Raw genomic sequence first — 72,089 nt, 5'->3', positions numbered from 1 at the left:
GCGGCCAAATTGAAAAAGTTGATGTGTCTAGAAGTGAAGAAATATATGAACATTATACTGTTCATCCTTTGCATTCCAAAGAAGTAATGGGGAATGCAATTGAATTGTTTCAAATGAAAACAGCAAAAGGAAGTCCCATTAGTGTATGAGAAGAAAGTTTGGAAGCTTGTTGTTTTCCACAGCTATTTCCAGCAGGTCGAGGTGGACGATATGACGATCGACCACTTCAAATTCCTGCATCTGAATATCGAACTGTAAGATTATATGCTGAAGATGCAAGGTTTCGTCAATGCATTCCCTATTTGTTTCATCTACTGTATGAAAGTGACTTGTCTGGGCTTTCTTATGCAGTAAACCATATTCTGAAAAGTGGAGCACATCTACAAAATGTTTCGGCGAGGGACTTTATGGAGAAAGTGAATCTGCAAGATAATATTTTAGAATCTCATCTAATCAATCTCATGGCATGTCAGCGTGGTACAAATGAGTATTGGTACCGTCGCTATGGGGAATTGAAATGTATGCTAAGAAACTTAGGAACTCCTACATGGTTCCTCACTCTTAGCTGTGCCGAGTATGCATGGGAGGACTTACTTCAATTTCTACGAGAGGCCAATGCTAATATACAAAATATAGAATTCAAAACACCTGGAGAACTGTGTTCTTTGGATCCAGTGAATGTATGCAGATATTTCAATCATAGATTTGAAGCTATGATGTCTTTTATTACCAACAAAAAAAATCCTCCCCTTGGAGAGGTTTTGGATTTCTTTTGGAGAAAGGAGTATCAAGCGAGAGGTGCTCCTCACATACATATGTTGTTATGGATTAAAGATGCACCCAAATTTGGAACAGATTCAGATGAGACAGTCATGAGTTTCATTGAAGAGTATTCAACATGTGCTGTTCCGAAAACTACGGAAGAAAACAGTTTAAGGCAACAAGTTTTACGCTTTCAATCCCATCGTTGTGGAAAGTATTGTCGTCGAAAATTCAGAAACAAGGACAAGTTCTACACAAAATGTCGTTTCGCTTTTCCACGACCAGTGATTTCTAAAGGAAGAGTAAATAATTTAATGTCTTCTCTGCGACATACTGTGACGAGGAAATCACCAAAAAATACATACAATTTAAAAAGAGACGAAGAGTCCAAGTACATCAACGACTACAATCCAGTGATTTTGTCCATGTGGAATGCTAACATGGATAGTCAATTCGTTGCTGACAACTCTATTGCCGTAGCTCGATATGTGACGTCTTACATCACAAAAAAAGAAAAGACAGAACTGAAGGAAATGTGGGAGGACATTTCACATGAAAAGAGTCTAAGCAAGAAATTATACAGTTACAGTCTGAAGATGTTGTCGCATCGAGAAATTGGAGCATATGAATGTTCTGATCGATTGTCGTCAGCAAGTCTCTATGCCAAATCTAGAACCATCATTTGGGTGAGTCTAGGTCTTGCTGCAACACAAAATCGAGTTTTGAAATCTGTACAAGAGATAGAGTATTTGGCGGAGAAAGAACCAGAAAGTACAGATATTTTGAAGACAAACATGTTGGATACATACTATCCAAATAGAAGTCATCACCTTGAGAACGCTTGTCTCTATGAAGTTCTGCAAGGATATATTTATAAGAGGAACATCAGAGAAGATATCAATAATGGAATATATGGAGTCATTGGATGTGAAGGATGTCTAGTGAAACAGAAAAAAGGTCATTTGATTAATCATCGCAAATTGAGTTGTGAAAATCCAGATAAAAGAGAATTTTATTATTTGGCTCTTTTGCAACTGTTTAAACCATGGCGTGAAGAAGAGGAACTTCTTGGAGATTTTCTCTGTTATGAAGACTCCTTTAATGCAACGAAGGATACCATAGAATGTCCTGTTTTTCCAAATTATCTGCAAATGTTGAATGAAGAAATAGAGCAAGAAGCCACAATTGCTGCAGAGATTGCGAGAGACAGTTCTCAAGGTAGTCAGAGTTCTGCTTCATTGAGTCAGGATCCACTAGGAGGACCAATTATCCAAAATGAAGCTGCTACTGCCATGGATGAGGTGGAAAGAGCTATGGAACAAGCTCAAGATGATGAAGTTAACTTAGAAGATTTGGTGAAACAACTAAACCTTGAGCAAAAACAGATACATGACGAAGTCAGAGAACAGGTTGAACATGGATTCAGTCATGAGAAAAAAGAGTGCTCATGTACATCATTTAAGCCTGTCCAACTGTACGTGAGTGGAGAAGCGGGAACTGGAAAAAGTTTTCTGATTAAAGCCATTGCAACTTATCTGCAGAAAAGGACTGAATCATCGCTGTCTTGTGTTGTTACTGCTCCAACTGGGCTGGCAGCACATAACATTAAAGGGATTACTTTACATCGTTTACTGATGCTGCCAGTGGAGCATGATAACAAATTGCAATATCACAAGCTATCTGGAGATGCGTGTTCCGAAGTTTCGAGAGTCCTGAAGAAAATGAAACTTCTTATCATTGATGAAGTAAGCATGGTGTCAAATATAATGCTTGCTTTTGTGCATTTGAGAATGCAAGAAATTCTTAGAACAGACTATGATGTCTTATTTGGAGGAAAACATAGTATTGTTTTTGGAGATCTACTGCAGTTGACTCCAGTGAAAGGACAACCTGTGTTCAAAATGCTCACGCATGAAGATACCAGGAAGTGCCTAGGAAGCATTGGAAACGTTAATATATGGTTAAACTTCAAATATGCAGAACTGCTTCAAAATATGCGGCAGGCAAAGGATGAAGATTATAAAAATATTTTACAAGATGTAAGAGTAGGAAAAATAAGTCAGCAAGGGAAAGAAGCTTTACATGGACGGTTAATTTTTAATTTGTACCTAAATGAAAACATTCTTCCAGAAAATATTTTTAAGAAAATTAACAAGAAGAAATCTGCCATATGTTTGATGCCTACTCTGAAAGAATGTTCCATGTTCAACATCAAAATGCTGAAGTTAGAAAATGAAGAGATAGTGAAACTGGAAGCTATTGATAAAATAGAGCATATGGGAGCAAAAATTATTTTGTCAGAAAATTTGAAATCAAAATTGGATTCATTGGAGAAGACTATATCTAAAACTGCTGGTTTTGAAAAGACTCTGAATGTTTGTTTGAATTGTCGTGTCATTTTGAGAAGGAATTTAAATGTTGAAAGAGGTCTGGAAAATGGAGCAATGGGTCATGTTGTTGGTTTTGTGAATTACAAAAATAGATTGAAATTATAAAAATTAAATTTGATGGCATTGATGAAATAGAACAAATTTGTCGTTGTTCAGCTAGATTTTTGCTCGTGAAAGACTTATATGTTCGCCGAAAACAGTTTCCTATTTGTTTGGTATATGCGGTGACAATTCATAAATCACAAGGTTTAAGTGTAGATAGCGCTTTGGTGAACATTGGAAGTTCTGTGTTTAAAGAGGGTATGGCATATGTGGCTTTATCACAAGTCAGAACTTTATCAGGATTGTACTTGATTGAGTGTGACGAAACAAAGATTTGTGCAGATCTAGATTGTGTTAAAGAATACAATAGGTTAAGAAGAGAGTATGCTCCACATTTGCCTCAATATCCTCTGATTGAAAAACGTGTGGTAGGCCGAAAAAGAAGAAATGAGAGTAATTGCAGTGAGGTAGTAGCAAAAAGACAAAAAGTAGATGAAACTGTAATTGTAAGCAGAAGGAAAAAGGATTCTGTTGAGGATGTTGTTGGATTTCAGTTTGAAAACAGTTCTGGTGTCAACTGCTATGCTAATGTAGTAGTTAATGTTGTTTTTTTTCTTCAAAATTTACAAAAACAGATTGTCGAAAATCGGGAACAAACATTGTGCTGTTTATTGAATTCTGTGTTAGAGAAATGTAGTAGTGATAGAGGAAAAATAGAAAGTGTTTCAGAAATTAGGAATCTTGTAGACATATGTTCAGGTCAAAATCAATTTTCACAGATAATTCAGCAGGATTGTCAGGAATTTTTAATGTATATGTTTGATGTATTGGAAGATGAAGGAGTAGATATAAAAAATCTTTTTAACCTTTCTTATCAATGGCAACATGACTGTGATAACTGTGCTTCATCAAGTACTACTAGAATAGACAGTGAAAGATTTATATATTTGACTTTACCAGACTGCAAATCAGTGCCTTTTAATAATCTAGTTAAAGCAGCTGATCACAATATGGTGTGTACCCAATGTAAGTCTAAAATGCTGTCCACATTATTTCTACAAAATTATGGTCACTATGTCATTTTAATGTTCCAACGATGTAGACCTGATGGAACTAAATTGACAACTTTTATTAAAAATTTTGTGGCTTCTCAATTATCGATATCAGGAAGAACCTTTGCAACTGTAGCTATTATTTTTCATGACGCCCCTTATACAACATCAGGGCATTACACATGCAATTTAAAAACTTCTAAAGGTTGGACCCAATGTAACGACACTCATTTGACTTTCAAACAACGTTTGCCTTTTGGCTTTATAAATTCATACCTAGTGTTTTTACAGCCAAAATTTAGGTAAAGATAATTGCCTATGAAGACGGGAGGAGTACTGATATATACTCATACATCTGACACTATTTGGCCAAATGGAAAGGTGCAGGAATGTGTAAAGAGTCATGACTGAAAAAAAGGAGTAAATGAAAATATTGAAAATATTTCAGATGTTCTTGGAGTTTTTCTTCTAGAAAGTCGATGAAATGGATTTTTTACTGAACAGCAAAGTACTTTGCAACGAGAAAAGGACCTCCATGATATACTATTTGGCCTCAAGGAAAAGTAAGTCAATCAAAGATTAGTGTACATTTGTCATTTGTTAGTATCTAAGGTTTTTTTTAAAACACAGGGGCATATTATCAAGGGGGTTTATCTCCGCTTTTTTGGCTTTAAAAGCCAAGAAAGCGGAGATAAAATTATCTCCCTATTACCTAGCTGTCGCTAACACCAGTTAGCGACAGCTAGTAGGAGATAGCGACCATCATGGGCCCCACTTTGCATGTCAGTGATATTTATCACTAATGACATGCAAAGTGGGTGTGCCAAGATGTTAGCGACTGGAAACAGTCGCTAACATCGCTATCTCCTATTACCAACTTATGGAGATATTCGCGCTAAGCGCGAATATCTCCAAAAGCTAACACCTGCCCTGAGCAGTTCTTAGCCATTTTATCCAATGGGAGGTGGATAACATGGCTAAGAGCATTAGCTCGGTAATGCATGAATATCGCGGACTTTTCAGCGATATTCATGCATTGCGGCTGATTTTTATCGCATTTGAGATAAACCTTGGTAATACCAAGGTTTATTTGCGATAAAAATCGCAGCAGCTCAGCGGTAAATTTTTGTCTCTAACCAAGCAATAGCGATAATTATCGCTACTGCTTGGTAATATGCCCCACAATCTTTTAGATTGTGTTTTTTTTTCCCGCTGTCATATGATGAGTAATTTGAACTCACTGTTTTAAGTGAAATTCAATATATTCTGAGAACAGCAAAAATAAACTATGTAACATGTTGTACAAGTTATTCTATACTTTGGATTGTGTAAATTAAATTGTATTCTTATTCTCTGACACTCACTTTCCTTTTTCCGTCCTCTTTCAGCTCTTTTAACTCACTTATAATGTCTTTCTCTCACTCTCTGTAACCTCCGTTCCCTTACTCCACTTCTTTGACAACCCCTCATTTTCATTTCAACTGTCTGCAACACCTCTCTCCCTTGCATAACTTTTCAGCTTTCAGTCTCTCTGCTTTGCTTCCCTTTTCCGTATTTTCCTCCTTTGCTCTTTTAGTAATTCCTGTTTACTCACTCAGCACTATTATCGCACTCTATCACTATAAATCACCCACTCTCCCTCGCTTATCTTTGTTTGCTCCTTACTTTTGACCTTTTCTATCTATTTTTCGTTCACTACTTCTATGTCCTCAGTGTCTCACTCTTCTTGTGTTATGTTCACTTGTGTTTATCTACCTTCTATCATTTCTTTTACAACAACTTCACTGCTCCTCTCTCATCGTTCTTCATCCCATTTCTTTTACTCTGGTTCCATTACTATCTCTCATTTCCTATGTTTCACACTGTTATAATTTTTAACCTCTTCATTTGTATCTTTTAATTTAAAATACATATTTTACTAATTATAACTTATTTTTTCTGCTCTCTTTCACAGATATAAAATGTACTAAAAAAATGTAATTAAAGTTACATTTATTATATGGTAAGTGTGACTAAAAAAATGTAGTTTGTCATCACCCTTTGCTTTAAGCTCACTAATATTTTCTCAACCAACCTCACTCCTGTTTCTTTACTCTGCTTCCCTCACGTATTCTTATTCTCCATGTTTACTCCAATTTCCCTATTTCCCCTCTCATATTCAACTTCTTTCAGTCCCTGTTCTTTACTTCACTTACCCTCTGTTCTCTTCCTTTGCTTCTTCACTCATTCTGTTTTTCTTAATTATTTGCCTTACTCCTACACACACACCTCATCCCCGTCCCAACACATACACACACCTCTGACATACACCACACACACCCATCACATACACACCTCATACACAGAAAAAAATCCCCCCACACAGAAACTTCATATACACACACACATCCCATTCAGGTACTGTTACCTTTATTTTCTCTGTCTTTTGTGTTTGTCACTCCCCATCTCTTATCCTAATTCAATTTTTCACTGTCTTTCACCCCTCTTTACTTATACTAACTGGTCTTGTCTTACCCTCCCTCACCGTTATTCATTTATCCCAGTTACGCCACTACCGTTGATTCTCAATTTTTTTCTGTCCTATCTTTTTCTTTCAACACCCACTCACATTCTCCCAGTATTTCTAGTTTAGTGTTCTTCCTCTCTCTTCCCTTCTTTCGCATGTTTAGTGATTTTACTTTTCTCATTTTCACCCTATTACACATTGTCTGTTTTTCACTATGTAGTAAACAATCCCTCTGTGTTTCTCCCTCTAGCTCTCTTTCTCTTAACATTACTCTCTTTGTGTTCTTCCCTCATGCTAACTCCTTCATTAATTTTTTTTTTCTTTTTTTTTGTGCGCTCCCCGGTGCGCGCCCCGGTGCACGTACCGGTACGCGTACCCTGCAGAAAAAAGATTGATACAGATTCTATAAAAATATAGGTTTATTTTTATAAAGTAAAGGTAGTTCTAAAAAGAACTGTTTTTTTCTTCTTTTTGTTGTTTTATATTTTTTTAGACTTTTTAAAACGATTTTATATTTTTTGGGGATTTTTTTCAGGGGAAAAACAAATACAGGGATTCCAAAACTGCTCAACAGGAGCAAAAAAATGTGAAAATTTAGGGACTGGCAGGGCAGCGGTGTTCTTGTTTCTTTATGGCAATGAGTTCAACACTCTGCTCCCCATAGCAGAGCAGTTCGTCACACTGCGTGCACAGAAATTTGATGCCTGCAAACACCTGCTGTATGTTAGGGACCATTCTTCTACGGAGTGGTCCCGAAGGTGTTGCTCCACCAGTGGAGGTGCTGCCGCCATCTGTGGGTAAATTCCGTGCCAGCTCCCTGACACTCTCCCTGGCAAACTTTTTTGGGTGTCTTCTTTTGACATGCCTGATTAAATTGGCATTTCCGAAACTATATTTTTTATGAGGATTGCCTCTGGATAAAGTACTGCCACATATTTTGCAGGTTACTTTTGGAGCATTGACTTTTTTTTGTCCTTCAGGGATGTCATAGAATTTCCCGATGAAATGGTGTTTTTTCTTCTGTTGAGGAGGGTCCTCATCCAAAAATCCGTCGGAATCACTGCTGGATGACTCCCTTGCAGCCATTGCTGTAGATCAGGAAAGTAGGAGATGAAGACAGTACACAGAACAGCTCTTGCTCTCTCCAAGTACAAAGCAATAGTGAGAGAAATGGGTGGGTTTCACACAATTTGGAAAAAAAAAAAGTTCTGAACCAATGAAAAGTGTTATTTTAAAGTCACATGGCTTGACGCGCTTACGCTACGCGCCCTGGGGCGCGTCCCGGGGCGTGTATCGTAAGCGCATCAGTGCGCTTACGTTGCGCGATCGTATGCGCTTCCGGGTGCGCTTACGCGGTGCGTCATAAGACGCATCTCGCGGCTACGCGATACGTGTCTTATGACGCAAGACGTGGCGGCTACGCGATACGTCACGATGTTGTTTTCGTTCGCGGCAATAGCGCTATCGGGACGCTCACCTGTACGCACCTCGGGGCGTGCCGTAACATTGTGCTTACCCGTGCGTTCACCAGTATGTGCCCCGGGAGCGCCCCGGGATGAAAAATAAAAAAAAAATGAAAAAGAAATGACATATTTATACAATATAAAATTCGCTTTAAAATTTATTATTTTTTATACCTATAAAGATTTGCTATTAAAAAACCATTGAAATTCACTGAAAAAACCATAGGTTTCACACCAGTTATAGTTAGGAATTAGCATTTAAAAAACCTATTAAATTCACTGAAAAAACCATAGGTTTGACACCAGTTATAGTTAGCTGGAAATTTTACTGACATAAAACCATTGAAATTCCCACGTTATAGTTAGTTGGACTCACTATAACTTGCGCGCCTGCAATGCACTGATGATGACGTCACATATTACATCACTCATGACATGGTCAGTGACATCACTCATGACATCACTGATGACACCATCCTTGTGACAGAGTGACAGACCTCCTTTCAGTGTAATGTAACCCTTGAAACACATATTCAAAAATAGAAACTAAAATTTTCAAAAAAATAGAGATACCCATACAAGTTACAACAACCAATTCAGTAGTACCACCATCTATATACACATCCACTCATTCACCAACAGTTCTATATAGTCACTCATACATATATTCACTCATCATATGTAGTGAAACATCTATACATCCTGTTACACACCGACAGTCATGCAAAAGTTGCTCACACACATAATCACACATGCAAATAAACTATTGAAAATCCATTTATTTGCATATACAGCTATACACACACTACCACCTTACTTCTAAGGAAACTTACACATACTTACTCTCTTAAACAATCACTTATAGAAACACATACTTATTTAAACAAGAACTCTTTCAATCTCTCACTCTCACATATACTCACTTATATACATCAATACTCACATATACTAAATTAAAACATATGTAGTTACTGATAAAGACACTAGTGAGACAGTCATTCACTCACTAACACACACATATACACACTAATCCACCCATACAGTCCTGCACATATGCGGTCTTCCAAACACATACAAACAGTGAGTCAGTCATTGATGCATCTATATGCTAAGTAACACCCCCACCAAACCATGCAGACACTGATACTAAAAAAAACCATCTAATAACCCATATACACACACATGTAGCTACTCACCAACCCATGCAGCCACTTATACACAACGTGAAACACTGATACAAACATTTAAATATTTAAACAATACTCGCTAATATATGTATTCACTAAGATACACTTAATAAGCCAGTTAACCAATCAATAAAAAAAAAAACATCCATTAAGACACTTATTTAAACATTTATTCTTCCATCGACCTTTACATATATAAAACATTTATTTTTCAGAAAGACACACATTCACTGAATGTTGTCATCAGTGATGTCATGAGTGATGTCACTGACCATGTCATGAGTGATGTAATATGTGACGTCATCAGCAGTGCATTGCAGGCTCGCAAGTTATAGTGAGTCCAACTAACTATAACGTGGGAATTTCAATGGTTTTATGTCAGTAAAATGTCCAGCTAACTATAACTGGTGTCAAACCTATGGTTTTTTCAGTGAATATATATATATATATATATATATATATATATATATATATATATATATATATATATATATATATATATATATATATATATATATATATATTTTAATTAAAGCTACCTTTACTTTTCCATTGGGTGATCTCGACCCCGGTGGAAGATCAAAGATCTCTCAGATAAAGCACTGCAACCCTTATCTGCACCTGTACGTACCAAAGATCTAGACAAGGGGACTGGATTTTCTCAGTTAAAATAGCTCAGCTATGGAATGAACTTCCTCACTCAACGAGGGCCTCCAATTTAGAAAGGCCCTGATAACCTGGCTCTTTCCAAAGTAATTCCATTCTGCTGTTGGAAGTTGACATGTGCACTCTCAGCAAGATAGCTCCTTGTATGCCAGTTTTGATGACAGTTAGCTCTTTATAAATACTATAAATATAAAAAGTAAATAAAGAGTAACCGATATCCTGTCCACCAAAATGTAATTCCCATAATATCCTATGGGATTTATATTTTGATGGATGGGATATCCACCACTGTTGTGAGGAGTAACTTGTCCACCAAAATTTAAATCAGTCCCATAGACGAAAGCTCAATCAAGCCCATAGACTAACTCATTAGGCATCATAATAGAAATTGTAGTTATAGATGAGCTTACATTTTATAGCCTCAACACAGCCATCACATTTACAGCCAGAGAATGTCCATTGGCTGTATTCTCATATGAGTCAAATGTCCCTCAAAATAGCAGTCTTTACAAACATGTTCCTCCCTACTATTTGGCTAAAATGCAGGCATTTTATAGTGGCCTTGAGTGAAGAGAAGGTAAAGGAAGAGTGCTCTGTTGCAGTCATTTTTATCTGAGCTGCATTGTGAGAAATATAGTAAAAATGTAGACTATGTTTCTCATATGTCTTATGTCCGACCGTAATCCCTACAATAGCGGTGGAGCCTGCGGTGGCACCACAGTAGGGATTACAATGGCTCTTTACGACTGCGTTTTCATTGTGGCCTGCCCGCCAGGAAAAAGGACCCGGAAATGGACTTTGGGGACCGCTAGCGAGGTTCCTGTCCCCGTGGCCGTCCACTTTGGACCAAAGGGCCCACATATGGTGTACTCCAAAACATCCATGCACGGTGTGCCACATGGTGCCTGGCACACGGCACATGAATGTTTGCAAAATGCCTTTTGCCATTGAGGCTTGATCTGCAGCACAGGGTCAGACTGATTTGCATATGGCCATGTCTCAACTGGGGTGGCTGAGTGAGCTAAAGAATGGTGATGGATTAAACCCAGATCAGTTGACTGGGGGTGAGTGTTTGATTTGCTCAAACGCTCCGTCCATCATCCCCTTTTGTATCGCTTTGTTCGCCCTAAGTGTGGAGGGTATGCTCAGACGTGAGTCCCTTGCTCACTTGGCCACTGGATTCAAGATAGCCTGGCTGATGAGGATTATGAATCCGAAACCGGTCCCAGGATGCTTGTTTCCGGTCCAGGGAAGACATGGCTTGGCTGTTCGGGCTGGACTGTTCCCATGAGGCACAGGGTCAGACTGATTTGCATATGGCCATGTCTGAACTAGGGGGGCTGAGTGAGCTAAAGAATAGTGATGGATTAAACCCAGATCAGTTGACTGGGGGTGAGTGTTTGATTTGCTCAAACGCTCCGTCCATCATCCCCTTTTGTATCGCTTTTCTAGGGCAACATCACATGCCACAATGGTAAAAGGCATTGTTATGACTGCTTACACAGTGGTTGCATTGTAATTGGGCAGGTGGGACCGCTGGCATATAGTCAGTCTGACAGCTGCCCGAAATGATCGTGGTGGGACGCCCTTCCGACCGGCATCAGGCCTCAAATTGGTAGACCATAGGGGAATGTCACAGGTTATACTTTATAAGGTAGAGGCCAAATGTTATAAACCTGCGTGGTAAATCGAAATCTGTGACAGACCGTCATTAAAGCTGGTCTCCAGAGATGGTTAGGCTAAGATAATATGACAACAAAAGAAGTAATAGCATGTTTAGTGCTCTATCATTTTCATGTTGAGAGACTCATAATATCGTTTGGAAATAAGGGCACTTTGATGTTAGAGTTCTTGTAAGCATATACAAATGGCCAAGTTTAGGGAACAACAGAATGCTAACATCGTTGGTTAGCTTCTGAAGTAATGAAGTAGAAACAATAACTTATATTCCACAAGAAAGTACATAGTGATGAATCATACATAGTAAAGTTCTTAAGGTAGTCATTCAAATCATACTAAATAGCTTGTGTTTATATGTTTGAGTTACTCATTATTTTTTCTTTAGTTTTTAGGAGTTAAAACAAACTACAGAAAGTCAGTTACATAAAGATATTGTAAAGGTATATTGCTTCCCTATTACAGTTGCATAGGACCTTCTAAAAAAGTTACTTCATATATATTTGCAATGAATTCTCTGAACTTTATTTACTGAGTGCCAGGTTTGTTCGCTCACTAGTTTTGTTTTTTTCAAGAAAAGCTCCCAAAATAGGAGTTTATTTCTTGAAAACAATATGCCACCCACTTGCAGGGAGCTATCTGTCTCTAAGTTGAGGTTATTCTGCATTTTTTCTGCGTGGGAACACCATATCTTGCATGGTGATCCTGGGTAGGGAAACAAGCAACTGTTGCCCCATGGTAAATAGGACATGGTAATAGTCATCTTGAGCTGACAGTCCTGTGGCACACAAACCACCACATGCGATGTTAACATTGGTGGAGCTAGCAGAGCTTGTGCTGGTGTAACCCCAGTGATGTTCTTACTCTAGAGGTGGAAATGTGAGTTTGGGGAGTGGGAGTATCGCCACTGGTTTACTTCACTGATAATCCTCTGTCAAACTCAAAATGACTCTCAGAAAATGCATTGCGATGAATATGTAAAAGGCACGCCATTTTAGAGACACTTTAACTGGAACAAGATTCAACATCCCACTTCAATAGTTTCAACGAGTATAATTAACATTTTCTAGGACATTTGCGTCAGGTTCATTATCTTGCAAGATAGCAAACAAGGTCCTAAGATTGTGTGAGGTCCCTCTGCCGGGCACAAAGCCTGATTGGTCCGGAAGTAAGGGAGGGGTCAGGAGGGGCTGATGCGATTCACAATGATTTTGGCTAAAATCTTAGCATTGAGGGAGAGCGGCCTGTATGAGTCACACTGGGTGGCTGGTTTGCCAGTTTCTAATAAAGATATGATAAGGGCCTCGCGTATTGTCTGGGGGAGAATCCCTGTCTCCCTAGCTTCCTTGTAGACTTGCCGAAGGATAGGAAGAAGGGCGTTTGACATGTCCTATAAACTTCGGCCGTTAGACCATCTGGGCTGGGGCCCAGCCAGACTGCAGCTGCATGATTGCAGCCATGATCTCATTGTAAGGAGGAATTCCCTTTGGGCCTCACCAAGCCAGCCTATCACTGTGTCATGAAAGAAGGGGTTAAAGTCAACAGGCTGCGTTCTATGAGATTTGTATAGTGTGCTGTAGAATCGGTTAAAGGTAGCTGCGATATCCGGGTTGTTTCTATGTAGGTGACCCTCCTCGTCAGTGACTTCAAGCACAGTGTTGGAGAATCTGGGTGGGCAAATAAGTGCTGCAAGCACTTTTCCTGGCCTTTGTCCCTCCCTGTATTTCCGAGGTTGGTGGTAATTCCCCTAAATTTGCATTCCCAGTCAGCTGAATCTTGGTAATCGATAAGCATGTCTCTCATCTGTGATGGCAGCTCTGGGCTGGGTGTGCTTTGTATTTGTGTTTCGATATGTTTTAGATCTTTCTCCAGTTCATGGAGCGTGTTGCGTAAGTCTTTCAAAATCCTTCCTCCCTTGGCAATGCAGATGCCACGAATAGTCACTTTGAATGCCTCCCAGACAGTGGAGTAGTGTGCTACTGAGTGCTCATTGTGTGGAAAGAAGTCTGTTATTTCTTTTTCTAGTTCAGACTTAAAAACGGGGTCTAATAACGCATGTGTGGTCAGCCACCAGCACCTGCACAGTGGGTCTTGACAAAGGGCGGTAAGCATTAGAAGCATAGGTGAATGGTCTGCGTAGGTGCATGGTAGGTGTGAGGCTTGTGTAAGCCACAACATTAGTCCCCTGTATATGATCCAGCCATCAATGCTAGACAAGGAGGAATGTACTGTGGAGAATCATGTCCCCACTTTAGCATGAGGGTGGAGGTTATGCCAGGCATCAATTAACCCTATGGTCTGCAATGATGTGGTTAGGAAGACATTAGGAGCTGGAGTAATGGTAATGCTATGGGTCCGAGCGGTCTATTGATGGCTCTAGGGTGATATTGAAGTATCCAAACTATACCACATGTACTGAGCCAATGTCCAGGATCCCTCCCCAGGGGATGCAAAAAAACTCGGGATCGGCAATATTAGGGCCATAACAATTGATGATTGTTATATATTGGGATGCCAGCCATCCCCCTAAGACACTGTAGTGGCCCAGTGGGTCTGCGTACAAGCCAATAGCAGTGTAGGGGAGACTGTGTTTGATCAAAATGGTAGTTCCGCACGCATAAGTGTAATATGAGGAAAAGCAGCAATAGATCACCCAGCGAGTTGCAAACGAGGTTGGGGTGGTGGGGCCAAGGTGCGTCTCCTGGAGCAAGGCAGAGTGTATTTTGAGTCTATCGAGGTATGCTAGGATGTGCCTGCACTTGCGGGAGTTGCCTAGGCTGCAAACATTCCATGTTAGTAGATTATATCTAGGGGGGTCAGGACGGCTCTTCATAATTGCGTGTATGAGGTTGCGCGATGGGTGTTGTGATCGTGGCAGGTGGATTGTCTCTGCATGTAAAGCAGGTGATAGTTTGGCTGTCATCAAGTGGCTGTCAACAAAGCTTTCACCTCCCCCTCCCACATCAGCAGACCAATCCTGCTGTGATGTGTGTACCTCCCTCCCCTCCCAAATATCCATAAGACCAGTCTCCCAACGGGGGAGTATGGAATGAAACCTGTAGGGAGGAAAAATCAGAACAGTGTAGGGATTCCCTGCTGGGTAGAGGCTAAAGGGTGAACCAGGGTCTCCTCACTCGTGCGAGGGTGAACGGGGAGAAGTATGAAGTCTCATCATGCCAAATGTTGAGCCGTGGTATTGCAAGGCAAGAAGTAGGAATGTCACCTGCGTGGCAAGCCTGCTAGAGTTCATGTAGCAGTCCGTTGCATGGGTGCATCATATCTGGTACGTGTCCCATGGCAGCCATTGCAGTCATTGTTGCTAAGTGAGGGGCGTGCATAGCATCAAATGTTCATCATTCTATGTCTGACAGGAGTGTAGTGGCGGCAGTGAAGCTGGAAGGGGAGTCGCGGTCAGAGGGTCTTTTGGGCAAGTATTTTAAGAAATCATGCACATGTTGAGGATTGGAGATAAAGTGTTGCTTTCCTTGAATCGTGACTTTCAGACATGCCAGGAATAGCATGGCATATTTCCTGTTGGAGTTTTTCCTTTGGGCCTCCTGAACCACCAATGTGAAGTCCGGTATAGGGTTATTTCTGTGCCTTCGAACAGCAGTTTCAGTTGCTCTCTGGCCAGCCGCAGAGTGACGTCATGGTCATAGTTAAGTAGCTGTGCAACGATTGGTCTCGGAGGAGCTCCAGGCGGAGGTCTGGTGGCCAGCAAGTGGTGAACTTTCTCCACGATTAGCACTGCGGAGAACGCCTCTCTGCTAAAAAGCGAGGTCAGCAATCTTTCTACATAATCTTCCATTCTGCCCTTGGCTGTGGATTCCGGTACGCCTAGAATTCTAAGGGTGTTTCTCCATGAGCGGGATTTTATGTCCTCATTCTTGGCAGCTATTATTTTTAGGATTTTCTCTATATTGAGTTTTCTTTTCCGTGGTCACAGTGGAGGTGTCCTTAATGTGTGAGATGCAGCGTTTAGTGTTTCTGATTCGTTACTCATGCCGGTCAGTCTTGTGGGAGATGTTATCTAGTCACGTGTTCATGGAGTCCATCTTGGTTCGATGGAGATCAAGCTGGATTTCATCCCACGGAGGAGTTCTTTCAGCTCCTCTTTGGATGTAGATATACCGGTAGTGGGAGCATCAGTGTTGTCTTCATCCGCTTCCACCTGTGTTCTTGCTGATTTGCGTGCCTCAAAGGTGATCATAGGTTGCATCCCGCCAGTTTTACCAATGATGGTGGCCGTGGGATGGGGTCTCTAAGTGGTCAATGGAGGGCTGTGGGAGGTGTTGTGGAGTGGCCATGGGGCAGGTAAGTTCTGATGTGGGGGGTAGGCGTGGTATGGCCGTGACCCGTGGTAGTGAACTGACAGTAGCGCTATGCAGTGGGGGAGCCCCGCGCTACTTGGTAGTGCATGTCCAGGGCAATACTGTTGTAGAGAGCCTTATTCTTGGGGGACCAAGATGGTAGAAATGGTGCAGGCCAAGCGCACTGTTTCCTTCAATGTGGTAATGGGACGTCGGCCTGCGCTGGGTCCGCAGGAGGATGAGAAGGTACTCAGGGCAGGTGGAGCGGGCTTGTGGGAGAGTCCAAAATGAGAAGAGGGCCATACAGCGCACCTTCACCCATTGTGAAGCTCTGTGAGCCTTCCTGGTTGCTTGCGGTGAAGTGCGCTCCACTACAGGGAAGGCGCAGCGGTCTTTAGAAAGGCACGTCGGTCAAGAGAGCGTTAAATTTTTGGGATGAAGGCGGCAGTAGCTGCAAGAGTCAGATGGGCCGCACTGCGGCGCAGGACAGCGGTCACTCAACGTCAGAGTGGCTGTGTACCAGGGGAACTATTGCTGCAGTTGTATCTGGGCTCATCTGCTAATCGCTCAATGCGATATGCGACTGGCTGGGGAGGCTAGAGTGCTGTGGATCAATTAAGCGTCCACGGGCAGTAATGGCTGGCTGTGCGTGATCTTTCCAGGCTCCTCAGGGGACTGGGGCACTGCGCCGGTGCTCCTTACGGCAGGCAACGTGGGCAGTCGCTGTCTCTGGCGCTCGGTTGTGATATCTTTAATGAGGCATGAGTGCGTGGCTAACCAGCAGCCTTTTGGAAAAGTTCAGGCGGGCAGCACAGTGGTGCTAGGCAGGGTGAACTCACTGGGCAGGCTGATCGCAGTGTCGGCGGTCGTCGATGTAGAAGTGCTGAGCCGCCACGCCCGGATTGGCAGCGGCTCAGGCCTCCAGTGAACACAGCGGTCGAGTGCAAGCCCCGCTGTCATGAGGGTCGGCCGGACCCGGGACTTCACGGCTCCCCAAAGTGTTAGCCCGGCAGCTGGAGCTAAGGTGGTATGGTCCGCTTGTGCAGTCTCAGGCAACCGCGGGCAGTGATGCAGTGTCTTCTCGGCCTCCGGGAGGACCTCTTATTCCACGTCAGTGGTGACGATGCTGAGCAACGTAGGCGGCCGCCATCATAGGCAATCGGCCGTGCTGGCATTGGCGAGGGTTATTGGGGTGAACAATCCTGTTCTGTCAGTATCTCTCGTGGCAGCGGCAGTGTTCTGCTTTCAGTGCAGTGCTTTTTGAGTGGCAGATGAAGAGGATATTTGCAGGATTGTGCCCCGAACTGCAAGAGCCTCACGCAAGTGTGGCCATCTTGCTTGGCGCCCTCTAGCGCCCCCCCCAAGTCTTCCTTTACTTGATTGAAATTAGAGAAGCGCTGGTCATTATTTTTCTAGAAGTGAAAGAATCTCTTTTTTTAATAAATGAAACTATCTCTTTTTCTAGTGGAACAGAAAAACTAGAATTTATTGTGTAGTTTCTATCAAGAATTTAGTTAAGAAAAGCGATGTAGAAATACATTGCTGTATTATTTTGTAAAGGGAGGGTCAGTAGCAGGAGTAATTCTGAAGTCACAGAAAGCTGTGCTGGTATTGGTCAGGCAGCGGTTGCGTAGTGAGCTCTGATTGGCCGGTTGGTGTGAGCCGCGCTGGCATTGGTTGATATAGCAGATACGTAGAGTGCTCTGATTGGTTGGTTGGTGTGAGTCGCGCTGGTATTGGACAAGTGTTAGCAAATTGAATAGGTAGAATTACGGAAGGATTTTGTTTTTGTTCGCTGAGATATTTAGTGTAAAATAATTTAAAAATGAAGATGGTAAAAAGAATAAAGGATTTCTATATTCAGGAAAGACCGATAGTTACTAGAAAGGGACTTTCTATACCTCCTCCGAGAACTCCTGCTTCTTTTATGATGTTAGAGTGTGGGTATCATATGTGTACATGGTTAGAGAATTGTGTGAGGTATACGGAAGATGATGGAGCTTTAACTTTCTCAGAGCATGGTACATTTAACGTGAGAATTTCGGAGAACTTGAGAGGAAGAATGAATTCATTAAAACCAAATTCTAGACCTATGCAGTATGAAGCGCTTGAGGAGTGGGAACATAAGGTATAGAAACAAGAGAGCGATAGGAATGGAATGAAATACAGGAATATGATATTGAGATATTCTGAGGCTAGATGGGATGAACAAATGAAAAAATGGAGGAGAGATATAAATGCAGCTGGATTATATTTAGTAATAGTTGTTGAAGATCAGCAAATGTAAAGAGAAAAAGAATTACAACGAGACTTCAGAATTAGAGACAGACTCAAATGAGATTGATGATGAGCTAATGGATGAAATATTATTGAAAATACTTTACACCATATCAGGAGAGTTCAGGAGAAACAATTTAAAGTGCACCGCTAATTGAGATACAAGTTCCTCAGGTCCCACAAGCTCGCCAAACCCCACAAGCTTCACAGGTTGTACAAGTTCCGGTAGCTTCACAAGTTTCATCAAACACTCGAATGTTACAGGAAAGTGAGATTGATATATTGAATAAGGCAAAAGAAGAGTTAACTCAGAGAATTAGTCAAATGAGTGTAAATGCAGAAGTATTATCGGTACCAGTAACAATTGGTCCTATAGTGCCATAGTATAGTGAGAGTCAAAATATATCAAGAGTATATGCATTGACAATTCTCGTAAATAATGCCAGGAATGTTAGTGGATCAGAACAAGTTGAGATGAGTACTTCATTGATTGATCTTCCAGTTAGTGAAAGTGTGGTTGAAACACCCAAGAGAAGCGTACAGATGGATAATAGAAAAAATAGTGCAGAATATTAGAGGAAGAACTCCAGTATACGGGAGTTCAGTGGGTCCTTTGCCAGAGGAGTTAGATGATTGGATTAGAGGAATGGTAAATAATAAGTCTCAATCGAGCATTGATGTAGGTACCGAGATGAAGAGTTGTTGTTTTTATGAATGAATATTATGTGGAAAGTAAAGATTGTGCATGAGAGGTTGGAAGCAGCTGCACAAGAATATGGAGTGGACATAGAAAAGTCTAACGTTTTGCTACTGAAGACTTGGAGAGTTTGAATACGTCTGGCAAACAATAGCAAATAAAAAAGTTAATGAATACTTTGAAGAAATAGGGTGATTAACAACGATTGAAAGGTAGATGGGCAAAAAAGAAGGAAGAAATGCTTACAAGTAAAAATTCATCTTTGTTTCCATTAAGAGAAACAGCACAGGCTGAAATGGTATGTACAATGAGAGAAGTTCCAGGTGGTGAATACGTTCATGTTTCTTGGACAAGACAGGATATATTATCTTTTACGAATAATTTTTTTCAGATGGAGGGAGAAACTTGCTGAGTGGTACAAACAGGTAGAAAGGTTTGTAAAGGTTTCAAAGGTTTTCTTAAAAGATTTAGATGGTTTGTTTGAGATTATAGTTCCAACTGATTTATGGACAGAGTGTAAAATTACTGTTGATTGGCCTAAAGAGGAATATCGTAGAGATGTCAAAACAGGAGCACCTTCAGAAGAAGTGATGAAAAAATATAATCATTTATTTACTTTCTTGAAAATTAAAATTTCTCCAAAAGAATCAGATTGTGGAAAAATTCATAGGATGACACAGGAACCCAAAGAATCGGTACATGCCTATAATGAAAGGTTGTTACAGGTGTTTAAACAGTGTAGTGGTTTTGAGAGTATAGGTGACATAGACATGGGACATTTTGTATATAGGTTTGTTTTTGGACTAAAACCTGAAATAAGTACCATGATTCAGCAACATTTGATTTGTTGGCAGAGAAAAATGGTTTAATGAGATTCTGAGATATGCTAAATATTGTAGTGATGATGTTGAATCAAGGCATTAAGGGCCAGATGTACGTAACTTCAATTTACCGACTCATAAATACCGAATTTTACCGATTTGGTATTTATGTATCGGTAAATATGAAGGAGGGAGATATAGGTAATTTTTAAAATTGAATTACCGAATCGGTAACATTCGGTATTTACCGATTCAGTAAATACCGAATCGGTATTTCCCATTGATTCCTATGGGCTGTGAAGCCCATAGGAATCAATGGGAAATACCGAATCGGTATTTACCGAATCGGTAAATACCGAATGTTGCAAGGGTACAGCGGGTGTCACTTTGACACCCACTAGCACCCCAAGTAAAGGCATGTGTGACATGTGGCACACATACATGCCCTAAGGGCATGTCTGTGTGTCACATTGCACAGTGTGCATACACAGATGTGCATGCACACCTGGATTCGGTATTTTACCACACAATAGGATTGTGTGGTAAAATACCGACTCTTAAGGGCCTGTGGCACTCTCAGGAGTGTCACCTACATTTGGATTTACCGAATCGGTAAAATGACCGAATCGGTATTTTACAGAATCGGTAAATTTACCGAATCGGTAAATTTACCAATTCTGTACAATAATGGCCCCTACATCTGAAAATCCAAATACCGGTCGGTAACGGCCGAATTCAGCCGTTACCGACCGGTATTAGGGCTCCTACATCTGGCCCTAAGAGTTGAAAGAGAAAATGATGTGGGCACACGTGAAGGTGACAGAACAAAAAGATGGGAATAATGGTTCTCAATTAGATTTTCAAATGAAAGGACTGAATTAGAATGGTCAGGAACCAACTGGAGATAGAGGTTGCGGTAATGAGTAAGGAAGAGTTGAAAAAGAAAAATATTTGTCATGCGTGCAGAAAGTTTTGACATTGGAGGGATGAGTGTAGCTCTTTAATGAAAAATAATAGCACAAATAAAAATTTCAATTCACAAATGCAGAATGAAGTGGTTGTGAATCAACAACAGCAACAACAGCAACAACAGCAGACGGTAGTTACAACACAGGTACAACAAGTACAGGTGTCTCAAGTTCCTATGCCAAATAATGTGAATACTCAAGTACAGAGACACAGTGTGAGTGCTGGATTTCAAATAGGTGAACAAGTTGGTAAGAATCAAAATGTGCAAGTGGTGTCACAATATTTGTTGCAATGTTCAGAGAGTGACTCAGACTCATCTCAATGAGGGTGCCTGATGGGGGAGGAAGAGCGCCTGCCTGGCACATCTCTAGAGGTAGATCAATCATGGAAAAGTGGAAGGTAATGATGTTACATTCCTTGTAGCAGCAGAAATTCCAAACCTACCCTCTCGGGAGACACAATCCAAGTTGTGGGAGTTTCAAATGAATATATTAAGACTCCAATCAAAAGACCAATAGAAGTTCATATTCGAAAATTCAGATACATGCATTGGTTTGTCGTCTGTAATATTAGTCCAGTCAACCTTTTATGTAAGGACTTGCTATGTAAGATGAACTGCACCATCTATAGTACACAAGATGGGATTGCTTTCCAGACACCAGATGAAGATGTCGCTTTTTAAATGATGTTAGCAAAGCAAGGGACAGAAGTGAATAACTTATATTGATTACTTACACAAGAATATTTACCTGCAGAGTTGTGAAATACAGTAAGATCTGATGTCTGGGATTCTACAGGAAAGGACATTGGTTTGATGAAAGGTGTGGATCTGATTCAAGTTACAGTTAAACCAGGTGCAATATATCCAAGCACACCTCAATACAAGATGAGTCCTGAGATCACAGCAGGAGTGATTCCTGCAATTAATCAAATGATTGAGCAAGGTATTCTAAAAGAAATACTAAGTAGTCCTTGTAATTCACCTGTTATGGGGATTAAGAAACCAAGTGGAAAATATAGAATAGAGCAAGATTTACGCAAAATTAATAAGATTGTAGTACCTTGCTGTCCGAAAGTGCCAAACCCAGCAGTGATTCTTTATCAGATTCCTTGTAATGCATAATGGTGCACAGTGATTGATCTGTGTCAAGCATTTTTCTCAATACCTTTACATCCGGATATCCAATATTTATTCACTTTCCGAATCTGAGACGTCGTTTTGGCATGGTGCAGAGTTCCTCAAGGGTATACAGAGAGTCCTTCGATTTTTAATCAGATTCTGAAAAAGTGTTTGGAGTCATTGATTATGCCAGAGAATTCAGTATTAGTGCAGTACATTGATGACCTGCTTGTGGCATCAAAAACACTAGATGCTTGTGTGACAGATACAATTGCCTTACTGAATTATTTGGCAAAAGGTGGGCATAAAGTGTCACCAGCAAAATTACAGTTGTGTCAAAGAGAGGTTCAATATTTGGGACACAAAATTGAGAAAGGAGTTAGGAAGGTAACTCAAGACAGGATTACTGTGATTTTACAAATGGGTCCTCCGAAAACTCCAAAAGAATTTTGTATGTTTTTAGGAATGATTGGATACTGCAGGCAGTAGATCAGTGGGTTTTCACTGATTGCAAAACCTTTACAGAGGTTGACTCATAAAGATGTGGTTGATCCTATGGCATTGGATGAAGAGTGTATGAAAGCTTTGTTTGAATTACGAGACACACTTTGCTGAGCACCTGCATTGGGAATGAGATTAAACAAAAGATTTTGCATTTTTCTGTTGTGATGGAGATGGGTGTGCACTTTCAGTCCTAACACAAAAACATGGAATGGCACGGCATCCAGTGGCATATTTTTCTGCTACTTTGGATTCAGTAGCTGCAGTGTTACCAGGCTGTTTAAAAGCAGTAGCTGCTACTTGTGTGAGTCTTGAGCAGAGTGAAGCAATTGTGATGAAATATCCAGTGAAAGTATATGTGCCACATTCTGTTAAGATTCTGTTAACAAGGACTCGGACTCAGCATATGACCTACAGTCGACTGACTAGATATGAAAGAATGATTTGGGGTGCTGAAAATATGACAGGAATGAGATGTACAACATTGAATCCAGCAACCTTGTTGCCAAGTTCAAATTGTGAAGAAGTGAACAATGAAGCAGATCATGATTGTTTGGATGTGACAGAATTATGCACAAAACCTAGACCTGACATTAAAGATACACCTCTAGAAGAATCAGATAGTGTGAAGTTTGTGGATAGATCATGTCTGAGAGATAAGAAAGGTGTGTTGAGTGCTACTTATGCAGTATGTACAGTGGCTATGGTTCTTGAAGCATCCTGTCTGAAGGGGATACATTCTGCTCAAATTTCTGAGCTAATTGCTCTGACTAGAGCATGTATAATCGTCCAAAATCTGAGAGTAAGCATATTCACTGATAGTCAATATGGTTTAGGGGTGGTGCATGACTTTGGTCAGTTGTGGATACAACAGGGATTTCTGACTTCTTCAGGATCTGCAATCCGGACAGCAAAAATGTGAAGGATTTATTGGATGCATTACAAATGACCATAAAGATTGCTGTGGTTTAATGGTCAGCACATAAGTCAGGAAATGACTATGTGACAAAAAGAAACAGACACACAGACCAAGTTGCTCGTTTCTGTGCACAAAATTCAATTGCAATCAACAGAGGATTGGAGAAAAAAGTTACAAATTGCCACTTGATGTTCTCTACCTTGGAAACATGAGATGAATTTAGACAGCTGCAGGAGGAAGCAAATAAGGAAGAAAAAGAAATTTGGATTAAATCAGGTTGTAAAAAGAGAGCAGAAGATGAAGTGTGGGTGTATGTTGATGAAAGACCAGTAATGGCAGATTGTTTACTTTCTCAAGTGGTAACGATGTAACATGAATTTCACATATTGGAAGAGATGCTATGATCAGACTCTACAAGCAGTCATGGTACAACCCAAAGTTTAGGGTCATTGCAGAGAGCCTATGGCAGAGATGCACAGTGTGCCAGCAGCACAATCCAGGTAGAAAGACAGTTGTTAGTTGGGGTCAAATTGGAAGAGCAGCAGGACCATTTACTAGGTTGCAGCTAGACTTTATCGAACTCCCCCCTTGTAATCGACTAAAATATGTGTTGGTGGTTGTCTGCTTGTTTTTTTGTTAGGTAGAGGCTCATCCAGCAAGAAGGAATGACAGTCTAACTGTTGCTAAACTGCTTTTAAGAGGGATAATTCCAGGATTTGGATTTCTAGTCTCTTTAGAAACAGATAGAGGAACTAATTTTAATAATGAGATAATTCAAATGATTTGTGCAGCATTACAAATTGAGCAAAAGCTACATTGTGCCTATCAACCAGAAGCCTCAGGAGTGGTCGAGCAAATTAACAGCACTATTAAGTCCAGACTGTTGAAAGTATGTGTATCTACAACACTGAAATGGCCAGATGCTTTACCCTTGGTATTAATGAGTCTTAGAAGCATTCCTGATAAAAAGATTAAGATTAAATCCTCATGAAGTTTTGATGGGCAGAGCAATGAGACAAGCAATTGTACCAGCAAACAAACTGATGAATATTATTGATGATCTAGTGCTTGATTATTGCAAAGGATTGGCTGTCCTGGTGCGTTCTGTGTCTCACCAGGTTGGAGAAATTGCAACTACAACACAGCCGGATCAAGCACAAGATTTGAGTCCAGGAGAGTGGGTTCTGGTGTAAAAACATGTGAGGAAGTCGTGTTTAGAACGCAGATGGCATGGACCATACCAAATTGACTTGGTAACAAAGACAGACAGATAGCTTGCCTAATTGGGTCCATGCAAGTCATACAAGAAGAGTCGCAAGTCCACTTGAAAGACATAAAAGAGGAGCAACTGGTAAAAAAAAAGAAAAGAATCAGAAGCTGAAAATCATGTAGCTATAGAATCTAGTGTTACAGATTCTGAGAGAGCTGAACATGAAGAAGAACCAAGCACAAGTCGAATAAAGTGGGCACCAGCTACTGGGTCTCAAAAGACTGTTGTTGAGAATGAAAAAGAGAAAGTAAAAGAAGAAAATCAAGAGCAAGTACAACAAAGAAAAGAACTGAATAAAAGAGCTTGCAAACTTGACAACGAAGGTGAAGAAGTAGTTCAAATTAAGAAAGCAAGAAAAGGTGATGTGTGGCCAAAAGGAGTGAAAATACTGAAATACACTCTTGAAAAGAGAAAGCCAGATTCAATAGATGAAATATCAAGTCAAACTGACCAAAGTGATTCAGAAGAAGAACTGAAACGGAAAACAAATCGAATAAGAATTCCGAATAAAAAATACACAGCTCCAGATGGACATATGTGGTGTTGGAAGAAATTGAAAACACAAGTCAAAACGAAAAAGAAGCTGGTACAGATCAAAGTGATGAAAGCAAATTAAAACCACCTTAAAAAGAACTGTGAAAAATTAAGGTGCAACAATCTCAATGAAGACTATTTTTTAAAATATAAAAGATTTGAAGAACAAGAAGATATATATAAAAAAGGATACACTACTCCGGATACGTTTTTCAAGTTTTAGAAATTTTAGAGGATGTTTTTCTTAGATTTTTCATTTTCTTATATAGTGTCTAAAATGGCAAAGGTAACAGAGACTGGATATCAAATTCATAGTTTTTAACGTAGACGTATTAATGCTTGCTTATGTAACGTTTTACTACTAACGTGAGAGATTGTTATGTGTGTATGCAATTACCATTGTCTGTCTCGGGGGGTGATGTCTCATCACCTACCTGTAACTTATGGTGTGTCTTGTATATCTTGTAGTGTTTTAACCACTCTATTCTATGAGAGGGAAGGTTTAGAATATTTTTTATCTAATTTTGATTTAATATTTTCAGAGATTCCTATTAGGTGAGAATTGAAGGTTGTTTGTGGACCTATTTATGCAACATATATGGGAGATTGTTTCATTAGAAACAAACCTATAGATGCAATAGAGGCAGATAGAAATAATTTAAGCTGTAAACTACGGACAAATTCAATGTCTGAATATGATAGAAGAAAGAAGACGAGATTTCAAAAAGGAAGCTGCTGAGCAAAAGTCGTATGTACCTCCATGGGCTTTCAGTGAGGGTGATTAAAAAAAGGGTGAGACTTACGCTGCCATGACTCTAGATTTTCAACATAGAGGAAAGCTTTGTGTGTTTAGAGAAAAGGTTAAACTAAATAGTTACTCCATTGGCTCTCGTGAATATGAGCATACTTTCTTGAGAAAAGGAAGCTGGGGACTGACAGGAGGAACTGATCCTGTTTTCCCTGGAATTTATTATCTGTGTGGTAAGAATGCCTATTATGGGTTACATGCAAGTTGCTATGGATGTTGTTATTTAGCTATAGTGTTTCCAAAGATCTATAATATAGATAAGAATAATAAAAGTAATGAAATAAAACAAGGACTAACACGTAATAAGAGAGGAGCAAGTTATTCTGAGATAATAGGGGATATTTTTGGAGCATTTATTCCTTAAGTTGGAGTTATTTTGAATTCACACAAAATTATAAAATTGTCCACAGTGGTTGATCGTTTATCAATAGATACTGCAGGTGGTTTCTTGAGGATTCATACCGAGATAGTTGCGATTAGATGAAGGGTTTTGGAAAATCAACTTGCCCTTGATATATTATTGGCAAAAGAGGGTGGAGTCTGTAGCATGCTGAAAATACAACAATGCTGTACTTATATATTCCTGACAAGAGTAAACATCCTGAAGGGTATATTAAAATATTACAGAACTTCCTGAAGATTTGACTGAATTGAAGGTTGATGGTGTTTGGGTGAAACTTGGTAAGAGTTTTTCCTCAGTGGAAATTAGATTTTCTACTTTTGAGAGTAGCTTATTAGGGTAAATATTAATACCTATTATTTTAGTAGTTGCAGTGATATTAATGATTCTTATTATTTACAAATGTTGCAAATGTAAATGTAAAAAGAAAGAGACAGATCTTAAAAGTAGAGCTAGAAAAAGGAAGAGAGAAGAAATAGAATTAGAGTATATGAGAGGAAATTACTACGAAATCATAAAAGACTTAGATGGAAGAATGATAAAATGAGAAAGAAGTACAGCATTTTAAAATACAGTGGTAAATTGAATTTTTTGTTGGGTATTTTTATGATGCCTCAAAAATGCCATCAAAGGGGGGATTGATGGAGGAGGGTTTTGCAAGAATAAAACCTGCTTGGATTGAACCCCTCAGTAACATTCATTAATAGTGTGCTGTGAAAAATAATATTAATAAACGCTAAAATAAGGGGAAAGCTTTTGCCCATGTGTAAAAGTGATATTTTTTGGTTTGCTGTGTATGACGGTACTTGATGAGCATTTACTTCACATTATTTAAGATAAATATTATAACATCCATACTGAGTCTGTCGATTATTTAGTAGTTAGAGATAGGTTCATATTATTGGCATCAATTTCTCAACTAGACACAAATTCTTCACCAAAAATAATACATGTTGTAAGGAGAAGTGCAGGTTCTATTTTGTAATTAGTAAGTTGGGTATAAACTTGCATCACACTGGCACCCTGCCTGAATGGATCTGTTAGGTAGTGTAAATGGGCCTTTGTTAGTGAAAATGTATCAATCCTTGATCGCTGGATCAATACCATCATTGTCGGGTGAGACTGCGCTGTGATAAAACCTGGATTATGCTGTGTATCATGCCACATAGAGGCCAAAACTAGCCATCTTTTGAACATGGCTATGTGCCACAACCCATGAAAGCATTTGACCCCTACATAGGAGTGTGAATTACGCATGTATATTCAAATGCAACAGTTATCTCAACCGTTTCAATGGCGCATGCCTGTCCTTGCTGTTGTGGCAATTGGACCGAGCACTGCCGGCGGAGTTCACCCGTACGATGGGCGGTTCTGTCTTTGACAGACAAAGCTATAGGATGTTACCGTCACAGTGGAATAGTGTATAAGCCACATACATGTTCGCTGCAATTTTCTAATTTGCTCACTTGCCTACAGTTGCAGCTATCATCAACTCCTCCTCTACTTCAGTTCCTGTTTACCACCTCTAGCAGCAATCATGCCAGTCCAAAAGGGTGAGAGGGACATTGTCTTCAATTAAGAAGAACTTGGGACCCTGGTGGATGAGGTCCTCCCCCTGTATAGGCAGCTCTATGACTGACCAGAGGAGTAAGTGAGTTATTGATACTGATTATTATTTTGTGTCACTCAATCATTTTCATCAACACATGCTACTTTATTTTTTACATATACACAATGTTTCAATATGTGGTATCATTAGATATTGCTGCCAACATCACACAAATATGAAACTTACTGTTGGGCACTGGGCTTAGTGCATGTGACATCATCAATGTGTTGTGATGATTGTGAAAAGGCCTGGAGTCAATGTTATGTGTGTGTAGCTAGCTACGCATGTCCATATTTGATGGTACATATCATAATGTTTGAACCATGAAAATTCTAATAGCCATGTTCATGATCTTGGCAGCAGCATTAGGGTTGTATGTACACTGTGAAGAGCAGATAAGAATGATGTCAGCAATGTGTATTGGCCCACTCCTCACTCTGCCCATATTTGATAGCTCTAGACAGTTGTATAGGGGGTAGCTACAGACCACAGACCTCCTAATGGTCCAAGCCAGCTTTGACTTTGAGCATTGGATAGCCAAACTATGATCCTTTGTAATTGGGATATATTGGTAATTTGATACACATGTGGCATCTGAATGCTGAAGCTGCATTAAGCAACGCATGACAATAAGCTGTGCCCAGTCACAGCCATGGGTCAGGCTGGGGGTGTGTCTTTGTGGCAGTACACCTGATGCCAAGGATCATATCCCTGTAGCTTTGGTTTAGCATAAGTATACACTAATTGAGATGTGACCCCCAACAATACCCTGCTATTCCTCACATGTACATACTTTTGCACGGTGATAGAGTTAACAGCTTGTGTTGATAGGCTTGTCCAGCGTGAAAGGTATACAAAGTGTGTAACTGAAAGTACACTGGCTCATTTCCACAAATACTTTGTTTTCAGTGTGCAAATGTAAATGTGTGTACAGTACAGGGCCACGAGGACTGGCCCAAACTCAAAATCTACATCCTTGGTAGGTAGGGATATCTATTGGTTAGGGGAAACAGCTGCTGCCATATCGTGTACCAGAACATGGTGGTCTCACTATGGTATGTCAAAGACCACACTGTGTCAGTCCTACACATGATTGGAGGTGTCATATGGGGCCAATACATGCCACACATACCCAATAAGCTGTACCAATATGTAGCATTTATGGTTAGACATTTCCACTCTAACCTGGTGAGCATCCTCTCACTGACAGGCCAGGTATTTTGCCTTTATGGATACACCCTGATATCAATCTTTAGGAACTGCAGCCTCAAGTCAATATTTCTGCCTTGACAAGGGATGTCCAATTTAGTACAAGGTTGTGCTGCCTGATCAAGATCACAAGGTCACAACAAGGTATCATTGTGGCTCACATCTCAGTGCATGTGGCCTATCCCTGGGGAACTTCATGTGAGTGACTCTATATAGGTGTTTATTGGTCATGACCAGGCATTGTGATAATCATTATTGCCTTAGGGAAATATGTATTGGTGTTTTGTGTAACTCAACATGTGTCAGTCAGTTTGTGGACACTTGGTGTCAGCTTGCGGCAGATGTGATACTAATGTTTGACTACAAAACAGATATACATGACATTTCAGTAGGTGAATGTTTGCTTCCTCTCTTATTTATATACTGGTCAATCCCCAACGGAAGAGGGATCTGTGGAAGGCCATTGTGAATAAGGTGTGGTCCCTGGGGTCTACAGGCCTTTTAGCGTCCATTGCTGCAAGAGGTAGGAGGACCTGAGACGTTGCACCAGGAAGATCACAGAGGTCCAGCTGGGGCTGTACTCCTAATGTGTACAGTACACATGCTGCACCCTGACCCCCCAGTAGCACACATCCTAGTAGTGACCTAAGCAGGCCTTGATGGGCAGTTTCAGGCTAAACAGCAGCTACAAGGGGGTAAGTCATTAACAAGTTGTATACAAATCGACAACGGTGAGGGAAACTCTTTTTGCACCGGTTAGTTATTAATGATAATTCAATCAGAAAATTATATAAGAAGCGGCGCTCCACTTCATATGGCCCATTGTTAAAACCAGAAATACAAATGAGAAAATAGAAACTGAAGGAGCGTTTGAATCCAAGAATTAATAAATCAAATAATATAGTCCATATAAGTTCTTTTCTTCTTTATTCTTCAATTTTTTAGTCTTCTATATTCAAATGTAAGAACGTTCAGGAATTCCAACATAAAAAGTGGGTTCTCTGGTAATTTAGTCCCATGTCACAGTTATTCCAATTCTTCAATCCAAAAATACAACTTATTGTTACATGCAGCCAACATGTTTCGTCCTCCAGGATATCATCAGGGCTCATTCAATTGTTAATTTACAATGTTGGTGTTTAGTCTCATTCAGCAATGCTTCTTGCTTATTCATCACCAGCAACTTATTCCTGTCCTTTCTTATAAGGAAATTCTTCTATTTTCAAGTTTCGTAAATTAAAATCCTGGATGCACTCCGATCCCAATTTTTGTTTCGTTATTTGCTAAATTCCACCTTCAAAGTTGAAGTGTATCTCTACCCAGACTTCACGAATTTTAATCCTGTGCAGCCGAGCTCATTGGTTGTCTTCAGATATCAAAGACTTCAACCGGCTACGATTCCAGCCGTTCTCGTCAGCAGATCATGGTAAATCAGCCGTACCTAAGAAGAAAAGAACTCATATGGACTATAATATTTGATTTATTGATTCTTGAATTCAGATGCTCCTTCATTTTCTATTTTCTCATTACCAAAGTTGTACATGTGTCCTTAACAATTTTTTGGGTTACAGGCATGCATATCGCCATCTGAGTTGAAGGTGACCCAAAGTCCAAACCACAAGTGTTGGTCTCAAATGTGTAAGTAAGGTGTCAGTTGAATGAAAATGTGCTTTGCCTATTGTCTGCATTGACCTGGGACACAGCAGTGTTAAATGACCTATCCATGAACCAGATTTGGGCAGTCTCAATTAAGGATTGCTCTGATGTTGTGGAATGTCCCTACTGACCATTGTCCTAGACAGTCCAATGGTCCACATTGTATGATGAGTGATGCTTACACACTATTGTGTGTTATGTGATAGTATGCCTAACACATTTGAAACAGTCAGATGTGCACCTTGGATGCAGTGACTGCACAGCACTTTCCAGTAGTAAGTTGCTTATGTATTATCACATCACTCTTGTCACAGCACTGGTTCATCTGCTAATTGTGCCACATGTTTGCCTGTCACCCTGCTCCTTCAGTTGTGTCACCACAAAAAGTGTGGTACATGATGTTACTGCATTGTTAGCTTGATGTCTGAGTCATTTAGACATATTTGTGTCTAGGCCACTCAGATTATTTTCAAAGTTAATTGTGTTACTTCCACAGTTGATGTTTCACCACAGCAATGACTGGGTACACATTCAGGGCTGGCTTTAGTGCTGTTAGCGCATGGTGCAAAATTCAATTTTGGCACCCCCTTCCACTCTTCCCCATGACCTCCTTCTTGGGTTCCCTCATTATCACCGGGCAAAAGTGCCCCTCATCTATTCATAGCCCCTCTCTTACATGCATTTCACTTGTTATAAAGCACTGGTAAAGGCTGGCTTTGCTAATAAGAATGTAAATCTACCCACACAAGCCATTTTAAGCAACATTAGGAATAGATGATGAAAGACTGGGGAAAAAACATAACTTCCTAACCTATTTGAGGCAGTTTGCATGCAGCTCTTTGATGACAGTTCGTAACAGTCACTGTTCTATGTTAGGGTTGTATCTTATGAACTGCGGTAACAAAAGAATCTAGCAGCCAGATGCATCAACAGATGGAATTGCGATTCCTAAATAGCGATTTTTAAGGAATCGCTATTTAGGAATCGTAAAAAGCCTATGCATGTAGGCAACGCTATCAAAATAGCGATTCCTACACTTTCCTTAATTTCGACTCGCAAATTGCGAATCGCAATTAAGGAATACCTCCCCATTCATTCCTAAGGGCCTAGAGGCCCGTAGGAATGAATGGGAAGACATTCTCAATTTGTGATTAGCAATTAGGGAATCGCAAATTGAGAATGTAATTTCAAGGGTGCAGGGGTGTCCAAAGAACACCCTATTGCACCTCGGAAATCTGCTTATGGGTACATATTGCACACACACATGCCCTAAGGGCATGTGTGTGTGTAAAATGGAACTTTGAAAAATGCACTTTAGTGCATTTTTCAATGTTTTTGCAAATTACCATGAAGTTCAACTTCATGGTAATTTGCTACTCTTATTAGCGAAATCGCTATTTCTTTTTGTTTGATGCATTGCATTTAAGGAATCTCAATTTGGCATTCCTTAAATGCAATCGCAATTTAACCCCTTCGGGGCTGATGACGAGCTCAGCTCGTCATGAGCGTAACCTGCCGTGCGCTCATGACGAGCTGAGCTCGTCATGTAACACGGTAATTTTAAAATTGCCGCGTATAGCGGGAAAAGCCGTCGCATTGATGCGGTTAAGGAATCTCAATTTAGAGATTCCTTCATTGCGATTTTTGCATTTGGGATGATGCATCCCAAATGCAAAAATACCGGTCGCAAAGGGGCAGATTCTGAGAATCTGCCCGTTTGCGATCGGTTTTAAGGTTGATGCATCTAGCTGTATGTGACTGTAGCAGAAATCTACCAGCTATGCACATAAAATCTAGATCTGTGATCTACACAGTATGTGTGCTTTGCAGCAGTCAGAATAACCCTCTGTGCTACTTTATGGTGAGTCAAACCTGCCACTAGAAAAAACTCTGATCTCTCTCTCTAGCAGGAACATTAATCTTGATATTTGTAATGCTGCCTGAAAACTGGACATACAAGTAACTCTGCTACAGGTTTTTTAAAAGCTGAAGTTATTGCTAAACACAGTGCCGCCTGCGGTCAGTGCCCCCCTCCCCAGGTCAGCACCCATTGCAGCCACACTGGTCGCACTACCCTAAAGGCAGCTCTGTACACATTGGTGGGTGGGTGGCTCCTGCCCTAATCAATTGCTGAAAGGGAGATGTTAATGTCACATTGGTGGGTAAATGAGATACATGAAATTACACTTATGTGTGATGATCCACTTTTCAAAGACATGACTCAGGTGTTATCCAGTGATGTAAGGTGTACATATTAATGATAGCAGGTTCATTCTATGATTGGTCAGATGAGCTTTAGATTGCTCTAGATCAGTGGTTCTCAACCTTTTGACTTCAGGGGACCCCCACTTAATCTTTACTGAAACCGGGGACCCCCACTGAATCATTATTGTAATCTGGATACCCCCTCCCCGAGTCATTACTGGAAGCCGGCTCAAGCATGGTTGATTATTTGAAGAATTCATCAAATACACAAATGTTGACACATTTATTTTAATTTGCAAAAACATATAAAAGCAAATTAAACAAATTAATTTTATTACAAACGTTGGAGCTTTTCTAAATTCAATTGAGGCCCCTCATTGTCCATACTATTTTCTGTTTGATGCACCTGCACTGCTCACACAAATCAATCTGAGATACTGGTTTATTTTTTAGCCTTCAAATTCAAATTTACATTTACAGTATGTTTTAAAATTGCCAGTTGTACATTTAGCTTCTTTATTTATACACACTTTATTAATCTGTTAATAATATGTAATAATCTAAGTGGTCACAGACCACAGTTTGGGAACCACAGCTCTAGATAATTTAAAGGGTAATGTTTTACTACCTTCACTGTGTATTCCAAGTTATTATGTGTTACCTAAACCAACCTGATAGGCAAACACCCTAGGACCAAACTTCAAGAGAACTTGTTAATGTCACTGATAGTCACTGTATCACATGAGCCTCGATTAATCACTAGTTTTAGGGAATGGCAAGTATGTATGAGGTGGTCAGCTTGTGCAAAGATGGAATAGGGATGTCCTTAAAGCAATGTGACACCTTCTGCTATGTGCTATTGTTCGCTGATCACCAACATATTAGGCCAAGATTGTGTGCACTCTATTATTCATTGATACATGTGAAACCTTGCAAAGCTAATGTATATCACCTTTGATTGGACTAATGTAACAGGGTATACATGATGACTCGATGTATGTGATGTCCCAACAGTAGAAATTACTCAGTAGAAAGTGATTATGTTTCTGCAACTGTAAAAAGTGCTGCAACATAGCTGTCCACCTTCATATGCAGTGCATGATGATGTGTCATTTGGTGACCACATTTGGTGTTTTCTGGTCCTTGTGTGTACGCTGCCCATAAATATGTTGTGTCTCCTTACCATTTGTGGAAAGACGCCAACTTTGGTGGCCTGCATGGCCTAAAATATAGGAGGTAGTGACCAGTAGCAGTAGATGCATCTGCATGATGTGAAGTATAGTTCACTGATGGTCCTGTGGCTGTGCTGGGTGATGACTTCACTATGAGAAACTGGTGACAGGTTATGTACCATGCATTCATGTGTTCAGGCTCATGTTGGATCTAATTCTGTTTGACTTAGGGCTGGCTCACTCAATGCACTTTTGATATAATTATTGTGTACATCAATCAATCAATCATATAGGAGTTTATATAGGGTGGCTACTCACTTGTAAGGGTCTTAAGGTGCTAACATGGTCAGGTGTGTTACCGCATATGTAATAAACGGATTTCATTTATAATTGCAGCATTATCACAGGCAAGCAGATGAGGAGAGGACAACATCATAGGGAAACCAGGTGGCCTCTGTGGTTACGGGTATGACACTACCAACACGGAAGAACCCAGTGACCCAGAGGGTGGCAGGAGTGCCACAGAGGAAGCAAGCACCATTTCTTCATCATAATTAGAGTCAGCCTAGAGTGGACACTCCCAAATGGTGGGGACAACGCAGGACATTTGCCACTATTGTTCCTGTCCACAACCCTAATTTCTAGCTCCACCCTCTCTTTTGCTCCCCACCCAATTGCCCGTGCCAGGTCCCTTATGAGGGGGCCTGTCTCCTTCGCCCCAGGCACCTGAGCCCCGGTCTCCCCTGCTGTGATCAGTGAGAGGCTATTGACCTCCTGAGACAGATCTCTGTGGGTCAGAATGCAATGCTGAATGCCATCCAGGGGCACACCAGGCAATTTGTGCAGTTGGTGGTCTCCTCACTGACTGCAGCCTCCCATACCCACAACGTATGCTCCTATCCCCAATCCTGTTACACTGACATGCACAGATTTGCACACACATACATCCATACAGATCCAAGTTGCACATCCACACACAAGTCCAAAGACCACAAAAAGCACAAACACACATCCAGATATGCAGACCCCACCACACTCACAGTCACAACCAGCTGCATTGCACTCACCGGTGGGACCACAACACCCACATACACCTATACTAACCCATCACATCCCCACACCACACAGGGGAACCCACACACATGCACACAACAGACACTCACCATCATACCCCCAGACAACACATATACAACACTCCCCACCTGTGCCCCCACATCCATAGACACACCCACAGTCACAACCACATCGGGAATCTCTACACCCATACCAAGGCTCTTCATGGAACTGGCTGTCAGTTCCTGAAAAATCATTTGAAATGGTACGAGCCCTCCAGATCTTTGAGATCCAGCCATCAAAAAAAGGTTCAGGTACCTAGATTTAATCAGGTTCGATGGGGTGGGAGAAGTTTCAGACTGCATGCAGCCAGGATTTGGAACTTGCTCCCAATGTCAATCAAAAATAGCCCCTCTCTGCTCTCTTTTAGAAAAGAGATAAAAACCTGGTTGTTCTCTACAAGTTTTTAACCTCAATAGAAGCTAACTGGTCTACTATGTCTCATAGCGCCAAGACGCCCATGGGCAATCACGCGCTTTATAAATCCCAAAATAAATCCAATCAAATCAAATACCCAGCACCTTAATTGCAGCAACATCAATAGATACACCTTAAGGTGCCTACACTCCTAAGAAACTCAGACTCAAGCAATCAAGTACCCAACAGACACCAGTGACACCAGATACACCCACACATGCACCACATACACCTGACCCCATGTACCTCCACCCACGTCAGTCCCTAAATCAACAGCCACACATTCTCCCTCTACCTCCCAGTTCCCACTCCTTACTGCAAACCCTCCCAAGTTCCCTGGAGAAGATCATTCCTTTGCCCTTGCCATCACCCCTCCCCAACATGAAACCATTCCTTCCAAGACAGTTCTTCCCTCTTCCACAGCCAAGTCCACCTCTGCAGCCTCAGAGTCTACCCCTATTCCTGACTCATCCAGCCCTTCTACTACCAAGCCTATCACTTCCAAATGTTGCTCCACCCATTCAATCAATCAATCAAGGATTTGTAAAGTGCACTACTCACCTGTGAGGATCTCAAGGTGCTGGGGGGAGGGGGTGCAGCTCGGCCAGGTCTTGAGGTTTTCCCTAAAGGTGTGGAGGGTGTGGGTGCATCTCATGTTGATGGGGAGCTCGTTCCAGGCTTTTGCTGCAATGTAGGAGAAAGCACTTCTGCCTTCTCTGGTTCAGTGGATGCAGGGGGGTCTCTGCGAGGGCAAGGTCGGTAGAGTGGAGGTTCCTCTTGGGTACGTGGAACAAGACTCTAGTGTTGAAGTATTTGGGTCTGATGTTGTGGAGGGATTTGTAGGTGTGGGTGAGCAGTTTGAAGGTTACTCTCTTCTCAATGGGGAGCAAGTGGAGGTCTCGTTGGTGTTGGGTCATGTGTTCATGTCGTGGGGTTTCAAGAACGAGCCTGGCTGCGGTATTGTAGATGGTTTGGAGCTTGTGAAAGAGTGTTTGTTTGATTCTGGCATAGAGGGCGTTGCTGTAGTCCAGTCAACTTGGATTGAGAGCATGAGTGAAGGTTCTTTTGCATTCGGGGATGCATTTGAAGGTTTTGCTGAGGATCCTGAGGCAGTTAAAACTGGTGGAGGCAACGGAGTTGATCTGGAGGGTCATGGTAAGAGAAGAGTCTAGGATGATTGAGGTTCGGTGCGTGGTCTGTCAGGGCAGGCGGCCTTCCGAGGGCGGAGCGCCACCAGGTGTTGTCCCTGGCGAAGGTGGAAGGTCTGAGGATGAGTACCTCAGTCTTCCCTGAGTTGAGCTTCAGGCAACTGCTTTTCATCCAGGCGGTGACCTCCCTCATTCCTTGCTGGAAGCAGAGTCTGGTGTCATCGGGGTTCTTGGTGAGAGACAGGATGAGATGGGTATGGTCCGCATAGATACTATGCTGAGCCCTTGATATCTGACAATGGTGGTGAGGGGGGCCATGCAGATGTTGAAAAACGTGGGGCTGAGTGATGATCCTTGGGGTACTCCGTAGTTGATCTCTGTGGGTTCAGAGAGGAAGGGAGGGAGTCTGATCCTCTGGGTTCTGCCAGAGAGAAAGGATCGGATCCAGGAGAGGGCGGATCCATGTATCCCAGCGTCATGGAGTCTGGCAGCAAGGGTGTGATGTGAGTTGTGTCAAAAGCTGCAGAGAGGTCTAGTAAGATGAGGGCCGCAGTGTGTCCTTGGTTGAGAAGCATGCAGATGCCATCGGTGGCAGCGAGTAGGGCTGTCTCGGTGCTGTGTTTGCTGTGGAAGCCAGACTGGGAGGCGTCTAAGATGGAGTTCTCCTCAATGAAGGCTGTCAGCTGGGTGTTTATGAGTCTGTCAGTGACTTTGGCGACAAAGGGGAGGAGGGAGATGGGCCAGTAGTTTTTCAGGTCTGTCGGGTCAGCCGTGGGCTTCTTAAGAAGGGATTGGACCTCTGCCCGCTTCCAGGTGCCTGGGAAGATGGTGTATTTGAAGGCGGCATTGATGGTATGTCCTAGTTCGGGTGCGATGGCAGTGGCGGCTCTGTGGTAGATTTGCGGTCGGCAGGAGTCAGTGGGGGCTCCTGAGTGGGTGCTCCTCATGGTCAAAGTGGGGAAGTCCACTGTGCAGGATTCCAGGTTTTGATGGTTTGCTCTTTGTCGGTGGTGGTGAGAGGGGGGTTGTGTCCGGCATCTGTTCGCTGAAGTTGTCATAGAGGGCCTTGATTTTCAAGTGGAAATAGGAGCTAAGCTTGTTGCATAGTTCTTGGGATGGTGTGACGTCCGCAGCTTCGCTGGGTGGTTTGGTGAGTTCCTGTAAGACGTTGAAGAATTTTTTAGCATTGGTTGCGTTGGTGTTGATTTTGTTCTTAATGAAAGTCCCCTTGGTGTCTTTTATGCACTCGTGGTATTCCATCAGGGCGCTCGGGGTAACTGTTCCGGTCTTCCATGGTTTTCCAGTTTCTGCAGGTTTTCTCAAAGCATCTGCAGGAGTGCCTGCATTTTTGCAGTTCGGTGGTGAACTAGGTGGCTTTCAAGGGGCGTAGTTTTCAGGGGTAGCGGAGGGGTGCAAGCTTGTCGGCGCAGCTGGAGAACCAGCTGTGTAATTCCTTGGCTGCGGAGTTGGCGTTGGTCATGGCACAAGGAGGGTCTTGGAGGAGGGCGGTGTTAAGGTGCTCCTCTGTGATCTTACTCTAGGTACTTCAAGGTGGGCGTAGGGGGGGTTGGGTCCGCTGGGGGTTTTGAAGGTGAAGTGAACGCAGTGGTGGTCTGTCCGGAGTGGCTGCAAGGTGTGGGTGAAATGGATGTTCGTCCTTCCTGTGAAGATGGGGTCGAGGGTGTGTCCTGCACTGTGCGTGGGGGAGGTGATAAGCTGCTTCAGTCTGAGGTTGGAGAGGTTGTCTAGGAGGGTGATGGAGTCGGGGTCACTGCGGTTGTCAAGGTGGAAGTTCAGGACTACGAGTAGGATGTAGTCCGTAGAAGTGATGGCATGGGCAGTGACAAGGTCGGCGATGGTGGTAGCGGCCTGGGAGTTCGGACCAGGGGGGTCTGTAGGCAAGGGTGCCACGTAGAGTGGTTCTGGGGTTGTTTTTGATCTGGAATTGGAGGTGTTCATTGTTGGAGTGGGCGTCGCTTGGGTTGGAGGTAGAGAGTCTAAGGGAGGTCTTGTGTGCGATGGCGAGTCCTCCTCCTAGGCGGTGGGGCAGTCCCTTCTCTGGATCCTGTATCCGTCATGGATAGTGGTGGCGATGTCCAGACCAGAGGCAGCGTTAGTCCAGGTTTCAGTGAGGAAGGCGACGCCGGGCGAGAGGGTGTCGAGCAGGTCCCAGATCTTGACGGTGTGTCTGTGTAAGGAGCATACGTTGAGGATGATGCTTGTCAGGGCTTCTGTGGTGTGGGCAACCGGAAAGTCTTCGGCAGTCGAGGGGGGGCCGTTGATGGTGAAGGATCGTGGGCAGTGTCTACAGGAGAACTGTCCTTGGGTGGTGTTCATTGTGGCTCTTAGGCAGTCCTTGTGTCTTCCAGGGTTGAGTGTGTGGAGGGCGGCGGAGTTGTATCGGCAGGCTTCCAGAGATCCAGGGTTCCTGGCGCTTGCCAATGTTGGGTCACGGATGGGCGCATACAGGTGTGCCTTAGGCCGCCTTCGGCCCGCCAGCTGTGTAACCTCACTGCGGCTGTCATTAAGTAGTGGAGGGCAGCCGGACTATAGGTAGGGAGGCGGGGGCTGAGTCGGGGGAGGGTCCACAGGGGCAGCAGTAGCAGGAACACCGGCGGTGTCCAAGCATGAAAATTAAATTAAATTAAGCAGGGAAATATAACAGAAATAGCAGAAAAAAGCAAATCAGCAACGACGTTGGGAGGAAGCACTTCTGCTCGCCTCTGCTCGGGAGTGGGCTGTAGGCACAAACCCTACTCTGGGGAGGCGCTCTGGGCTCAGGCGATGCGGCGTGAAAGGCAGTGCTGCTAGGGAGAGTGCTGGCCTAGACCGAGGTCGACGATTCACATGCACTCTCCCGCAGCGGCTGCCATTTAGTTGGGGAGGGTGGCAGGACTAGAGGTAGGGAGGCAGGAGTGGGGCAGCACCGGCTAGAAACCAGGGGTGTCCAAGCACAAAAATTAAATTAAATTAAGCAGGGGAAAATAACAAAAATGGCAGAAAAAAAGCAAATCAGCAGCGGTCTGGGGAGGGAGCACTTCTGCTTGCCTCTGCGTGGGAGTGGGCTGCAGGTGCGAACCCTACTCCGGGGAGGTGATCTGGGCTCAGGCGATGCGGTGTGAAAGGTGGAGCTGCTGGGGAGAGTGCTGGCCTGGACCGAGGTTGAGGATTCCATCTCCCAAACCACCCCTCCTAAATGTAAGCTGTCCACTTCCTCTCACAAAACACCTACCCTCAGAAGAAGGAACCCCTTAGCAACCCCAACCATCCCCTTCCCAAATCTTAAGATGTAATTTCCTGCCATGTCCTATACTTGCCCCTTAATGAGGAGGTTCCTTACCAGTGTCATAGGGGCACGTTTGGTGGCACAGTATTTAGGTGAACCTTAACCAGCTGGCTTTGGACTGCCCATTGGCCTTTGTTAACACATTACATTTTTGGATGAATAAAATAATTTGCTTGGTTTTGAACACAATGGTCCTGCTGTTACTTTGCTAACTATTATATGTTATTATATACTTTGGGAGATGTGACAAAAGTTATGTCTGTTTCACCCTGATCGATCATCCATTTGAAAGGGTTAGTGTAATATGAGCTTGGGACCTGTGTTGGAATTACACAGGAGAAGGGTAACTGTTCAATAGGTACGTATGTGGGATATATTCAAAAGAGGGTTTAAGTCTGATATGGTTGTGAGATCATATGGTAAGTATTTCAGTTTGTTGTGGGTAATCTCTCTATCCTTTAGGTTGGTATTCTCCCTATGATGCAGATTGGATGAGTGTTTGATGTGTGTAAGGTAGTTATTTGTTTCATTCACACATGGAAGGTGTTGGATTGTCATTTCTTTGTGCACAGTGGTTTGGGGATGTGTTCTTCTTAGTGTGAATAGCTTACACATACTTGATGTATATGCGAGACTAATTCTGCTACTGCTGTGTTTGCCTTTCTGACTTGCACTTTCGCATTGGCTACATATGCATGCTCCTTGGTGATGTATTGGTTGCTCCTGGTATACTTTATGCCACAGGTCCTGGACACATTTAGGATTTGAGGCACATGCACAGAGTTAAATGGGCCAGAGCTATAGCCTTTTAGCCCCCCCCCTTGTTGTGTCAAGTCTATTCAGCAGGGACTGTTTATGATCTGTGTATGGATCTCACACTGATAGCTATACCATGTAGCTGCCATAACATTTTTCTGTAGGTAAATTGTGGGGTGTATTTCAGATATTTTGCAGGGGGTGTATTTCAGTTTCATTACATATATCTTCAGCAGTCTCTTTGATGTAATAACAGGACCCTGCAAGTATGAAATGTGAGGGTGTGATGAAATAATATGTGGGATACTGATGGGGTGCTGCTGTTCTGTTACACCAATCAATGCACACTACATTACCCATGATTCTGAGTTTTGTACACATGTCATATATAGTAAAGTGTACCTGTGCAATGTCCATGACCTGGCAATAGGGGGCAAGATGAAGCAGTGCTTGGCATTCACATCCCTATTCATTGGAGGAAGGGGCACACATGAAATATTTGGGTCCAGACACCAAAATACCATGGAGGGTCCATGATGGGCTTTCTATTTGCTGTGGAGCCAACGGTGATGGGCAGGCATATGGCTTGCTCTCAGTTGTGCCGACAATGCTGTTGTTGGGCAACAATCAGGATCAGCAGTGGGAGGACAGTAACAGCCGGCTCCATAGCATTACAGGACCTGATGAGGTGTATAGAGGTGAGTAAAGGTGAGTTTGTGCCTTATATCCTTCGCATCTGCACACTATTGCGCTCCCGGGCCTCCCCCGGCGCTGTGAACCACCAATCACCTCCCCTGGCCCTAACGACTTGTCACAGGGGCAGCGGAGGAGCTGGAGCACTCTCATATGTGCAGGTAGCAGCCAGGATTGACCCAGCAAAGGAGTTCAGGCCCCTGCCCTTTGCCATCTTGTCTGTGGTGATCCTGGATCACCCAGTACTGTGTGTGGCTGCTCTGCCTTGCAGATTCCGTGCCCTGAGGGAATCCTGTACTGCCATGACTGCCGTCCTGGACCTTCCCCTGCCCCCTCCCCCGGAGCTGACGTGATGCAGAGAGCGGCTTCTACGAGATCCTGTTGGAGGGACTGAGAGAAGATGTTGATGGTCACCTGGTGAATAAGGGCACTCAGAGGAATTAACAGTGCCTTTGCAGTGACCTGACCTGGGAGTGGGGGCCCCCAGCCTGGTGGATCTGCGGGCCGGTGTGGGCTTTTATCCCTCTTCGCCCAGCCCACGCTGCTCTCTTACTGGACTTCTGCGGCACCGAAGCTCAGTGCAGGTGAGGTGTAGGGGTGGGGGCACCCCTTGCTGAATTGACTCCATGCATATCCTCCCCTGACCCCTGCACTTCACTGGCTATACGCACCCCAATGCATTGAGCCTGCCTGAGGTCTACTCCAGCGGACTGCCCCTTGTGCGACTGGGAGTTCGGCGGACCCCGACAAGGAGGGGCCTCTAGTAGCTGATCCCCCTGTTGTTGGTGGGTCCTCTGCGTGCCCCGACCTCCTGGGACTCTCGGTGAGGGTGGTTGTGATCTGGCCTGAGGGGGCTTGCTCTCTGCACCCTCTACATCCCAGGAGACAGGCGTGGGCCGGCTGAGAGCGGACTCTACACCCCTCCTCATCAAGTGTACCTAGCATGGTGAGTGCAGCAAAGAAGAAGGTGGACATCTCCTACCAGAACTTCAAGTGCTCCATATTCAAATGATTTGGCGCCTGCAACCCTCGCATGAGGTCCATCACCGCCAAGCTGAGAGATGAATACATCTACTATTGCTGGTCGTTCCCCTTCGGCTTGGCTTTTGAATACAAGAGTAAAATGACCAAAGAGGCAGCAATGGAGCTAAGGGGAATGAGGGGTGGTAGTGACCACTACCTAATCAACAAACAATGACAATCTCTGAGCGGAGTCCGAGCACTATGTCTGACGCCCGGTGGAGCTGCTCTGTTCAGCTATTGAGGAGATCGGCCTTGGTTCCTCCCCTGACTGTCACCTACCCAGCTGGACTTTGGGCACAGTTTTTCTCCCCATCTCCCTGTCTTGCCCACCCCCCCATCGTATTTCTGTGACTCTGCTTTTTCCTTGTCTCCTATCTATCTGTTCCTATTCAGCATTCTTTAGTTCTTTGTCTACTTCCTTGCTCCTATCCCCTCTCACTTGAATCTTTCCCCTTGCCTGCTTCACCGCCTAGCCCCCTGTCCTTTTGTGCCCTTTGACTAAGCACTCCTTCTCCCCTTTTTGGGGAAAGATACAAGATATATACGCTGGAGTCTCAGCATACCTGCTAAGAGAGTCCACAGCGCCAAGGGAGCCACTCACAATTGAGACATGGTATTGCACCCCTTGCCAAAGCACTCCCTCTTCCCTTTTTGGGGAAGGATCCAGTAAATCATCCTTGGAGTCTCAGAGACCCCTCTGAGAGAGACGACTGCGCTTAGGGAGCCTCTCGCAACAGAGATGGGGAAATGATACCTCTCCCCCTGAGATCACAGCTTCTGGACTTTGGGTGCAGCTTTGACTCGCCTATCGGTTTGTGTCCCTGTCACCCTCCCCCTCCTCTTGCCATGATGTGTCTCTAACCCTCCCCTCCTCTTTCCCTCCTCCACTCTCTGACTTCTTCCCCTACTCTTACCCCCCATTACCCGGAATATCCCCCCTTGGCAGCTTTTTCCCCTACCTATATGTTCCTTTTTGTTTGTCTCAACCTTACTTGTATGTAAATGTGCCATGCTCTAATAACTATGTAACCTTTGTAAAGCTGTATCCTACAATTGATTGTCTGATACCCATGTAAAGAGCTCTGATACCTCTGGGTCTAGCCAGCGCTATATAAAACCATTTAAATAAATAAATCTTGCCAGCTCTGGCGTGGTGGTTTCACTGTCGGAATCATGTCTGAGGTATGGTGCATCGTGATTGGGAAGACGTGGAAACAGGCTGTCCACCCTCCTATTAAACCACCAATGAAGTACAGGAATTACTAACTGTGTCGGCGGTGCAGCTGCGGTCTTTCTTCTATGGGAACGCATACATCATAATAGGGCAGTCGGACCACCAACTCAGCAGAAGTGTTTACCGCAGCCATGACAGTCCACAGACTGCCAAACTCGTAATTTGGCACGGTGTCAAAAATATCAAAACCGACAATATCAATGTCATAAATATTGTTAACTTAAATAACACCTAGCATTAAAAATACAAAAAAGACAAATGTTTTGATAAACAAACATAAAAAATGTAACCCACAATAATAAGTACCTTTTATGAACACAATATAATATTTTTCTTATAAAAAAATACATTTCACAAATATCAACATACAACTGAATTAACATATAAATTATACATGTATACATCCCACTAAAATATATCATATATTTATTTTCACATACAATATTATTTTTAGTACAAACTAAATAAATATAATATTAAATAAAATAATTATCTCTAAATGCAGCATTAAAAAATGAATTGCTGTTTTCCAAATAAGGACATAATAGACAAAATAAGTAAAAGGACACAAAACAACCAATACTGTGAAACTATACAACAGTATAACCAATATAATAGCTTTTTCAAGTAAATTAAAAATATAAAAACCACAGTAATTTCACTTTAAAATCACCTGAAATACACCAAACACTTAAAGAGGAGGAAACTCTGCAAACTTTTCCCTGCAACAGACAAGCCTACACCATATACGCTCATAAATTAACTTCTCCAAGTAAGTATAATTCCTACATAAAATATATAATACATTTCCTTTAAACAACAACTCATAATAAACAATTACTAACCAGCTTTTAACTGTTTATCCCTTTTTACATATTATTCAATTTTCAAACAAACTTCATAAAAAAGCACACTACAAAAGCGACAAAAAGGGTAAGTGAATCTTAAATACTACTTTAAGTGCAGTTATGCAGCAATAGTTACAACTCCAAATAAACCTAAACCTCCTTAAATAGCAAAAATACAAAATGCATTATTAATAATGGAACATTTCCTCTTCCAACAGAAAAAAGCACCTGTCTAAAAAATAGACCATTGCAGAAGAAATGTTTTCCAACAGCAGAAAACTTCCAAAGACAAATACAAGTACGTTTTCAAAGAAACGAAAATGTATATTAAACAGTAAATTATTAAAAATATTTATTGATCATTATTCTTATATATTTAATTACTGTACATAAAAACATAATGACAGAAGTGCCAAATTTATAACCTCACAAAAGGGGAATCTTTTTCTAGTTTACATGGGGTACATGTACAGTCAAGAAAATGCTTCTTCTTAGCATATTAATTGGAAATGTACCAAATATTATATGAATACTTGTTATGGGAGGGCAACTACCAGGGAAAATACAGTATTTATTGTTACAGCACATAACCACCAACCCATTGTAACAGAGTTAGACATAAGAGAAGTATTAGAAATTGTAAAAGAAGCAAGCACAAGCTCCCAAGAACCTACTACACAAATCCTTAAAGAGATACTACCCCATGTACCAAAACATATAACAGGACTGTTACCTTCTATACCGGCATTAAAAAATCCTTATAACCTGAACTAAAAAAAAGCCACCAGCAGAACCCAACCTGCTCCTAAAACATTTAGAGACAAAGAAATACCAACTGAGCTTGCATTAACCCACAAAGAGGAGCAATTCCTACTGTAGGACAAGAAAATTCATGAGAAAGAAATACTTTTATTTACTGTCTCTACAAACATTTTAAAACTGGCCCAGTGTCAAACATGGGTGATGGAATACACATTCAAAATGTGCCCCAAGCCTTTCCATACTTTATATCATACATGGTGAATTTCATAAAACTAACATATCTTTTGTATTTGCATTATTCACAACAAAACAAATCAGTCACTATATGGAATTCCTAAGCCAAATTAAACAGTAAACAAACAACTACTGCCCCCCAAAAATTGGTATTGATTTTGACCAAGCTATGATCCAAATTATACAGGGCTATCACTATCATTTTAATCAAAGCATATGGTGTCACCTACTGAAATTGGCACCAACAGTCAATCTGCTTTTGAAATACAAAAAGAATAGCTCTAGCCTATGTTCTTGAGACTGAAGTAGACAGCCATTACAATATTTTACTGGAAAGACCCTATTACCAAAATAATGAAGACAAACTAGCTCCCCGAATGGACTACTTTGAGGATACATAGGTAGGGAGACTACACAGGTCAGTATACAGATGCCAGCCAAAAATCCACATACCATGGCGGAATGTGTATAACAGCACCTTAGCCCAAGAGGCAAAAACAACACGAGTGGAAGGATGGCATAATGCCTTTCAATGCACACCAGAAAGAACTCAACCTACCCTACACTAACTAATAGAAGTCTTACAAAAAGAACAAAGCTACCAAGAACTTCGACTAGAGCAATCTGTTAAACAAGTCTGTCCTAAACTAACCACATAAAATAGAACAATGTTTTAGCATTTACAATTCAAAATGTAAACTATTTATAAACAACAAAGGACTAGACTACCTAGAAGTAAAAGCAAAATGTATCCTCTAAACAACATATAAAATGTACTAGCCATCTAACAAACCACAATATAAAACATTAAAGCAATTAAAAAATATTTTTTAAGAGCTAATAAAATATTATTACATCAATAAACAATATTGCTAAGTTTTTCAATGCTAATTAAAAATATGAATACTATCATTTAAAAAATAATTAAAATGATTAAATACGTAAAACATTTTATCAAACGTTCTGCACATAATTATAAAAATACAGCACACATTTGAAACAAAACAACTTAGTAATCAAATCAGCATCACACAAATTTTAAACATATAACATTTCCCACCCACAGTGAAATGATGAATTTAACTTGCTATTATGTTGCTGCAGATCTCTGTCCAACTACGGATAATTGCATTAATTAATCCATCAAAAACTTGTTGTAACAATACCAAAAAGCACCCCAGAAAATCAAAAATATAGGGCCTCATTATGATGTCTGTCAGATCGGCTTCTGAAGTCCTGTCAGAGGCCGATAGACCACCGTGGACAAGGCAGAATCTGCGGGATCGACCCCATATTAAAATACAGACGAATGAACAGACATCCGACCAACGCGATCCTTCTCATTCTGATAGAAAATTCTGAATACAGTGGTGTCAGAAAGTACCGCCCTTTCATGTGTATCAACCACGTACCTGTGAGAGACCCCCCTGGACACTCATTCCATTCAAAGTACTGTTGTGGAGGACAGCAAAAACACATTCAAACACACATTTCACACAACTGTACAAGTCTACCATAAAAGAGGAGACAGTGATGGTGTGCATGTGTCAGTATGTGTAGGTCAAACACCCTACACCCTAGGTGAACATATACATACTCTGTGCATCACCTGACTGAAAACACTCCTAGTCAACTTTAACCCACACTATAAATTAATAGTGGGTTTCACACTCTACATACCCCCTCCAATGACACACTACACTTGGATAAGGCTAGGGGTGTTTTATTCCTGGTCCAAATAAATCTAGTGAGTCCTTGCATGCAACATCACTGAAAGTATGTGCCCATCTCAGCTGAATGGTTACCCCTATGTCCAAATGGGCAACAATGTACAGGCACATACTCACATAAAACGCAGGTGTGGACAGCTCTGAAACTGGTGTAAATAAGAGTGCAATAAACAGTGTCACAAAACAGCACCTCCTCACAAATTACATAACTATCATCTCATGTGACACCCTCACATTGTACATAAGTTAGTTTCTGTTGAGACATTGATAATACAACTGTATGGATGTCTCTGGGAAAATATAAACAACTACACTGAAAAAGCGCTGTTTTGCCTCTCCACACATCACCCACATGAATAGAAAAAGTCAGGGAAAATGGGATTCATAAAAACTACGGTCTCAGATATGTAAAGTCCACACTGTAAAGACAGCCTGCAGATGTGGCTATCTAAACCAGGGAGGCCCATGGAAGGCAACAGGGCAAGCACACAGTCCAGTTTCCACGTGCATCAATGTCACCATGTCCAGAGGACCTGTGGCATGGTCTAGAATTGAGATAACCAGTATTGTCAAATAGTAGCATGTTAATGTGGATGATGTGTAAGTGCAAGTACAAAACACAGCACTGCAGCACCAGCACTAGTCAGATATCTATGAGAGGTATGTTGAGAGAACACACATGAATAGGCTTACATGTGTCTCCAAAGTAAACAAATACCTTGCACAAAGCTGCACTCCCCAAGTGTGGTGTAACAAATACCAACTTAGCACATATGTAACACATATACACCATTCACATCTCAGCTAGTACAGCAAGCCTGAAGACATGGACAATGGGCAAGGCAAGGTACAATACTTACCATACCAGAAAACACACAAAGCAATGTATGCCACATTTAGAACTCATCACACTCATTAAACCATAGAACTTGTCCCAACGTTTAACTACACTTACCACTGCAAATGGATCAGCTATCATGGGGAAACAAACCCAACTGTTTCAATTCAATAACAACAAATATCATCAGTAGCAATGTATTCAGACAATTTCACTATGCGAATAACCAAAGGCTACTGGCCAGTCCACAAAATGTTCATGTGGTCCAACACACTGCTGTGCCATGTAACTTGTCAACCAGATGAATGTCAGGGAAACCTACCCAGAAAAGGGGCATGCAATGGGCAGTCCAGGCACCTCTGAAAAGTTATTTGGGTGCCCTGGGGTTAAGATTGGGGAGGCTGGATTAGGTCTTGGGAGGAGTTTGCTCAGGATTGGGAGAGTTGGGTAGGTCAATGGGAGTGATGGTTTTAGGATAGGGAGCTCTCACCTCTGGAGTGGGAGGGCTGGCTTCAGGTTTGGGAAGGCTGGGCTGTATAATGCAAGGTATCTTGTACCCTTTTAAGGTAGTGATGGGTAGAGGGAGGATGGCAACAGGTTGACAAATCTTCTGCTTAGAAGCTCTGGTAGGGCAAGAGGACCTTTTGATTTTGGGAAGGGGTAGGTCGGCATCGGAACGGGTGGGTTGGTGTTTTGTACCCCCTTTGGTGGTGGTTTTTTAGAGGAGGGTCCAGATTTTTTGGGGGGTGACATGGAAGGGAAGGTAGGGATGGAAACCAGACCTTTTGAGTTTGGGCACCGCAGCTGTGGCAGGGAAAAGATCAAGGGCACCCAGGGTAATGGTTTTGGGAGACAGGTGAGGAGGAATGTCAAAGCGTTGGGTTTTGGAGGTAGGGGGATGTGAGGTCTGAGATGTTAATGTGCATGCAGTGCATGCATGTGTTTGTGTGCCTGATGTCTGTTTTTCTGCAGAATAGCTGTGGTGCTTGGAAGTGTGTGATGTCTCTGTGGCTGGTGTTGTGGGTGTGGTTGTGGTGTCTGTCTGTGTGATGTTGGAAGTATATGCTGGTGTTGTGGGTGTGGTATCTGTCTGTGTGATGTTGAAAGTGTCTGTGGCACACTCTGGTGTAGGGGTGTCTGTGTATAGGTCAGTAGATGTGGTGATGAGTGTGCTGACTGCATGGTGAGTCGGTGTTTAGTCTTTTAACTTCTTATGTTTGTCTTTGCGTGTGCTGTATGTGACTGTTGATGTGGATGTGTGATGTGTGCATATACTTTGGGCAGGTAAGGGGATACTGATAGAGGATAGTGAAGGGATAGCAGGTGGGATAGAATGTTGGGAATGTATAAAGGCTGAAGTGAGTGAGAAAGCCAGAGCTTGAAAAGGTCTCTGTAGGACAGACATGTCAGTGTGAATGCCTTCCAGGAGCTACACTATCAATTCTTGCTGGGATGTTTCCACCTGGAGGGCATTCAGCACTGCTGCTTAACCCAAGTTCAAGTTCAAGTTCAGAAATTTGTATAGCGCACTACTCACCCAGAGGGTCTCAAGGCGCTTGGGGGAGGGGGGGTACTTTACTTATCGAATATCCAAGTTTTTAGTTGCTTTCTGAAGGAGAGGTGGTTCTGTACAAGGCGGAGGTGGGTGGGGAGAGAATTCCAGGTTTTGGCCGCTAAGTAGGAGAAGGATCTTCCCTCCATGCTGGATCTATGGATGCGCGGAATTGCGGCGAGGGCTTGATTGGACGATCGTGGTTGGCGGGTGGGGGTGTAGAAGGACAGTCGCGTGCTGAGGTATTCGGGTCCTAGGTCGTAGAGGGCTTTGTGTGCGTGGGTGAGGAGACGGAATGTTATTCTCTTGTTGACGGGGAGCCAGTGGAGGTCCTTCAGGTGACCGGAGATGTGAGCTTGACGGGGGATGTCCAGTATGAGTCTAGCTGAGGCGTCTTGGATGCGTTGGAGTTTTTTCTGTAGTTTGGCTGTGGTTCCGGCGTAAAGGGTGTTTCCGTAATCCAGTCGGCTTGTGACCAGTGAATGGGTGACCGTCTTTCTTGTTTCGGTGGGGATCCAGCGGAAGATTTTTTTGAGCATGCGTAGGATGTTGAAGCATGAAGATGAGACGGCGTTGACTTGTCTGGTCATCGAGAGGGAGGAGTCCAGGATGAAGCCCAGGTTACGTGCGTGGTCCGTAGGTATGGGTGCGGTTCCCAGGGCCGGTGGCCACCATGAGTCGTCCCAGGCGGAGGGGGATGATCCTAAGATGAGGACTTCCGTTTTGTCCGAGTTCAGTTTTAAACGGCTGTTCTTCATCCACTCGGCTACTTCTTTCATTCCTTCGCTTAAGTTGGTTTTGGCGGTGTTTGGGTCTTTGGTGAGGGAGTGGATCAGCTGGGTGTCGTCTGCGTAGGAGATGATGTTGAGGTTGTGTTGGCGTGCGATGGATGCGAGGGGACTCATGTATATGTTGAAGAGGGGGGGACTGAGTGATGATCCTTGTGGTACGCCGCAGATGACTTCTGTGGCCTCTGATCTAAAAGGGGGGAGGCGGACTCTCTGGGTTCTTCCGGCGAGGAACGAGATGATCCAGTCCAATGCTTTTCCTTGTATTCCGACGTTGCTGAGGCGTTGTATGAGGGTGCTATGACAGACTGTGTCGAAGGCTGCGGAGACGTCAAGTAGGATGAGGGCAGCTGTTTCTCCGTTGTCCAGTAGAGTTAGAATGTTGTCTGTTGCTGCGATGAGGGCGGTTTCGGTGCTGTGTTTGGCTCGGAAGCCGGACTGTGAGGGGGTCGAGGGATTTGTTGGATTCGAGGAAGGCGGCGAGCTGACTGTTGACAGCTTTCTCAATAACTTTGTCAGGGAATGGGAGGAGCGATATGGGGCGGTAGTTCTTAAGTTCAGTGGGGTCTGCTGTAGGTTTCTTCAGAAGGGCGCTGACTTCGGCGTGCTTCCAGCTTTCCGGGAAGGTGGCGGAGTTGAGGGAGCAGTTGATGATGTCTCGGAGATGGGGTGCGATGATGGAGTCTGCTTTGTTGAAAATGTGGTGGGGACATGGGTCGGTTGGCGATCCTGAGTGGATGGAGTTCATCAGGTGGATGGTGTCTTCAGTGGTGATTGGGTTCGAGGTGCAGAGGTTGTTAGAGGGGGGTTTTGGTTGGGAGGTGGGTGGAGTGGACTGGTCTCCGGACTGGTTTTCAAAGCTGTTATGTATGTTGGCGATTTTGTTGTAGAAGAAAGAGGCTAGGGAGTCGCAGAGGTCTTGGGAGGGAGTGATGTCGTTGGTGCCGGCGGTGGGGTTGGTGAATTCTTTGACGATATTGAATAGTTCCTTGCTGTTGTGGGCGTTGTTGTCAAGTTGATCCTTGAATGCTGATTTCTTGGTGGATCGGATCAGTAGGTGGTGTTTGCGGGTGGCGTTCTTGAAGGTGGTCAGGTTGTCAGTGGTTGGGTTTTTCCTCCAGGCTTTCTCGAGGGTGCGACATAACTTCTTGGATTTCTTAAGGTCATCGTTGAACCAGGGGCTTTTTTGCTACCTTGCTTGATTTGATGGTTTTTCAAGGGTGCTAGTTCGTCGGCGCTGTGGGTGATCCATTGTGTGAGGTTGGTAGCTGCTTGGTTTGGGTCCGATGATTTGGCAGGAGGGTTTTGGTGAAGCGATGTGAAGAGCTGGTCGGTAGTAATTTTGTTCCAGTTTCTTCGGGGGATAGGTTGTGGGGGGTTGTGGGTCGTGGTCTTTTTGTATTTGAAGTGAACGCAGCTGTGGTCCGTCCAGTGGAGAGCAGTGGTGTGATTGAAGGAGATGTGCTTGCTGGAGGTGAAGATTGGGTCGAGCGTGTGTCCGGCATAGTGGGTGGGGGAATTGACAAGTTGTTCGAGTCAGAGGTTGGCCAGGTTGTCCAGAAGGGTGGTGGTGTTGCAGTCGTTTTTCTTTTCCAGGTGGTAGTTGAGGTCTCCCAGTAGAATGTAGTCATCGGAGGGGAGGGCGTGTGGGCTGATGAAGTCAGTGATGTCTTCGCTGAATTGTGTGCGGGGTCCTGGTGGCCTGTAGATGAGGGTGCCTTTGAGTGTGGTCTTGGGGTCTGTGTGGATCTGGAAGTGAAGGTGTTCGGCGGTAGAGATGTAGTCGTCGGAACTGGTCGTGATGCGGATGGAGTTCTTATGGACAATGGCGATGCCTCCTCCTGTTTGGTTGGTGCGGTCCTTTCGGATGATCTTGTAGCCGTCCGGGATGGCTATGGCGATGTCGGGTGCTGATGAGGCGTTCATCCAGGTTTCTGTAAGGAAGGCGACATCCGGCGATGTAGTTTTGAGTAGGTTCCAGAGTTCAATGGCGTGTCTGTGGACCGAGCGGGTGTTGAGCAGGATGCACTTTAGGTGGTTAGTGTCGGAGCTCTGATTGGAGTCTGTGGATTTGGTGTGGGTCCTGATGCAGTCGAATTTGCAGGAGTGGCAGGTGAAGGGTCCATGGGTGTGTCCTGGGGCGGCTTGGTAGCAGTTTGATGGGCGGCCGGGGTTAAGGGCTGAGAGGGTTGCGGCATCGTATGTTATGCAAGCGAGTGGATTTTGCCGGGGCCAGGGGGTGCGGACGGGCGTAGACGGGATTACCTTTGGCGCTCCTTCGGCGCGCATAGGGCGCGACCGCTGCGCGTGGATGCATCTGTCATAAGTGGATAGTGGAGGGGGGCGGAGCGAGGGAGGAGCAGCTGGGAGGCGGGAGCGGGGTGGAGAGGACGGGCTCCGAGGCACAACAACAACAAAATGGCAGCAAAAGCGAAACCGGAACAGGTTGGGGCACAGATAAGAGTTACGCTGTGGGCAGAGGCACTGGCACAATCAGGCAGTATTAATTATAATCTATCAGGCAATGCGAGCGCTACGCTATAAACTGGCTACACACTCTTAAAGGCAAAGCGGGCAATTTACACCAAAGCGGGCAATTTACACAATGGCAGATATAACCAAAGAGGCAATGCGAGCAATGCAGGCACCAGTTCAATTAAAGGCAGCAAAGCAATGCGAGCAGCACAACGATACCCAGGAGAGACCAGGGGCCGTGGGGAGCGACCGCTTCTGATGGAGTCAGGACGGTCACCCGCAGAGATCTGCCTCAGAAGGTCAATAGCCTCGACATTCAGGGCAGTAGGAGGAACAGAGGCAGGAGGTGAGGTTCCTGGTATGAAGGAGACTGTCCCCTGCTGTGGCGAGTGGGACTGGAAAGCTGGTTGTGGAGCACCCACCACAGAGGGTGGAGATGGTAGCAGGTTGGTGGGAAAGGCTGTGAAAGACCGAGGGTCCACCACCTAGGAGTGTCCACTGGAGCCTGACAATGTTGCAGGTGAATCCTCCGTGGCCCTCTTGCCATCTTCTGGGCCACTGAGTCCCTCTGTGCCACTGGGCTGAAGGGAACTACTGTGGTCAGTGGCATCCCCTACGGTCTCAGCCCTGTCTCCTGTGCTGCCCTGGGCCATGCAGAAATAAGAAGAGTAAGATGTTAATTGCAAAAGCCTGAAGACAGTAGGCAAGCATATTGTCGTGGATATAAAATGATGGATAGTCATGTAGTTTCTTTATGTTCCTTTATTCAAGTAGAATAGTAATAAGATATACAGGAGAAAACCCCACCAGGAACAGGATGGTCACTGCTCAGCCCACTCTCATCAACTGCCATTCCACATACACACCAGGCACACTACCATTCTATTCACTCTGTCATCCAGCATTCAACATTCTACACTGACATCACATTCATACTGGCTGAGCAGCTACAAGGAGATGATCCAATGTACAACACATATCATTACACAACACATTACACAATAGCACCAAATCCAATTTGTCTAGGATACCTAAATTGGCCCTAACATTGCTAGGCGAACATAAATGAATGATACATGACCTGTGCACAGTCACAAATAATGGTGTCATCACCACAGTCTGCTCCAACTGCATGTGTGACCATAACCCAAATCCAGCCTCATGTGTGCATTAGAATATGTCAACACCCTGTCAACTTAGATCCTTGGATCATACCATAGTTACCTGATGTCATCAAATGGGATGTCCACTTAGAACCCATCGACACAAGACCCTTCACTTCGTAAATGCTCAGGTTTCCCAAACACACCATGTAGAACAGCTGGGGAACTGCTACTGAAAAGTAGCTGTATCTTGGGAATAGCACAATGATTATACATGGAAGTGCACATTCCACAAAATTCACATTTCACAAGTGACACTTATACTTCTGTACACAGCCAGATGACTCAGTTGATAGATTCACAAGATTGCCTAGCTAAGTGTCACATGTAGTTCAGAAGAGTAGAATGTAGACATTGTGGCTCCATTAGATTTTAGTTAGCAGGACAAATGCCCATTGTACGTGAGTCTGCCTAAGAACATTCCCTACTGGATTGTCGCATGTAAGCACACCTTTTTAAATTTGAAAAGCTCAATGACATCAGAATATTGAAAGTAAATGAGGTTTAGGAAATATCAAGTCCATAAAAAGGTCTTAGGGCCCGATGTAGGTAAATCTTTTTTACCACTTCTTAAATACCGATTCATACCGAATCGGTATTTAAGAAGTGGTAAAAAAGAGGAGGGGAGATGTAGGTATTTCAGATTCGGTAAATATATTTACCGATTCCGTAAATACCGAATCGGTAATGCCCATTGATTCCTATGGGCATTGAAGCCCCTAGGAATCAATGGGCATTACCGAATCGGTATTTACAGATTCGGTAAATACCGATTTCAGCAAGGGTGCAGGGGGTGTCACTTTAACACCCTCTAGCACCCCAATACAGGCATGTGGCACACAGACATGCCCTAAGGGCATGTCTGTGTGTCACATGGCACAGGTGTGCATGCACAGATGTGCATGCACACCTGAAATCGGTATTTTACCACCCAATAGGATTGGGTGGTAAAATACCGAATTCTGAAGGCCTGTAGCACTGGAAACAGTGCTACCTACATCTGGGTTTTACCGAATCGGTAAATTTACTGATTCAGTATTTTACAGATTCGGTAAATTTACCGTTTTGGTAAATTTACTGTATCTGTAAAATATTGGCCCCTACATCTCGAAAACCAATTACCGGTCGGTAACGGCCAAAATCGGCCGTTACCGACCGGTAATTGGCGACCTACATCTGGCCCTTAGTGTCCACAAGGGAGGAGGATTTACTGTGCATTTCATGTTTTGCTATCACAAATACTGATGTAGCTCCGAGTGATGAAATACAGATATGACCCCAACATGTCAGCATACCACTCTCTGATGTAAATCAAAAGCGACAAAAGGAGCCTACATGGATGCACATGTGAATCCCTCCTGACTGACTTCACACTTCACAATTTAGTGCAATGGAACATAGCCAGAAAGTACTGGAAGTGTTACTACCATGTGTGTAAGTGTCTCCACATTTTCCCTGGGTAATGATGTCCAGCAATGTCAATGGGTATGTGTAACTTACCCACACACGAAGTGCAGTATGTGGCAACACCTACTCTGTATACCCATCACTGTCTTACATTATCATGTGTACATTGGGCAACTTTGAAAAAAAGATAGTACAATAAAAGGACACCCTGTAGACCATCATTATCATGTGTGGTAAAAGGTGTACATGTATCAACACAACCTGTAAATGTACACATGCCAGCATGTAGGCAGCCAAATATATGCCGCCACTGATTGCCAACTCATGTTACTCTACAATCCACACTTACCAGGGGGATTAAGTGCCCATTCTCTGCATCCAGAGTGCATTGCGTCACATGCCGTAAGTGTGAGTAGTGTACCAGCAAAAGAGTTAGCCTGGGCAAAGAGCTACTCTATGCTTGTGTAGTTTGCGAAGTTTGAGCTACTTCGCACTACGCGAATTGCACGTAGCACAGTGCAAACACGCGTAGCGTAGTGCAGCGGTCATTTTTTGCTTTCTCGCGGTCCTCAACATCAAGTTGGCGACCGCGAGCAAGTAATGACATCCTGGTGAAACGTTTTTCTCGTTCGCGATCAGCAACATCAAGTTTCTGATTGCGAGAGTGTAAAATAAACCTCCCGGTGAGCTTCTCAACAGGGGGAAGTCAGGTTTTTCATTGCGAGTGGTCGCGTATGTTCGTGCCGCTCGCAACGAGAAACTACCAGTCCGCGTTGAGAAAGCTGCCGCTCGAGTAAAAATCTACTCGAGGGGCAGTAAAAGACAGCTCACAGTGTGCAAGATGCCGTTTTCAATGATTGCACAGTGCGGACAGTCATCCGGCACTGTGCAATCATCGTGAACAGCGCACTACGCAGTTTGCGTAGTGCTACGAGTGCACTATGCAGTTCGCGTAGTGCTACGAGTAGCTTGCGAAGTGCACTTTGCGTAGCTACGCGTAGCGCTACTTCGCGAACTACGCTCAGGGTTAAAAAAGAGACAGAGTAGTGCAGGAGCATCACTCCAGACACAAGGCTGATAAGTGGCCTGTTTGGGATCACTGTTGGACATGACTTCCAAAGATGATGTGGGTCATTTGAGCGAATAGGCGGACAAGTGGCTGCTAAGCAATGGACACACTTGTTTGACATCAGCATGCTTAGTTCATGTTCACATGTACTATAGTCAAAGCTGTGCACCATGCTCCTACTACAAGACCTACACATGCAACAATTCTCCCATTGTGTGGGAAATTAGACATCTACTAATTAAAATGGGTCATAGGTGCCTGTAACAAAAGCATACATGGTCATGCATTATTTTACACATTAGGGGGTCAGTGTGAGGCAAGTGCCCCTTCTGCCTGGAGAGGACAGCCCCAGCTGGACCTCAACAATCTTCCTGTTCCAGGGTCTCAGGTCCTCTGAACTTTTCATGCAGTGACCAATGCGCCGACAAGCAACCCCCAGGTTTACGCACCATCCGGGCTATGGCGCTCCCCATCAACACTTTATGATGGGCCTTTACCTGTATGGATGACAAGACTGAGCCGACACGCAAGATAAAGGTTATCAACTGGGGTGACACAGAGGTAGGACACAGCTAGCATAGACATCTCACAACATTTCATACATTACATATTTGAAGTAAACATTCTCACCTAAAGAAAATCCATTACTGCACAATTTGAAACTCCTCTGCGTACTACCCTCCATCCTGATCATGGCTATACTTACTATTCCAGACCCCTAACATCACATACCCATGGACCACAACACATGTGCTGTGAAAGGTGTTACAACATAACACAGCACACTAATGTGTTATTCTGAAGTCTACCGGTGTATTGCATCCATGGACAGACACCTGTACAGTCAAGACCACCTCGCGGACTAATACATCATTACTACCATTGCACTGAGTACATGTCAAGTTTGTGGTCAGAAAAAGAGGGTTGCCATGCATGTAAATGATAACTTTAACTCTGTGGATCAGTGGACATGTAGATTACTGATGTGAGGCTCAGACTGCGTCGACATGTGTCTGTGTGATAAGTCCTGACATCATGGAACACATCATATGCCATATGAGGCAGGGTGTGTATGGGATGGCATCCACATAGATTTGTACATACTGCACAAGTGAACATTTTCACACAGATGGTGATGCACTTAACAGCATTGCAGTTATTACAAACTTACAGACGTGACAATATTTCTAATTTAAAATGTTTCTGTACAATAGTAGTATCACTCATATAATAGGTAAAATCCAAGCCATGTGGGAGTGAAGGGTCTGTGTGAAGGCAATGACACAGGCATAAAATGGGCCCCACGGACAATAGTCTCTGGTGTGAGGCATTCATCTTGCACCAAATCAAAGCTAGCATCACTAGGTGCATTTATGCCAACTCATGGTGCTGTTAAGCTATTTCAGGCAACATCTGAGGTTTCGCAGATCTACTGGGGGAATAATTTGTGAATCTGTTACCTTGGGTAATATACTCTGGCCCTGCCAGGGTCATGGAACATGAAATACACATATCAATGTCAGTGTTTGATCTCAGCATGCTGAGCACACTCATGCCACATGACTATTGCATGGCAACATATACCATACCTATCGGTACATCTAGTGACCATCATGTTTGTCATATTAGTATTGTGGGTCACTGTGAAGGGGTCAGTAGGGTCATGGTACCTACTAAAGACAGGTTGCTACTGCCTCATGTGTGCAGACTGTACAGTTAGATCACATGTCCTTTAAAATTCACTCACCGGACACATACTCAAATTTGAAGATAAAACCTATGCAGTTTCCAGGACATATGGCATTACATGATAAGAAAAGCCAGCATGGTAACACAATAGGTTTATCTATTAATCAATAAATCAGGGAATTATAAGTGCACTACTCATCTGTGAGGGTCTCAAGGCACTGGGGGGTACGCAACCACGTTCAACCGATGAGCCAGGTCTTGAGAGTCTTTCTGAAGGTGTTCAGGGAGGGGGGAGTCTGATGTCTGCTGGTAAATTGTTCCAGGGCTTGGCTGTGATGTGAGCGAGCGAGCGATCTTCTGCCTGCTCTGGCTTTGTGGATGTGCGGATTTTCAGCCAGTCGAGGTTGGACAAGCGTAGGTTTCGTTTTGGTACATGGAAGTTTATTCTGAGGTTGAGGTACTTGGGTCCTTTGTTGTGTAGGCATCTGTAGGCGTGCATGAGGATTTTGTATGTAAGCCTCTTCCCCACAGGGAGTCAGTGGAGTCTTCGGAGGAGTTGGCTGCTGTGTTCGTGCCGGGGGATGGCGAGGACGAGTCTGGCCGCGGTGTTCTGTATTGTTTGGAGCTTGCTGAGTAGGGATTTGTTGATACCGACATAGAGTACGTTGCCATAGTCCAGTCTGCTGGTGATGAGTGCGTCGGTGACTGTCTTCCTTGACTCGGGGGGGATCCATTTGAAGGTCTTGCGGAGGATGAGGAGTGTTTTGAAGCAGCTGGAGGTGACGACGTTGATCTGTCGGTTCATTGCGAACAATGTGTTAAGTATGATGCTGAGGTTTTTGGCGTGGTCTGAGGGTGCAGGGGGGCTTGCAAGGGCTGTGGGCCACCAGGTGTTGTCCCATGCTGAAAGGGTTGTTCCAAGGATGAGACCTTCTGTCTTCTCACCGTTGAGTTTTAGCCAGCTGTTGGTCATTCAGACTGTGACTTCTTGCCTTCCTCTCTGGAAGTTGTGTCTTTTGCGGTGGCGGGGTCTTTGGTGAGGGTGAAGATGAGCTGGGTGTCATCAACGTGGGACATGATGTTAAGGCCATGTTGTCGGACGCTGGCTGTGAGGGGGGCCATGTAAAAGTTGAAGAGGGTTGGGCTCAGGGATGACCCCTGTGGAACTCCGCAGGTGATTTCCGTGGGGGCGGAGAGGAAGGGCAGTAGTCTGATCCTTTGGCTTCTTCCAGTGAGGAAGAGCAGATCCAGTCAAAGGCAGTTCCTTTTATGCCGGCGTCGTGTAGTCTGGCAACTAGTGTCCAGTGAGGGTCAAAGGCCTCAGACAGACAAAGGTAATAGAGAATACCTGCCAGTAATAATCAAAAGTAGGCCTAAAAGGTCCTTGTGTAATTATACTAGCCTGAACCACAAGTAAAGATCTCACAACATAATTACAAAAATATAAAGGTTTTATTACATAGAGGAACAAACTTTATCAGTACACAATTATTGCATAATTATTGGATCACATAAAAAAAATGTTAATATAAAAATAGATCAGTAACATCATCACAACAGTTCCACATGCCCACCAACACTTTCATACCAGGTTCAAGTTCAAGTTTGAGCATTTGTATAGCGCACTACTCACCCAGAGGGTCTCAAGGCGCTTGGGGAGGGGATCATTATTTGTCGAATAGCCATGTTTTAAGTTCTTTTCTGAAGGAGATGTGGTTTTGAGTAAGGCGGAGGTGAGTGGGGAGTGAGTTCCAGGTCTTGGCAGCAAGGAATGAGAATGATCTGCCACCCATGGTGGATCTTCGGATGCGAGGGACTGCGGCGAGGGCTTGATTGGACGATCTTAGTTGGCGGGTGGGTTTGTAGAATGACAGTCGAGTGTTGAGGCATTCGGGTCCTAGATTGTAGAGGGCCTTGTGTGCGTGGGTGAGAAGGCGGAAAGTAATTCTTTTGTTGACGGGAAGCCAGTGGAGATCTTTTAAGTGTCCGGAGATGTGATCTTGGCGAGGGACGTCTAATATGAGTCTCGCTGATGCGTTTTGGATGCGTTGGAGTTTTTTCTGTAATTCTGCTGCGATTCCGGCGTAGAGGGTGTTTCCATAATCTAGTCGACTCGTGACTAGTGCGTGGGTGACAGTCTTTCTTGTCTCGAGGGGGATCCAGCGGAAGATCTTTTTGAGAATGCGAAGTACGTTGAAGCAGGAGGATGAGACTGCGTTGACTTGTCTGGCCATCGAGAGAGAGGAGTCTAGGATGAAGCCAAGGTTACGTGCATGGTCTGTGGGAGTGGGTGCTGAGCCCAGTGCGGGGGGCCACCAAGAGTCGTCCCAGGTAGAGGGGGAAGATCCTAGGATGAGCACCTCGGTTTTGTCTGAGTTGAGTTTTAGGCGGCTATGTTTCATCCATTCGGCTACTTCTTTCATGCCTTCGTGGAGATTTGTTTTGGCGGTGTTGGGGTCTTTGGTGAGGGAGCAGATTGAACAGCTTATCGCTCTCTCTTTTCAGGAGTGCCATGTGCTGGAGGCTTGGAAAACCGCACAGGTTATACCCCTGAAAAAGAAAGCGAACATTCATATCTCCCAACTGCAAAACCTCCGTCCTATATCCCTCCTCCCCTTTTGTGGGAAAGTTGTGGAGAAGGTTGTGAACAAGCAACTTATGAAATTTATTGAAGAGAACTCTTGCCTCCATTCAACCCAGTCAGGATTCAGAGCAGGATATTCAACTGAATCCGCGGTCCTCTTTTCCATAGAACGCTTGAGACAACTTGTTGATGGAGGGCAGACAGCAGCGTTGGTGTTATTAGACCTTAGTGCAGCATTTGACACCGTGCTGCACTCAACGCTGCTGTCGCGCCTCTCCGACATGGGAATAGAGGGTCCAGCCCTGGAGTGGATAAAATCTTTTTTGGAAAACAGGAGTTTTCAGGTGCATTGCCCTCCTTATAAGTCATCTCCTCGTAAGTTGAGGCATGGGGTTCCACAAGGCTCAAGTTTGAGCCCCACGCTGTTCAATATTTATATGGAGCCCTTGGCACATATTGTGGAATCCTATGGTGTGGATATCGTCACATACGCTGACGATACCCAATTAATAATTCAACTTGCCAACAACCAGCCTGAAGAAGCCATTAACTTTTCCAACTGTATGCGGGCTGTGGCAGGGTGGATGAACAGCAACTGCCTTCGCCTAAATGGCGATAAAACCGAGTTGTTGGTGGTCGGTAAGTCCCCCTCCACCTGGTCGCAGGACTGGTGGCCGACGGAATTAGGGCCAATCCCCCGCTCAGCAGAGGTTGTCAGAAACTTGGGAATTATGATCGATGCGGAACTTTCCTTCAAGCAACAGATTAGCAAAATCACTGGAAAATGCTTTGGAATACTGAAAACTCTCCGCAAAGTTCTCGACCTGCTCCCCTTTGGTGCCAGGAAGAAACTTATCCACGCCCTAGTCACGCCACACCTGGATTATGGCAATGCCCTTCTCCTAGGCCTGAGTAAAAAAGGCATTCAACAACTACAGTGTGTCCAAAATGCCGCTGCCCGCCTGGTACTTAACCTTCCACGCAGGGCATCCGGTACAACGGCATTGAGTAAACTTCATTGGCTCCCTATTGTGGAGCGCATCAAATTTAAGGCACTATGTATGGCTCATCGTATTGCCCAGGGAAAAGGCCCAAACTATCCGCAAAGACTCCTCACCATCCATCGCCCCACTCGAAATCTTAGATCCGCCGGAGTGATGCTATTCCAACTTCCCCGTGTTCACAAGACCAGAATGGGAGGTAGTTCCTTCCGTTTCTTGGCTAGCAAACACTGGAATAGCCTCCCCTTGAACCTTCGGATGGAGCCCTCCGAAACAAGATTCAGACAAAATTTTAAAACGTATCTCTTTCCCAAGTAAATAGTATCCTGATACATTCTAGGATTTCAGTGTGACTTGGTTTCAGCTTCATCTGGGAGTAGTAGCATTTCAGCGCGGGGACACACCGTCACAGGTGTAACCAGGCGCTTTAAAAATGGTCTTATTATTATTATTATTAGGGAAAGGATTAGCTGGGTGTCGTCGGCGTAAGAGATGATGTTGAGGTTGTGTTGACGCGCGATGGAGGCGAGAGGACTCATGTAAACGTTGAAGAGGGTGGGACTGAGTGAAGATCCTTGAGGTACGCCACAGATGACTTCAGTGGCCTCTGATTTAAATGGGGGAAGTCGAACTCTTTGAGTTCTCCCAGCGAGGAATGAGATGATCCAGTCCAGGGCTTTTCCTTGTATGCCGATGTTGCTGAGGCGTTGTATAAGGGTGCTGTGGCAGACTGTGTCGAAAGCGGCGGAGAGGTCGAGTAGAATGAGGGCCACAGTTTCTCCGTTGTCAAGTAGTGTACGTATGTTGTCAGTCGCTGCGATGATGGCGGTTTCTGTGCTGTGTTTGGCTCGAAACCCAGATTGAGATGGATCGAGGGAGTTGTTGGATTCAAGGAATGCGGCGAGTTGGCTATTGATGGCTTTCTCAATGACTTTGGCCGGGAATGGTAGGAGGGATATGGGTCGGTAGTTTTTGAGTTCCGAGAGGTCTGCTGTGGGTTTCTTCAGGAGTGCGGTGAGTTCGGCGTGTTTCCAGCTATTTGGAAAGGTGGCAGAGTTGAACGAGCAGTTGATGACGTCACGGAGTTGGGGTGCGATGATGGAGTCAGCTTTGTTGAAGATGTAGTGGGGGCAGGGGTCGGTTGGCGAGCCAGAGTGGATTGAGTTCATTAGGCGGGTGGTATCTTCAGTGGTGATTGGGTTCCAATTGCTAAGGATGTTAGTTGGCGGATTAGGATCTGAGGGGGGTGGGGAGGGCTGATCGCTGGGGGTGTTCTCGAAGCTGTTGTGGATGTCGGCTATTTTGTTGTGGAAGAATGAGGATAGCGCATCGCAGAGGTCTTGGGAGGGAGTGATGTCGTTAGATGCTGCGTTGGGGTTGGTGAATTCTTTGACGATGTTGAAGAGTTCCTTGCTGTTGTGAGAGTTGTTGTCGAGACAATCCTTGAATGCTGATTTTTTGGTGGATCAAATCAGTTGGTGGTGTTTGCAGGTGGCTGCCTTGAGGGTGGCCATGTTGCCGGTGGTAGGGTTTTTTCTCCATGTTTTCTCCAGGGTGCGGCATAGCTTCTTGGATTTTTTAAGGTCGTCGTTGAACCAGGGAGCCTTTTTGTTGGCTGATTTGAACTGGTGCTTTTTCAGTGGTGCTAATTCGTCCGCACTAAGGGTGATCCATTGCTTGAGTTTGGTGGCCGCTTGGTTTGGGTCCAATGAGAGGGTGGGAGGGTTTTGGTTGAGTGAAGCGAGGAGTTGGTCGGAGGTGATTTTGTTCCAGTTTCTCAGAGGAATCGGTTGTGGGCGGTTGTGGTTCAAGGTGGTTTTGTAGCTGAAGTGAACACAGCTGTGGTCCGTCCAGTGGAGCGCTGTGGTGCGGTCGAAGGAGATGTGCTTGCTGGAGGTGAAGATAGGGTCGAGCGTGTGTCCGGCTATATGGGTGGGGGTATCAACAAGTTGTTTGAGTGTGGAAAAGTAAATTTTGCCATGTTATATGTGCCTACGTGTTCCCCATGTTATGTCATATGTGCATGATCGATATGCATGTATTCCCCTCTGATCGATTAAAGACGCAATTACAGTTGTGTCCATCTCTAGTATGTCAGTTTCCAGTCCTCGTGAAAGCTACGAATATCAGGCCTATGTAATCCTACGTTGCCACGTTTTTCAGTGTGCACGTTAATTCATTGAATTGTCCCCGTTTCTAGGCCTCAAAAGGGCCCGGACTCAGATTCAGCTCCTGTTTCCTGAACCCTCTCCGAGGAGCGATACAGCCCCCACCTGTATCCCTGACCCTTCACTTACTTTCATGCCTCGCAGTGCCCGGCTCGGCCTGGCTCTGCCTCCGAGTCTGCCAAGAGTATGTTATGATTCTAGTTATCAGTCCAGCCCTCCTTCTCTGCATTCCTAAGCTACTGAATCGCATCAATAGTTTCCGTCATGGTCTAGCCTTTATGTCTCCATGTAAGAGAAATACTGTATTAATATTCATAGAATATTCCTCGCACACACACTACATATAGGATTATGCATGCATCAGTCTTAATGTCTGTTAGCCTTTGCCCTGATAACTTTTGGATTCTATCAACATGTTCTCTAAACACTAGATACTAGATAGGCTTTAGGTACATGTCGCTCTGACACTCCAGACTTTCGTCTCCTCTTCTAGCGCAGAAGTCATAGCCCCCAGTTCTCTCTAGTAACACGTCATTGTCAGTTTGCGCGCACCACTAGGTTAGAGGTCCCAGCTGCTCAGGTAGCCCCCTCCATGTTTCCGCCCCGTTTATGACATATTCTGTTACGTTTGCATCACATGTCTATGTATACGCCCTGTACACACCTCTTGTTACACCCACTTTATGCCTTATCTTTCGCGACTGCTACAAACTCCGCCTACTGCTACGCCCCCTGTATTGAATATAATGTATTTTGTTTAACTATAAATATTGTGCACTGTTATTAAAGTTTGCTAGCCATTCCCAGATCCTGCCCCGGCAGCTGCCGGGCCCTGCCATCCCATCCCCGTACAGGCTGTCCTGTTCCAGTCCTTTATGCTTAATTTAAGCCTGTCAACTCTAGCTACCTCGTATCTTGACTCTTATTTATTGAGCTATCTATTTGTATGAGTATCCTGAAAAATAGTACTGGTAATTAATTATTTATTTACCACATAATGGCGCCCGAACAGGTACTTGCCCTTTCCCCACGCGCCGGAGAAGCCACGCAAGCCCCCTGACCCTCTGCAGCCGTGACGGAACCATCCTGCGCACCGGCAGATATTTCTGCTTCAAGTATCCCTCAGGCCCACGGAGGAGACGGAGGTTGCGGTCCAGCATCGAGACGAGGCGGTGGAGGAACGCGGCGAGTCCCGACCAGAGCCCAAGCCGAGAGTCCAAGGTCCGAGGTATCCGGAGGCCCACCTGTAACTGAAGTCCGAAGTTCATAGTCCGTCGTCGTAGCAGTCCAGTCCAGTCCGAGGCCTTCCGTTCTTGCTGCCCGGTGAGTACCGTTGCTGGGGTAGTATCTAGACAGGGTCAATTAATTTGTCTCTGGTCCGTGGGTTTGGGTACGCAGATCCAACACGAAGTGTCCACTTAGGTGGATGCGGGTCCTGACGTGTCTCTTTATGGGACCGGTAAGTTTCGTACTGTTTCAGCAGTGCATCTAGTCTGTTCTAGTAAGTTCTGTTCTCGAGAAATTCATGTGTTCTGTTCTCAGTATTTCAGGTAGTATCTTGTCCGAACTGTTATTCTAAATGTTATTCCATGTGTTTTCAATGTCGTGGTATGAATGAGTTGTTTTTCAAGTAATCATTGTGTTCATTGTATATAGTATTGTGTCTAGACTCCAGCCTAGTTATGCCTCTGTTCTCTAAGTTACGTCAGTTAAAAACTAGAAAAGGTCTGCTCGAAGAAGCAGTTCCTGTCCCGCCTAGGGACAGTCCAGGTCATTTTATGTATCATAAGCATGGCATAAGTGCCATATTATATCTAGACTTATGGGTGGAGTACACCAAGGAATTAGAGGAAAAGTATAGATGGCCCGTATCGGGTACATGGGATGCCGAGTGCATCATGCGAGTAGAAGAAGCATTATGGAAAAAGAAAGCCAGACAGTCCCAGAAAGACGCCATCGAGTTATGGCGCAAAGAATCTCACAGGAGAACAGAGAAAGAAATCAGAAAGTCAGAATTAAGTAGAGAATCCTCTGAAAGAGCCCAAGAAAGGGAATTAATCGAAATAGGTGAACGAGTTAAAGCCGAACAGTCAGACAGACAGAGAAATGCCCTCATTAAGGGTATGTATCCTCTTCTTGCCGAGGGCTTGCCGAAAGCAACCCCGGAAGCACCATGTAATTTTCCGCCGCCATTAGTTCCGATTAAGCTACGTCACAAACCGACCGCAGCTGATATTTTTCTCTCGTCCTATTTGGACGACACAGTTCCAGAATATGCAAATCCCGCTCCGCCAGCTCCTGTAAATAATGTAGTTCCTGTTCTTCCAGCCACCGGGGCACCTGTTACAGCACCTGTTACGGTACCCCCGGTCCAGCCCGTAGTACAAGTACCCGCTACATCGGTCACTCTGCCAGCACGAAGAGTATCCGTCGACGATTCCAGTTTAGGGGCCGCGGGGGGAGGTCCTCCTGGTACCCCGCCGCCACACAAACGTGTAACATTAGTCGAGTTACATGAACGTGCGTTACAGCGTACGCCCAAATATCAGTCCGTCGCAGATATCAAGCGAGCTCTTACCGAATGCCGTTATGATCCAGTCCCAGGCGATGATAATATGGTTATATATTCATTGCGTGTAAGACGGGTGACCGAGTATTTGGACACCCTACCGAATATGAAAGAAGATCTAGACAGAATATATCGTTTCATCCGTACAGGAGACGATCCAGAAAGTATTGGTGAAATCATGTCTCTAAGGAAAGCTGAGACCCAGCTCATGCTATTGAAGTTTCTAATTAATTGTTTAATAAGGGAACAAGATTGTCAGACTAAAGATCCGACCGAAATGAAAGTTCTGACAAGGTGGAGTGATAATATAGCCGAGGGAAGACACAAGACACTCAGTAGTATAGAGAGTATGTACAAGAAAATTCGTAAGGAAATAATAAGGTTACACGACAATCGTAAAGCAGCACAAGTAAGTGAGAAAGAAGACAACTCTTCTACTGAAGAGGTAGACGACGAGAATCCCACCAGAATAGCGTATGTAGGTAGAATTAGACTTCCCGACCGACATTCACGCCTAGAACACAAGAAAGTTTTTCATCCTCCAGCACCAGAACAAGGTTCTCTTGAACAAGTATTTCAAGCTACCGATCACATTCTGAAATCACGAATCGGTTATAGTGAACTTAGTACCATGCATAAACAAGAACTAGCCCGATCAGCAGTCCGATGGATTACTGATTCTACCACTTTTCCAGACGAAATAGTGGCACAAATGTTTCTGAAACTGCCCCCAGCCGAGCAGCGACTGGCGGGTATGTATATGATCCAGCACCTCATTACATTGTATGAGGGTCAGCATTCTGATCCAGGTCCGTTACATGATGTCCTGAACGAGTTACTCCAGTATAAATGGAAAGGTTTAGGTACCGATTTAATTAGTGTCATTCTAGAACAGCGCCACAAATACCGAACGTTTTTGAACCCGCATTTTGTTCACGTCTCACCTCCAGAAAGTAAACCATTTTATATAGATAGACAGCATCCGTTACGAGAGGTACATCCAGTTAGGACACCGGATGGTGAAATGCAACGAGTATTTGTCTACACCCCTATCACCAAGATGGAACTCTTAGAGATGAAGAAATTAATTCCCTGTCACGACAAAGATCCAGCAGGGTTCCATCGAGAATTAAAAGACATGCTCCGTATGGGAGAATATACGTATCCAGATATCATTAAAATGTTAAAGGTCCTGTTGCCTGCGGGCATATATGAAAAACTCAAGGAAAAAGAATGGGAGGTGGGAGAGAAAAAGATTGATTGGACAGCTCTAGAAGCTGAAGATAATGCACGAGTACCAGGTACCGGTCTTGGGGATAAATGTAAAGAATTACCCGAGTTATTGATTCAGGTTTTGCCAAGATTATTAGCCACGAAAAAGGAAGATTGGGATGCAATCTCAGCTTGTAAACAGAAACAGGATGAAGACACTAGTGATTTTTATTCTAGATTTGAGAAATGCTTTATCATCAACAGTGGTTTGAAGACAGGTAGCGAGTCATACCCTCATCTTTTTGTTACTAAATTAGTCGAGAATTCAAGCCCACAAGTTAAGAATCGAGTTTTGAAAGTCGAAAGTACCTGGCAAGCTAGTACCCCGTCACAAATGCTTCAGATGCTCCAGTATCACCAGAATAGAATCAGGGAAGAGCAAGAACACGAAAGGAAACGTATGAAAGATACGAAAATGAAAGTACTAGTTGCACAATCTGTTCCACAAGACAGTCAGAAGAGGGGTCCGAATCAAGCCAGTCATCCTGCAGCTCCCGTTAAAGGGACATGCAATTATTGTAAACAGCCAGGTCATTTTATAAACGAGTGTGCAATTCTGAAACACAACATAGCTACTGGTAAGACTAAAGAAAGACCACGTCCGCCTAGACAAGAACAAGTCTCACAGACTTCTCAGTCACTACAGAATGCACAACAGACAGTTCCAGCACCGCAGCCTATCGCTGCAACACAGCATGTTACACAGCAAATGTACCAGTATGCTCAGACAGAGTATCCAGAGTATCAACAGTATTCATGAAACAGCCTAGAGAGGGAGGTAGGCTTGCCTCTCATCGAGATACCTGTAGATCAAGAGGGTCCCTATGTACACAGTCAAGTATTGGGGAAAGACAGAAAGTTTTTGATTGATACAGGGGCAAGTAGGACTACTATCAGTCATGACGAGGTTCCAGGGGCTCCGCTCTCAGGCTCAAGAAATGTTTCCCTTGGATTTTCAGGAAAGCCTATTGTAAACGAGATTTCAAAGCCAGTTACTCTAGAAGTTGGTCCATTGTCCCGAACTACTGATTTGTTACTTACGAAATCGTGTCCAGAAAATTTGTTAGGCATTAAAACATTAAAAGAATTAGGTGCAGTAATTTGTTGCTCCCCAGAAGACATACGATTGTTTTTAAGGGACTATAAAGGTCACTATGTATTACGCGATTTTGATCCAAGATTATCCAATGTACCGCAGCATTTATGGGCGCAAGGTCCAACTGATGTAGGTCTTATGCAAATCACACCCCATCGTGTGACTCTCAAGCAAGGTATAGTCCTGCCACGAATCAGACAGTACAGATTGCCACCTGAGGCTGTAGCAGCCTTATCCAAAATTATTGACGAGCTCATTGCTCAAGGAGTGGTTGTAGAAACTGACTCCAATGTATGCAATTCTCCTATCATTCCAGTCATGAAACGTACTGATCCAAATGCACCTCCAGTATATCGATTAGTGATTGACCTTCGAGAACTTAATAAATGTATCATACCCCAGTATCCAGTAGTCCCAGATATTTCATCCCTATTGACAGCTATTGATTCTGAAGCTACATTTTTTACTGTAATAGACCTCAAGAATGCATTTTTCAGTGTCCCGATTCATCCAGACAGCCAGTACCTTTTCGGTTTTTGTTTAAATGGAAGGAGCTATAAATTCACACGAGCTCCTCAAGGTTTCACCGAAAGTCCTAGTATTTACAGTCAAGCACTTAAAAGACAACTAGACAATATTCACATGCCAACTGACACTGCCCTGCTCCAGTATGTCGATGATCTACTGATCACAGCCCGTTCTGAGCGTGACTGCGAGCGAGCATCACTTACCGTTCTGTATTTCCTAGCCGAGATGGGGCACAAGGTGTCCCCTTCGAAGCTTCAATTCTGTGTCCAGCAAGTGATCTACTTAGGCCACTTACTGTCCAAGTGGGGTAGGCAGTTGACACCAGACCGTATCCAATTGATAGCGAGTCTTCCACAGCCCAAGACACAGAAGGAGGTACGTGCTTTTATTGGCCTTACTTCTTATTGCAGACAATGGATTCCTCAGTATGCATTTCTAGCAAAGCCACTGATACAGTTAACGACACAGGAGGCAGCTGTATCGACTGTCCTCCCTTGGACATCTGAACATACACTTAGTTTTAATGAATTAAAGAAAGCCTTATGCCAAGCACCTGTTCTAGCAACACCGAACTACAGTAAGCCTTTTACACTTTTTGTCACAGAACGTGATGGCACTGCATTATCTGTTCTCACACAAGATCAAGCAGGACAGTACAAGCCTTGTGCTTATTTTTCGAGCACATTAGATCCAGTAGCCCAGGCTCTGCCTGCGTGCCTCAAGTCAGTTGCAGCCACAGCTCTAGCAATCAGACAGAGTGATTCCATAGTATTAGGACACTCCCTGACAGTACAAGTTCCACACTCCGTGGAAGTTCTTTTAAACCGAACACAGACTCAGCACTTGACCATTGCACGTTTAACAGGTTACGAATTGACACTGTTCCAGCCACACATAGAAATCAGACGCTGCAACGTTCTAAATCCTGCTACACTGTTACCGTCAGTTACTTCACATCCTGCCACACATGACTGTGTGGAAGTTATTAACACCATGACAAAGCCAAGACAAGACCTGACAGACATTGCATTACCTAATCCCGACCTGACACTTTATGTGGATGGTTCATGTATGAGAACCAATACAGGAGAACTAGTAGCCGCGTATGCAGTGACTACTGACACAGAAGTTATTGAAACACACCGTATTGACACCCTGTCTGCTCAAGCAGCAGAGCTAGTTGCTCTGACCCAAGCCTGCATACGTGCCAAGAACCTGAAAGTAAATATATATACACATTCACGTTACGCATTCGGAGTTGTACACGACTTCGGAGTGCTCTTGCAGGAAAGAGGTTTCATGACTTCTCATGGAACCAAGATTCAGCATGGTCTCCTCATTCAAGCTCTGTTAGATGCAATACATTTACCGACAGCTATCGCTATCATGAAGTGCAAGGCACACACGAAAGTTACTGATATTATTTCCCAAGGTAATGATCTAGCAGATCGAACAGCCAAGCTTACAGCTCAGACACCAGACACTCCAGTTAACAAGACACAGACATCCACTCCAGAACAGACTACTTGTATGACAGTTAAAGACCCTACACAAGATGTCATAGACATACAGTTACATGCTACTCCCGAAGAAATCAAGAAATGGTCCGAACAAGGAGGGGTCCAGACAGATCAGGGATGGGTGACGAAGGGAAAAGCCACATGGTTTCTCCCCGACTCTATGGTTCAAGTCATTATTAATACCGCACATAGTCCAGCACACCTAGGAGAAAAAGCTATGTTAGACAGTATACAGAACCTTTGGTTCAACAAGCACTTACGAGCTGCAGCCAAGCAGAAAGTCCGTACCTGTATGATATGTTGTCAATTCAATCCAGGTAAAAGTGTCCCGGTGGAACAAGGTGGATTCCAACCTCCTGACCACCCTTTTGAAGTCCTCCAGATGGATTATATTCAGATGGAGCGATGTCGAGGTTTCAAGTATGTTCTTGTAGTTGTATGCGCTTTGTCCAGGTGGACAGAAGCATATCCAGTTCCAGATTACACAGCAGCGACCACTGCCAAGCAGTTGGTTCGTGAATTCTTCCCCCGTTATGGACTCCCTAGGGTCGTGTATTCTGATAACGGCCAGCCATTCTCATCTGAGCTCAGGAAACATGTTTCCCTTTTGTTAGGGTACCAGTGGAAGTTCCATTGTGTGCGCCATCCTGAAGCAGCCGGTCTCGTAGAGAGACATAATCAGACCCTGAAAATCCGTATTGCTAAGACATGTAAAGAGAAAGGTGTAGACTGGCTAGTTGCCCTGCCAGTTGCTTTATTCTACATGAGGATGGTTGCACATTCCAGATCAGGTCTGTCCCCTTATGAGGTCGTATTCGGCCGCCCCCCAAACATGTGGGGAACACCTAGACCCCGCAGTATTACAGATGTTTCAAGTAATATGCTGACAGATTACCTAGCTTCC

This window comes from Lissotriton helveticus, chromosome 8 (assembly GCF_964261635.1).
Source record: "Lissotriton helveticus chromosome 8, aLisHel1.1, whole genome shotgun sequence".
Taxonomy (NCBI): domain Eukaryota; kingdom Metazoa; phylum Chordata; class Amphibia; order Caudata; family Salamandridae; genus Lissotriton; species Lissotriton helveticus.
This window is presented reverse-complemented; position numbering follows the sequence as displayed.